The 72,089-nt window shown below is 35.8% G+C and overlaps 1 long non-coding RNA gene across 1 annotated transcript; it reads right to left on the bottom strand.

The window, feature by feature from the left end:
• Positions 1 to 46,172: 46,172 nt before the first annotated feature.
• On the bottom strand, positions 46,173 to 57,272 carry LOC127059656 (uncharacterized). Its single transcript, XR_007777659.1, has 3 exons — positions 56,983 to 57,272; positions 52,356 to 52,421; positions 46,173 to 46,756 (listed from the first exon to the last, which is right to left on the bottom strand). It is a non-coding gene; the product is annotated as an uncharacterized LOC127059656 (long non-coding RNA).
• Between the last annotated feature and the right edge of the window lie 14,817 nt (positions 57,273 to 72,089).

The following is a 72,089-nucleotide window of genomic DNA, read 5'->3' as shown; positions in this document are numbered from 1 at the left end:
TAATTTTTACTTATCTGAACTATCCTCCACAACTCACCACTTCCCAGCATAAAATATTGTTACAGTATAAATACCCCATTTATGAGCCTCAAATTAGGTGGATTAAATCCAGATCAAAATATTTCTCTGCCTTCTGTAATTATTGTAGCAAAATGTTACTGTAATTTTTATTAGAAATTAAAGAAAAGGGAACAAAAAGAAAAAAAATGGAGCATCTCAATGAACTTTTAGTAAATAAAATTCACTGGCAATCTGAAGTCGAAATTAAATATTAAATATGGTGTTTGATAGTAGCAATGTATGTTCAATATTTTACCTATAAAGAAAGTCATAACTAGCTGCTTAATTTTACACATGAAATACCAATAGTAAAATCATAAGAGGAAAAAGAGAAATAGAAATTAAATATCAATTATTCTTGTAGTTTTAGTTCTCTAGAGACATACATTGTGTTGATTTTCGTAAGTTTTAGCAAATATAGAATAACTTTTTATATGTTGGTAGGACTGAAAAAAGAAAAAAAGTCATATTGTTTTGTTCAAAAGACATTGTTGAAAAATGGTATGTGGTTACTTTATTAGGTACATGTCTGAAGTAATCAAAAATTAATAAAGAATGGAACGTACTACATGGACATGTTATGTATTTTCACTGGAAAGCATTTAATAATCAGACTGTTATTGCAATCAGAAAGTTATTAATATCCATATTGTTATGACAGGAATGCTGAGAAGTGGTAATGGGAACACAGTGTAGGCCTCTTTCTCTTCTTTTTCCAGGAAATAAATTCCCTGCAACACTGTATTGTCGCAGTATGTGGTTGTTTTCTTAAGACCAGAGGTCTGTGACAGAACTAGATACTATACAGCTAATTCTTTGTTCCAGGACCTATCTTACCTAAAATACTGATTAGCTAATATTGTTTAAATACTTGGGTATTTTCTTTTTCACTCACATTGTATCAATTTTTGCTTCACAAATTTGAAATTGCATATCTTTTTCAAATAAATAATATCAGTGGCCACTATTTGTTGTTGCTTTCATAATACATATTATAGGAAAATTTCCAATAGTGTAGTATTTTTGGAATTATTTGGTTTTTAAAAATTACTTCAGTATGAGATAATAATGTATCTAAAAATGCTCCCTCTGAGTGTTTACAGCAGGTCAAGCTTATACTGAGTTCCATAATGGAACGAGGTCACTGAAGATGGAAGATGAAGAAAATGGCCACAGCTACGACATGTTCATGAAAATAATGCTAGTACATGCCATAAATTCAGCTTCTTCTTTGAATTATGGCAAAATAATCTAATACAAGTCAGAAATATGAAGCCTACAAAAAGGGAAAAATTCCTAATTTTTTTGAAATGAATGAGACTAGACTAATTAATGATATCAGACTAACTCCTTAAGGCACTGGCTTGTGTGAGTTCAGATAGAAAGTGAGCTTGCATAAGTAATTTTGCTTGCATAAGTTAATTCTAAGCAATGTTTACCTGCTAGAAATATTGGGGTGCTTTTTTTTTTTTTTTTGGTTTTATAATTGGGTGATATCTTCCATATAAGGAGAGCTATGTTGCTCAATAAAGATATGTTCATCAATAAAAGGTTTATCTTTCCTTATATTCTGCTTCTGCAAGAGCTTTGCACATAAGATTGCCCTTAGAAGAATATTGTTTCTATGTGTCTGTTCAAATCATATGAGGTTCAAATTCTTTGAATGTTATGATAATTAATTTTAAGAATGATAAAGGTAGCTATTCATTAAATATCTTGAATTTGAAACAGCAAATTCTCAGGAATACAGTCAATTATGTCTATTCTATCTCAATCTGTAGAATTTTGGCGCATATCCTGTCAGCAGTTGTCCCCAGTTGCCTGTTAGGAGTCGTTACATATAGAACAGATTTAATAAAATTGAACACTTTAAAATAATTCTAAATACTGGCTAGAGAAAAGTCTAGAGAAAAAGAGGTAAAATAAGATTGAACTGGAAATAATTTTTGTGCCATCTAGTACATCTAATTTAAGTATCTTATTGATATTCTAATTCACAAAAGATGTGCTCCTGGGCCCAGAGCTCCATTCCATCATCTGAAATTATACTTCATGCATTGATTGATATATCACTCTCTTCACCTGAGAAAAGATAAATTGTCCTTAGTGTAAAGCCATAACAAAAAATTATTTTTAGTACCCTCATGTTGTACAGATCTGATGGTTAGAGAGGCAAAAGAAGTAAAAAAGGTAAATCTCAGTTCTTTCTTTCCCAAAATTAATTGAACCTGTGCTTCCCATTGCTGAGAAAAGTTGTCTAAGTATTAGATGAGTTAGTTGAGGCCACCTGAGGATCCCGATAATGCTGTTATCTATTCCTTATAGTGTCTCATAACTAATGTGATTTCAAGAAAATTATGACTCAATGAAAGAATTCAAGAAAAAGCTGAAAAAGCTGAAAAAGCTTTACTTTGGGGAGCACTTATCTGAGAAGTCTCTTCTGTTCTTCTGATTTCAAGACCACAGTTTTTTAATCTGACAGAGGTTTTATGATTTTTCAATTTATGAATGAAGAGCAGGTTGCTAACATCAAGCTTATAATAGTCTTTTTAAGGGAATGATGGTATGGCAGGAGAAATTAAGACTGGGGAAAATACTAGCTGATACCTCTAATGGAAATGTCACTGGTCTCTAAAAAAAAAATACAGAAATTAAAATTTAAATCTTTTTTTGTTAAATTCCATTTCCATAGGCAAAAGGGAACATAGGATATATGAGTGGAGCCAAGTTTATTGTAAAGACAAAGAATGCTTTAATACTTTAATTACCTGTATGTGTTATTTGTATCTATTAGCCTGCTTATCTGTTTGCAGAGAATCTTATCTAGAGAGACTTTAAATAAATTAAAATTTTAAAAAAAATTAAAAACCATAACCCAAGAGTGAAAATTTATTCTCTTCCCTTGACATTGTGCTTTTCCTTTGAATGTCCTTCAAAAAACTGTGCCAAAAGATATAAGGTGAAGTAGAAGGCAATCACTGAAATCATTGGTGTGACCACTCTCCATCTCAGAGCCTGCTCAAGGCTTTGGGTTGGCAGTTCTTCTTTCCTGGACTGTTGTCAGCTCATCTGCAGCCTCTGTGAGGCAGTGTTGGTGTCCCCTACCCTGAGCTGATATTTCTCCACCCATGTCTGTCAAGTCACTGGCCCCAGCCAGTCAGAGGCAGTCCCCAAACCAGCTCCCATTCGGAAGCTACATGAGAAGAGGACAGGGAAAATCCAACCATCTCTGAGTGGCTTGAACCATTTCCAGCCAGACCTAGATGGCCGATACCACCCCTGACCCTGAGGAAGCCTTGTCCTGTGGGGCTGCTGCAGGCCCACAGTGTATTTACCTATTTACTGCACTTTCTTTAGTTTCTTTCATGTATTACACATCTCCTCCTTCATATACTGACACATTCACAAGCAGTCGAACTCCTTAACTGCTGCCTTCATTCATACTGTGTTTTACCCCTCTGCTTGTTCTCTCACCCACATTGTCATATACCAGCTAGGCTTCAGGAATGGGAAACTGCTGAACTCAAAGTCAGTGACTCTCACTCTGCTCTCCCCTTCTCCACTGACCCAGTTATTTTACTGCAGAAGACAATCACATTGTTTAGGTCTATTTAGGTCTATCACTTTGGACTATTCCCAAAGTGTTCCATTCCTCCATGTATCCAGAAATGTGTGATAAGGAAAATTAGGCAAAATTTTCCCAGGGATTGAATACAGCCTAAAAGTAGTGCCCCACTGAGGGGCTATGAGGAGGGAGGAGGCCACTGAAATGAAGGAGTCAGGGTGTTCACAGACCTGCTTGGTGGCAGGACAAGGGCATAAGCTGAAAGAGGAGAGGTTCTGACTGGAAATAAGAGTCATGAAGGCAATCAAGGTACTAATATGATCTGATTGGTGGGAGATGCCTCTGACCATATTAAAGTACATATGAGACCATATGCTGAAGTCAATAACATGGGTTTTATTTAATAGTAAAGATAAGATAGAGAGAGAAAGACATAGAAAAAATGGGGAGGAGAGGGAGAGAGAGACAGAGAGATCAACCGGCCAGCCAGCTTTTTGGTGGTGTTTTCTGAGTTGTTCTTCTGGTGGTACCACCTTTATACAGTCCAACTTTCAGGTCTCCACAGGGCACAGATGTCATTCTAATAACTTAGGATGATATGTATAGGAGCAGATGCTTCCTTTCCCACTGTTTGCAACAAAGGGATTGGTTTTTTCTGGATGCATTAACAAGGATGTGCTAACCAGATCTTACCCCTGATCTTCCAGGCCTTACTAGGTCTGGAATTAGAGGCTTCCTGATACAAATTCCTCCCTTCTCTGCTTATCTCAATTTCCATCTGTGGTGGTTTCCTTTAGCTTTAGCAGTGTTTTGAGGTGGACAACTATGCTCTGTTAGTGACTACAGATGTCTACAGAGGTAGGCTGCATTCCTTGGAGATTGCAAGATTCAAATGGACAAATACCCAGGCATCCTCAGAGTTCCCCCTGCTCTGGGAGGGAGGTTGGACTGGAGAGCTCTCAAGATTCCATCCAACCTGAATTTGGTTGTGACAGCACAATTTTAATTGCCATTCTTTCAAATAAAATAGATTTTAATTTTCTCTTTCTGGTGGAAAAACTCCGAGAATATAAACAAGAAGACAGAAAGATAGTTACAGCTAGGGTTAGGGTTCCGCAAACCACAAAGCCCAGAGCTCCAGGCACACTGCAGCTGCAAAAGGCATCCAAAGAGGAACACAAAACTGCCACAACATGGCTCCCTCCACACCTTTCTCCTTTGAGCCAGCCTTAGCCCAAGGCTGCTTTTACTGCTCTGCCTAGGATTAGAGTTCCGCCTAGGGTTAAGATTCTGAAAACCACAAAGCCCAGAGCTTCAAGCACACTGCAGCTGAAAAGGCTGGAGCACAGAATTGCCAAAACATGGCTTCTTGTCTTTCTCCTTTGAACCTGCTGTAGCCCAAGGCTGCTTTTTTCCCCTGATTTTGGAATTTCTGTAAGTCTAAGTTTGGCATGGTTTTGTCAAATTTTCTTCAAAATAAGAGCAGATCACAGCCTATTGAATGCTCTCCTAATTCTTTTCTTCTTGACCTCACCCATATGCTGGGATTCTCAGTAAAAACTTTCTGTTACTGCTCAGCTTTTGGTAAGGCATTTACTTTGGGCAAGGGTTGAAATAACCACTAAGTCTGATGTTCCAAAAACACTGAAAAGGGAGAATGGTACAGCTACAGCATTGCTCCGCTACACCTCTCTACCTGGCGTCACACATGTGCTAGGTATCTCAGCCTTGGACAAAGAGCTGGCTTTAATAAATCTGCCAAGGGTTAGAATTATGCTTAGGGTTAAGCTTGAGAAAAACACGAAGAACAGAGACCCAGGGACACTAAAACTAAAAAATGCATACTAAGAGGAATGTGATACTGTGTGAAAAATATTCTGTCCAAACTTTTCTCCAAGACACAAGGCAAAATTCTAACGGTAGTCATATCCCTAACCCGATGAGGAGCAGGAAAAGCCACATGGGGATGCAGCTGGTGCAAAGGAGAAATGCAATGGATGGAGCAATGTTGAGGCAGCGCCCTGCTGGCCTTGGCAGGCCTTTTGCAGCTTCAGTGTCCCTGGAGCTCTGGGCTTTGTGGTTTTCTGAACCGTAGCCCAAAACATAACCCTAACCCTAGCTGGAGCAGGAAAAGCTGCATGGGTGTGAAGTGAGGCTGGTGCCCAGGAGACAAGTGTGGAAGGAGCAATATTGGGGCAGTGATATGCTAGCCCTGGTAGGCCTTTTGCAGCTGCAGTGTGCCTGGTGCACTTTTTACAGCTATTGAAGAAATAATATAACTTGCGATTCAATGAATGCTGCTGTTCAGTTTTTGGTGGGGCACGCGTCAAGATCCTCTCCCTCAATTTTCAGGTAAGTAACTCTGGAATCTGCATCCAAACTCCCTGGAGAAGTCCTGAGTGCTTATCAGAGTGTGTGTAGGAGACTTCTGCCTAGGTGATAATTCTTGTGTCTTTCATTTTCTTTGTAAAACAGTGTCTCTCAGTCAGGAATATTTATTTTATCTCTTCCCACACCTGCATCCCCAAGATGTTGATTCTTAGCTGGGGCCTGAGCCTTTTTGGTATCAGAGATGACCCCATTGTGTCAGGGACAGAAGATGTGTTTGAGACCTGACATATTTCATCTGTGGTTGTGCATGTTGACAAGATAATGTAGAAGAACTTATCATTAGCTGGTAGGAATAACCTTCAGAAGCAAAACTATGTATTGGTCACCTGATGGGATTCATTCTGTGAAAGGGGAACAACATACAAGTTGTTGTTGGCATGGAGGTGTGACCATGGGCCGTTGTGACCCCATCTCATGGCCCTGTGTGACATGATGATGAAACTGGCCACTCCTTAGGAGAAGATAAAAGTTGTGGTCCTGGGGTGGAGGAGAGAGGATGACATGCTGCACATTGTTTTCATTCAGGGGATGCCCTGAAGGTGTGCTGCCCTCCTTCCCCTCCTGCTCAGGAGCCATGCTCAATCTCTTCCTCCTGCTTAGTGGCTTCTCCAAAATCCAGGGGTGTGTATTTATTTAATTTCTAACACAACAAATAAAATTTACTTGCTTTGCTATTCTGACTACTTCTTTAGTTTTTGGTGCATGAGCATCCTCCCAAACCTGTAACACCCCTTGCTGGGTCTTTCATATGCACCAGCTATCTGTGGTAGAGAGTGGGGGGATACATCCTGCCACATAGATAGGGAAATTTTTCACATGTACTGTGAAAAATAGTTGTTAGAATGTTTTATATTACAAGTAACAAAAAGAAAAGTGATGAAAAACCTCTAGTTTTTTTCATGAAGGGTCATTTTGTTCTTAATAGCTACCTAATGTTCCAGACCAATAAATTTGGTTTACAAAAAAATATTATACATTTCAGAAGCCTCAATCTTAACACTGCAATGCAGCTTATTAGCTTCTCTAATAAAGGGGAAAGAAGACATCAGTCCATCTGGAAGTTGTATGAAACATCTTTATTTAGGATCAGAGTCCTAAGTTTTGATCTTCTGAAAATATTTGAACATTCTGTAGTGTATGAGCCAGTATTATAAGTCAATGATATATCAAGTAATTTTTGAAATAGTTTGAAGGAAAAATCATAAGGGAAATACAAAAATATCGTTAATAACAAATTGTACATCTGGAGCATCATAAAGTTTCAGATAATTAAAAAAGAATAATTTAGGCCTTGTCCTTTAAAGGAGTGAAAAAGAACTGCCATGGGAACCTGAGGATGAAAGTAAAAAAACAAGCAAATCAAAATAAAAAGACCAATTACTAACAGACCAAAGCATGTTTGTTGTATTTAATAGAAACCTGAAGTACCGAAAGACGTAAAGTTGGCATGAATATATGCTTTATAAAGATTGGTAGAAAAACTCTGATGAGAGGGGAATAGACAGTAAAAGTATATGAGGGATTCTTATATCATGAGTTTGAAGCAAGCTATTGCTCTTTGCTACTTCTGCTGGATGAACAATTCTAAAAAGCTGTAAAATTATTTAACTATTACTATGTCTAAATTTGATTCCTTTGCTGAAGTTTGTGTAACTGAATGGGTAGATTTTTACCACATAGTTTTACTACAGCTTTATTGTTATAGCTTACACAGTACTCATTGCAATCAAATTTAGTTTCTCTCATTACACACACAAGGCTGATTTAAAAAGGGTAAAGTATTTTAAAATAAGACCTTAAGAGATTAGGCTTAGCAGAAAATTTAATATTATACATTAGCTCTGAAATACCATAGTATTTCTTCTGTCTCTAAAACCATTTTTATTGCATAGGTTCTAGTTTTAATGATGAAATTAAACGCCATTGAGAAGAGTTAAACATGTATCTCTGAAGTTACCTGTATGAGGAAAGAAATAGATAAGATACATTTTTCCTTTGTATATGTTACGTCTAACACTGAGTATACTTCTGAAAATAATGAACACTGTTTTTTATTTCAGGTATAACAAAAATGCCACAACAGTAATAGACTGTCGCCCTGATTTTCTAGGATTTTCTAAGTCTTCTGATGTTCTTGTACAGAACTTTCTCACACTCTTTCCGTAGATAACACATTATTTTGCATTCCTTTACGGAGGAGGAGAGACTTAATAGACTGTTGGTTTGCCCAGTGGCATTGTAGAGATGGCACTGTCACCCTCCAATCCACTGTCACTTTTGGAAAACTATAAATGTTGGAGTCAAGAAATAAACTTCTTCTTTTGTTCTTCACCTTGGAGCAGTGCTGTGCGCCTGTGTTCTTTCGGGTTCTGTAGCGACAATAGACCACTCACACTTTTTCTCTTCCCTTGTGTTTCTGTTAATCACAAACACTGTGCATTCCCCATGTTCCTCTTTCACATTTGTTAAAAGTTGTCTTAAAAATGTCCTTTCCATTCTTTCTCTTTTCTACATTCACCTGTATACTAATTGCCAATAACTACAGTTAAAAATAATTTTTGCACGATTACATCTTTTTTTTTTCCCCAGGACATAGAACAAGTTCTAATGGGCAAGTTATCGTGTAGTCCATAGACATTCATAGGAAAGTAAAAGCAATATCTTATTAGAAGTCCTTAGTTTAATATAACAAACAGAATTTCTATCAAACTTGTCTGGGAAAAAAACAAACCCTACAAACAAAAAATTTCCACATTTTCACTCTCAGGCAACAGTAGAAGTGTTATATTTGTGAAACTTAAACTTGTCTGGAAATGTCTTGGAAAGTTAAATGTATACATCTATATTTTGAAGTTAACATAGCTCCAGGCTAATGTTATGTAACACTGTTTACTGGTATAAGATAGCTCTCTTAACATGGTTGGCTGGTTTTTTTTTTTCATTCTATTGAGTTTCTGCAAACTTCCCATGACTCCTTAAAATCTGTTGCTTAGGTTAACTGCTTTAGAGATTACATTTTTCTGTTTTTTCATATGACAATTCAAATTCCAGAACAGAATATTTTCTGTGGAAAAATCACCATACACTTCAAAATGTGAAAAAGTTTAGCATAATTTCTAAATAAATCATAAAAAGTCATGACAGCAAAAATGTTTTGAAACAGTTTTGTTGTAGGTAGGTACCTACAACACCAAATCATTGTTTCAGAGAATTTTCTTCTGTCAGTTCTTTCTACATTCACACGTAGAGCAATAGTACTCTAAATATTGCCTTAGGTTTTATTGAATGTAGAGAGACAATTCAGCAACATGGACATAGAGTTTTATGCAAATATCCTCTAAATCTCTAGATACATAGGAAAATATAGAATCATAGCAAACTAAAACCAGTCATAGAATATATTTCAGTTTCTCCCAGCTCCACTCGGATAAATAAATGCCTGAATAATTTGAAGTGCACAAAAAGAAAATTCCATTAGAAAATTAGAGAAAAAAAATTCAGTGTGAGAACTCCTGAAGAATTTTTAATGGTATGTGTCTGGCTACTGGATTGATGCAAATTATCGCTACATTTAACTATGTTCAAGTATACCTATGCGTGATCCAACAATTGTACTTATGCACGTATACGTACACTGAACATCTTCAAAAGATTGAAAGTCCTGATAAAGGCATCAGGACAGGTGATGGTGAGGGGAACCTAGTCCTGTAATGAATGTGTGCTTGCACTACATGGCTGTGGCACAGTTGTTTATAAGGGTAACGTAATGAAACTGCTGTCTAATCTCCTGCTTCTTGGACTGTGAGCCAGGTGAGAGGTTTGAGAAGCTCACAGACCTACTGATCCTGTGAACCTGTGGTATGGAATCACAAAGCAGGGAAGAGACAGGAGTGCTGATATAAAAAATTCAATTCAGTCCATTAATGGTGTTCTAAAGACTGAACCTCATAGTTAGTTTATGAGGTTTTTCAGAGACTTTGTCCTTTTCTCTGCCCTTATCTTCCATCTCAAACAATTGCTGCAAACACATTAGTGGAGATTGTTCTATCTACTTCTATTCAGTATCATTTCAAACAGTGTAGGTTACCTTTACATAGTCTAATACTGCTTGTGATCACAGTTTGTTTAGAGCTTGTGGTAGAAAAATAAATAGATAAATAAATAAGATTCATATTTTTTGTTTCATTATTACATACCTCATTTAGACAAAAAAAGTCTGTCAAGAAAGCAATCAAAAATGAAGGGTTTTATTGGGTATGAAATCTCATTTTAAAATGCTGTTTCTAATGTCTCTATATATCTTTGTAGTTTTGATCCTCTATTCTGAAAGTACTTTGTTCACTTTATTAAAAGGCAAAAGAGAGATACTAGAGCTTTGTGACTTAAGAGTTTTGTCTTATAAATGGACAACAGAAGGAATATTTGGAACCTGCTAGTACTATTCTTTAGAAATTTGCTGTGTCCCTCTAAGTAACGGTATTAATACTTTTTTTTTCCCCTCTATGGTTTTGAAATGGATACTGTAATGTTTTTATTTTCAGTTCTTTACGAAAATGTGACATAATAAATCAATATGTAATTTGAAGAAGAAAAAAATTTAATTTTATTTACTCACATTTACTATAGAAAATTGAGATCTTTTAAAGAAAGTTAAAATCCTGATTTGCTTTTTCTACATTTGTTTCTGACATTTAATTTTCTTAAGGTGATACATAAAAAAGAAAGACCTTTGGATTTGCTTTAGGAGCTAATTTCCTTTCCTTCTTCCTGGTACACATCAAGTTTAAACTATATTGACAATGAAGAATGCAGATAAAAAAAAAAAATCAATGCAATTAAATTCACATTAAAATTTGCTAACATGAAAAGCAAAGTGTCAAGATGATGTTAATGTTAATATGGAATCCTGGCACTTTGAAAACCCTACTGAATTTACTGAAGACAGCTTTTGATCAATAGGAACATACTGATAAGTAGATCTGTGATTTTATCTGTTAACTTCTGCAGTATAATGAACTTAACTTGATAGAAATTGAGTTTTGACAAGATATTCCAAGTAATTGAATATCCTGATTTTTTTGGGCTCAAGTGAATTTATCAGAATTATATAAGTGAGATAACGAGAGTTTAGCTTTATCAGGTTAAGAGAGATAAGGGGTGAGAGGCAGATGAGTTAGATTCACAGGTATTTTGCTGAAGTAGACTTTTTAAACAGGTTGATTTCCATATGTGGAATAATTGAAAAAAGTTAGAAACTCAAAACAAAGCAACAACAATAAATAAAAGAGTTTAGAAGGCAAATGCAGAACTAAATCAGCTGAAATAGCTGGGATATATTCTCAAGGTCTGAGCAAAATCCATAAAGTGGTATAATCAGGAAAGATCAAAAGGGAAACGAGGAAGTTATCTGAGGCCAGCAAAGTAAGAGAGAGAAGAGGGGAAGGCAGGGAAGTGTATTGGAATTAATTTTGCATAACAACTAATACTTGCTGTCTTCAATGTCTATGTAACAGAGTGTAAAAGGCAGTATAAAGATGTCAATCCGTCTTTTCCAATACTGCTCTCTTGCTACTAGTATGACAATGCTGAAGTAGACTCCCACTAACAGGTTAGGTTAGCCATAGAATATCTGAGACTAAGAGGTAGATACTGGAAAGAAATCAACCACACACACAAGCAGAAAAGCCAGAGCCAATGAATCCACCCCACTTCTCCAGCTGATCCTGACTATATTTTGGGTTCTTCATTTCTGCATTTCTTCTGGAATATTTTTTTTTTTCTGCATCTTCTCAAGTTCAATTAAAGGGCTGGAGCGTGACTGTCTTAGACGACTTTCACTCCAAATTTCAGGAAGTAAAGTACTTTAAAGTACATCCAATCAGTGTCATCCCCAAAGTAGCCCTACAAAACATCCTAATCAGTTAATAAATGTCCCAAGTACACCAAACTTATGGAGCTGTTTGTGTTTAAACTCAGTATAATCACTGTGATACAGAATTATAATTCTGGCAAAACACTCCAAATAGCCCTAAATCAAACATTTATATACTTATATGTATAAACTATGCCTCCATTTCATCATCTTTACAAATTAATGTACTTAATTTGAGAGAACATTGACATCAAAGTCATACATTCACTTCTATGTATCAGGTATATTTGATTTTATCTGAAGTGCAAGCACTAGGAATCCAGTTTACAGATTTAAATTAACAACAAATTGAAGCTAATAAAAATTAATTATTCTATGTGGTGTGTTTTTTTACTGTTATGACAGAAAAATACCTTATTTTTTTAATTTTCCCTGTATTTCATTTCATTCTTTTGCCTTATGAATGAACAGCTGACAAATATCTTAAATATATTCCTGAAAAAGTAATACCTTTTTTTTTTTACTTTCCTCTTGGTAGTTTTACTTCCAAATACATTTTTAATAAGTATTCACACTTTTAAATGATTTTTGGTGTGAGAGATCCCATCAGAATTTGTTTACGTTCATAACCAGAATTTAAAAAGAGAAGTAACTGAGCTTCTAAACATAGAAAATTTGAATTAATACTAATAATTCTAAATGAATTAACTTTATTGAATTTTTCATGTTAAAGCTGGAATTTAAATAAATTTAAATTCATAGTAGATGAGTCTTGAATCATATTCCTTTATTGCTGTTTAACTACACATTTTTTTTCCCTGATCCTATTTGTACTACTAACTGACAAGAAAATCAAAAGTTAATGTCTAGAAATATATTGTATATTTGACTATAAGATGTATGAAAGGGAAATAAATGTGTATGCAAATGAAGAGTCACATCAAGCTAGATATGTCTCTGCCAGATTCCAGAATGGTTGCAGCCACCACAAGATGCAACAAACAAAAGAACAGTGTTTGAGACTTGACAAAAAATCCCCACGAGCATTTCAGAATCTCTCAGGGAAATACCATCAGTACAGCTGCTAAGCTTCTGACATCCATTGAATCAATGCATCCTCCAGGCTCACTGACAAACACTGAAATGCATTAACCTCTGTTCATCGGGTTAATGGAGTCAAGATGATGGTGTTATGAGGCAGTAAAACATAACTCTCTGCAGTCAAATTGTTAGTATGGTTCCTGGGATGATTTCAGTCCTTCACAATTCCCTGTCTTCGGTAGTACCCAGGTACAACAGAGCAGTTAGCAGAGACCAGTAGCACAAATCCTGACCACAGTTATTCTGTCCCAAAGAATACATTAACTGTGCAGTTACAGCTAAGCCTTATCATTTAGCATCTGAGTCTGAGGAATGTCCCGACCACCATTTAGCTTAGTATCAAAACAAACTGGAATTTAGAAAAGATATTGTCTGAGGAAAACATGAATAAAATCTACTCCTACAAACAAGTACAGAGTTGTGAAAGAAACAAAATTTCTCAAGATGTTCTGTATAATCCTTTTGAGGAGCTGAAATAGAGCCCATTTTTAAAAATGTGTTTTCTGTTTCTCCTGTTTTACTATATATTTCAGCAATGTGGAGTTAAAACATTGTTCAGGCCTCAGCTTGACAGTTGTGATGTCTCGATTTTTAACCTTCTTATGAAAGTCACATTCATCTAAAGGAATCAATGTTTGCTACTTCTTTATCTTTTGCTGTGCTGACCTCTTTGAACCAGCAAATAAAGCCAGAACTGCTTTTAGTTGGCTCCTTTTGATGATGTGATGTTACTGCTTAATAGTTATGATACACCCTGAGTTAGTAGCCTATCTACCACTGGAGATAGTTCTCCTTTTTTTTAGGGGGCTTTTTAGTTTTCTTTGGTGTTTGTTTTATGGGGCTGGCATTTTTTATTTGTTTGTACTGTGTTTGGTTTTGTTTGGTTTTGCATGTTTGGGGGTTTTTTGCACCTGGCATTTATTTTCCCAGTAAATGTATTTTTATTCTCCATGGAGCCAACTTGATAGGTAGATCATCTCAGTAAAAGAGAGAATACAATCAAAGGAGTGCTACAGACAGAATGAAGGAGTGGAAAAGAGGCTTACACAGTTGCCAAGAATGAGAGTATTTCCTCCTCTATGCAAAACTAGTGACGAGAGAGGCACAAATAGAACCCAAGAAGGATGTCACTATGTTATATCAAGATTTCTTATTCTTGTGCCTACATATCATGGCAATTAGTGACTAAGAAAGAGCTAGGTAAGGATTAGTGTTTTGACAATATTTCCACAATGTGTGATACTTACTAAACACCTTAATCTGAAAATCAGACTTAGTCCTACCATTTAAAGTAATCTTGACAGACACTGTATTTTATCTGTCATCTTACTTCTTGTGCCATTCTCCCTTTCTTCTCCTCATGCTTTATTTTATGGCCTATTATATAGTCACACCAAATCAGAGTTTAAACAATATTTATGCTAAATACTTATAGACTTTAAAGCCACAATGTGACTTTTTAAGTGGAAATGTTGATTATGAAAATAAATGTTGTAAATCTTAAAAATACTATTCTATGTTATGCTTCACTTTTTTCTGACAGCTAAAATTTGTTTTTCTTCAAAACTTTTATGGAAGTCATTAAATAGGCCTATATAATAGATAGAATTAATCCATTTTGTACAGTAGCAAAAGTAAATCTGTTCCAAGGTACAAAGATAAAGATCATAGATTTATTTCTTCACCTAGAGACATAAATGTGTTTCCTGGATTACAGGTAAAATAATTAACTGGAATAAAGTTTTCTTCTTTTTGAAGTGTAATATTATCTTTCTAACTGCAGCATTATAATCTTCAAAATATCAAAGAAATACCAAAATATTATTGAAAAAAGTATTTTAAAATCAATTCTATGCTATTTCTGACTTTACAGAACTGTTATGTTTAATGTATTTCACTGTGACATTCTCTTAGCAATACTTTTAATTGTCTCAACAGGATCTTAAAATACTTTTAGATGCATGTGGGGATAGTCAGAGTGATTAAAACTGAGAATCAACTATCATTGAAAAAATGAAAACCCTGAAGTTACAGGACCTCACTAATCTCCCAGGTCCAAATTTTGAACTCATTATCATTCAGGGGACCAAAGTTTAAAATATATATATATTCACTTAGCTGCAAGTAAGCAATTTTTCTTTCAGCTGCATCAGCAATTCTCTTTTCTTCATAAGTCTAATATAAAGTGAATATCTGTGACATTGAAAAGCTTCTGTATTGTGTCATGACATGATAATTTTGGGCTATTTGTATGTATAACGAAACCCTCAAAACTCCTGGAGAGGGGGTTAGTATACTTCTGCCTGCCTTTCCCATTCCTCCACAACTCAAAAAGCAGTATGAAAAGAGAAGTGAAAGACAAAATTGCTGAAGATGACAGAAACATAAAAGCCCCAGATAATCAGGTATTTGTTGCTTACATCAAGAAATTCACATTGCTATATGAAAGGGTCTTTTTCAGAAAAGATCTCTATTTTTATTTAATGGAGCTTTAGAAGTCTAACACAGTGTCCTTTCTTTTCCACTTGTGACCCATCTGTTATATGTTCAACTCAGAGTACTTAAATGGTGAGGAGAGGACAGAGTTGCAAAGGCAAGGCATGATTTTTAAAAGAAATGTATGATCAGTCATGATAAAAACAGCAGAGTTCAAGTATGGAGCAAAGGCCCTGAGACTTGACATGGAAAGGTCATTGTAGGCCTTGATGTTAGCGTATCCTTGGTGCACAATAAAGTCAAATTAGGGAGGATCTATGTTGGATTGAGAGGAAGGGAACTTGAGGCAACTGCTGTAATCTATAAGTTCAAGGAGTTCACCGATGAAGGGAAGGAGTCATACAGAAAAGAAAGGGGGAATGGAAGGGTTGACTTTCAGAAGCTGCTGGATATTACAGTATAATTATATTCTTAGGAGAAGAAACAGGAGAAAGGACAGCAGGGCTCAAGAAGTCATGGTGTTGAAGTGGGAAGAAATGGAGTCACTGGCAGGAGCAAGGGCCAAAAGATGGAAGGAGGATGTAAGTGGAGAGGTCATGTTGGATCTTGTAGATCTTTGCTAGAAACTACAGAGATAATATAGATGAAAGGAAGAATCAATTCTTTTATATGTCATAACAAAAACTGTCCCACCTCCTCGTTTGGGCTACATGCTACTAAAGATTAAACATCAAATAGAATGGCATTTAATTCACATCCTGTTAATAGCCAGACTCTATATAAATGTTATAGTATGATAAAAATAAGCTAAATCTTGTGGAAAAAAAATAGCCTATGATCCAACAAAGCAGAACCATCTTTTCTGTGGTATTTAAATGCATCCTTTTATGTTGGGAGGTAGAGATGGAGAAAAAGGACCAACAAAGAAAGGAAAAAATATAAGATTTCCATCCTAACTGAAGAAATATTGCACAAATGTTTACATATTACAAATGTTACACTGTTTCATCAAGATAAGAGTAAATTAATTTTCAAGTGCTCCTATAGTTATATAAAAGCTCATTTCTTCAGATAAATTCTTGCAAATAATATATTTCACTGTTTCCTGTCAGAAGGTAGTACCAAATGGGGAAACTAGTGGTTAAAGCCAACTGTTTTCCTAATTCAAGTATAGTGTATATATTGATTCTGAAGAGTGTGAGCTGGGGGAATAGTCCCAAAGAGTTTCAGATATTCAAGTGCTGGTTCTTTTTCATTCAAAATAGCACAGCTTTTCTCACACTAAATAGTGTGATCAAACCCCCAGAGTCTCTGAAGCACACAAAAGCTCACAAAATTTAAAGCAGTGTATACCCTATTCTGACACAAATGTGTATTATGGGAATATTGCAAGAAATTAAATTTCTGTTTAGCACAGTGTGTACACTTATAATGATAATAAATTTTATGATACCCATCAGAAAGTATTTCTGAAGACTTTACTGTTTTCTATTCCCCACCAGAGTGCAGTTTATTGCAAACTCCAACATTTTTGCAAATTATTTGACAGAAATAAATTCCCCAGCAGATATTAAATAGTTCGGTAGATATCTGAAAGCTTTGCATTAAACAGAAATGTGAAAGAAATTAAATCCAAATAATACAGAATCATTTTAAGTCACACTTTATTAGATGATGGTGCAGGTATTTGCATCTGCAGTGATTGAACATTAGAATACAGGCATTAGAATACTTGTCTTACCTATTTCATTTCTTTAGCCTATGGAGATTTTGCTTCTGTAGTTCTATTACATAATGATCTCAATTTACACAATAAATAGATAACTACTTTCAGTATTCTCTCACTGAAGCAGCAATACTGGTTCTCATAGTAAGTTCACATGTACCACTCCTGTAGCACAGGATGATTAAATGCTGCATTTTGCAATATTGAATATGATAAATCACTATTCTGTAAAAAGTGATGTTAAGTACCACATTTTGTAAAGAATGGTGCACATGCATGCATCAAAATAAGTGCAACAAATAGATTTAGTTTGGTGCTAATTGTGAAATTATATATATACATTTTCTCAATTTTTAAAATGAATATAATTCAACTGTTCCTGTGAGGTTCTTCCTTCATATCTCTATTTACAGGAAATCTTGAAGGCAGGAGTAGACAGACTTGAAAGAAGTGCTAGAATCCTAACTTAGGAGTACCAGGGCTCTTTTGATGAACTGCATGCATTGTCACTTGAAAAAAGACCAAATTCTTCAAAAAGAAACAATGCAAATCAATCCATGTCAGATCCTCAGAGAAATCAGGACAAATGAAGAAACAAGACAATTCTCTTCTCCACACTTTCTCTGAGGGACAGTAAGCTTTGTAAACATGACCATAAAAATCCTCTGTAACTGATCTTCCCCAGGTATCCCGAGCTTCCCTACGTGCAGCAGATATTGATGTGGTGTGTTGATTATCTGTTACACACTTTGAATGAGAAATATCCCCATACAAACCTATGCCTTCAGGAATGTTGATGAATGAGGAATATGAGGTAAACTTTTGATCTCACTGGTGCAGTTTTGTAGCAATCCATTTGTGAGTCCTACAATTGGAATAAATCAATATTTCTGGCAACCTGCCGATTCCTCTTGAAAAGGATGACTAACAGAGGAACATTAATGAATGAGACCACTTGCAGGTGTTTTCTGAAATAGAAGTTCTCTTTCAAATGTGACTGTTTTTTTCAGAAACATCCTACATTTTTTCTGAAATCCAGAAGGATTAGGATCAAAGCTGTTTAAGGGCATAGGCTTCAGATTTCCTATTTCTGGTATCACCATGACAATTGAAAGAGTGGACCTCTACCACAAAACCTTTGCGGGAAAGAAAACTCAAGTTAAACTTTTGCTGTCCCAAATAAAAAACTTTCAGGTGTTTTCAATTGTCATATCATTAGTTTCCAATGAAAATGAAGGTCTTAATACAGACAGTATAACCCTATCAACACCAGACTTGCTTCTTAATGTCTTTCACATTTTTAAGTGTTGAGAAAAAATACTCTCTCTTACATCAGCAATTCATAGGTTTAAACCACTGCTCTAAAGTTAACAGCAAAAAAACTTGGCTTTGCCTCACAGGGCTCACACTGCCTAATGCTTTTTTGTCCTGCAGATCATTCTCTGTATTCCCCTCTGAGCCATCTGAGATTAGGCTCTATCATTCCTCAAACACAGGGCTTACATGAGGCTGAGTAGAATGAAACAATTCACTGTCGAAACATCAGCTTGCCCAGAGGATCTTAGCCTGTTTTTTGACTGATGTTCTTTCTGAGGTTAGTTATAAACCCACATTCTGGCTTGTATCAGAAACAGTGTGGCTACCAGGCCTAGGGAAGGGAATCTTTCCCTGTACTTGGCAGGTCACACCTCAGACACTGTGTCCAGTTCTGGGCCTCTCAATTCATGAAGAACATTTTGGTTCTGGAGCATGTCTAGAGAAGCGCAAAGAGTCCAGAACACACGTTCTATGAGGAGCAGCTGAAGCAGCTGGATTGTTTAGCCTGCAGAAAAGGAGGCTCAGTGGCAACCTTGCTGCTTTCTATAACTGCCTGAAATGAGGTTGTAGCCAGCTGGGGTTTGACCTCTTCTTCCCTTAGGCAACCAGCAAGAGGACAAGAGGACACAGTCTTAATCTGCATCAGGAGAGGTTTAGGTTGGATATTAGGAAGAATTTCTTCACAAAAAGGGTGATGAGATATTGCAATGGGCTGCCCAGGGAAGTGGTGGGGTCACTGTCCGTGGAGGTGATTAAGGGAAGAATGGATGCTGCACTAAGTGCCATGGTCTAGTGGACAAGGTGGTGTTGGTCATAACTTGGACTAGATGATCTCAGAGGTCTTTTCCAGCTTAATTGATTCTGTGATTTCTTTTCAAGCTCAACCACTGTGCTCTTGTTACTGTATAAATCCTCACAAGTGTCAGCAACAGGTCATATCTTTTTTCTCATGCCTGAAAGAGGTTTGAAATTCCAATGAATAAAGGAATTGTTTTATTAATTTTCAAGGAAGATGAAGAAAATTAGCAGTGACTCTCTTTCCACCTGGCTACAAATTCTGGGGATGGAAATACTACATTCTAATTGTGGCAATCAAAGTAGTAAAATCTCTTGAGATGTAATCTTGAAAAACCATCTAGTGACTCAAATATCATGGGCAGTTGTGATGTGCAAGTGCTGGGCTAAAATCCTCTTATGGCATAGGAAAGGGAGTCTGCAGATTCCCTAGTATCCAGTTTTCATTCATGACAAATGATTCATACCATGAATTCTTGTCTGCTAAGTGTTTTGTGCTGTAAAAAAGGTTGGTTCTCTCAATTGCATCTATTCATTAAGTTGAGAAAGCAATGACCAGAGAAATGAAGAGCCCCAGAAATATCATTAAGAGTACAAATGTGAGATAGAAAATCAAGGAGAAGGAAAGGAAATGTTAGAAGCATGTGATAACCTGGAAGCAAATTAGTTTATTTTGTCTGTAGATAATAAAATTCAAATAATGTGGGGAAAGTGATTTTAAAAGTGAAAAAAACAAACTAAAGGATTTAATTTAAATTATTTAATAATGAAAAAAAAAGTTGAAGATAACAAAAATAGTTCAATTTCGGGCTTCTCACTAATAGAAAGGTAAAGGGTCTGTAGTATGAGTCCAGGATCATCATTCTTTTTACATTCCTAAATTTTTAAGACTAATTATGATTACTCTATTTTACTTTCTCTGAGTTTATTTGGCTTACAGTTAAACATTCCCTCTGATGTACAACCAGTTACCTAAAATCATGGTTCTTTCAGCATCTTTTACTTCTGATGTTCAACTGTGAGCTATATGTGTAGTTGAAATTTAATAAATGGCTGACTGTTGCTTTCACTTCTGTCTGTTCATTATGTTGCTGAAGATGTGCTCATGTCCTAAATCACAATTCAGTGCACAACTGACTCAATTTATTTATATGGATTATATTAAATATATATTTTTTATGTAAACATGCCTCACTTTCTGAAGAAACCAGTGATAAAATGTAAGTCTGCAAGCATAGAGGTTTTTCATATTTCTCTCTACTAAAATGAATTTTAATAGCTTTGCAGACCTGCTAGGACTCCAATAGAATACATAATATTTTTTTGAGGTTTTTTTTCCCTTCCCTTTATGTTTATATATTGTTTCTAAGAAAAGTGTATCCTTACCATCCCTGATAGGATTTCCCTAATGAATGAAAAAAGACTCCATACTTTGCTTTAAATCTTTCTTTCAAGTGATAGTTGAACACAGCCTTTTTTTGCCTAATGTCCCTGAGTCCTTGCCTTGTATTGAGTCCTTGTCTGGTGTAATAATTATGAAATTAATTGCTGGGCACAATTACACAGTCGTATATCTAACCACAGATTTGAGAAGGAAACTGAAAATATTGCTGGAAATTGACTCTAATCTCTAGTGTAGAAGTAATACTTGAGTGTTTTCACTTTCTTTTTCCCAACAATAATCTGGGCCACACGCTTGTGTTTGCAGAGCAGGAATAAGCAATTTGGCAGTTATAAAATTACTTCAATTATAACTGGAAAAATAGCTAAAATAAAGCTTTCCAATCTTAAGTAAAGGAAGAAAAAGAAGAATATCCTTGACAAGCACTCACTGCCTTCACTTATTCAAGTTAGGCATTTCAAGTGAAGATGAAATTTTATGTTTCTGCAACAGGCATCTTCAGGTATATTATTTTCATAGTGAGTTCTGCTGAGGTAAATATAACTGAAATGAATCCCAGACATGATCAGATAGTCATGGAAGTATTTTGTAAACCTTGCATTAAAAAAACCCCCACAAAGCAGAGAGAAAATATTTGGCATGAAGACTTGTCTTGATCTGTAAATAGAATAGGCTGCCTTCTTTCACTAAACTGTGGAGAAAGATTAAAGTCAATCATGGTGTGCCACAGGAGCCAAACCACATCAGCTTTTTCTGAGACTTTTTACTCAACACGTTCATAATATGAAAAATAAGCAATACTTTTTAAACAGCTAAGGAATGTTCTAATTTTCTTTTAAATTTCTTTCTTCTTATTTAATTTCCATATACCAGTTTGTTCCCTTCTCTGAACTAGCAATTTGCTAGAAATGAGTATCTTTTGCTGTCTTTTCTAATCTGTAAAAACTAAATCAAAGTGCTAACTAAAAGCAAATTGATTTGAATATGTTGTGATTTCTTGCCTAATACTCAGTATGTGAAATGCAAAATTACAGAATTTAATCTTAATTTACAATTAATTAAATCTATGAATAAAATGTACCATGCAAGTTTATTATAATAACATTATTGCTCTAGTTAGTGTTTGGTTCTATGCTGTTAACCCTATCATATTTTTTATAACTTATGAATGTACATAGAGTTTTTCAATTTTCATCTTTAAACTAAGTGAAACCTAACTTAAAAAAACATAAATCATCCTTCCTATGGAATGTCCTATAATCTCCACCGGGAGAGTAAGGGGAGTAGAGAACTATTCTTATCTGCTAAGGATAGTTTGGTGCACTGTGTAAAGTTAAATAAACAAAAAAGACAAATTTAAAGAAAAAAGGAGAGGAACACATTTAAAGGTTTAATTTGAATATATGTATTTGAATACATATTTTAAAATATATCTTTAGCTGCTTAAATATTTTCATGGAGTGGAAATAAAAACTATCAAGTCAAATGTTTATTCACTCCACTTAATTAAAATATTTATCTGTCTAATTAATAAAGAGAATGTAATAATTACATGCAATATATGTCGAAAACATAGCTACTATTATTTATCAACTGGAGAAGACCTATGCACTATTTATTTGTTTTGCTTAATACTTCTTTGCTTACAATTCCCAGAAGATCACCTCTGAGATCAGTTAGGCGTTTGGAACTGTGTGCCGTGCAAAGAATAATAGGCTTGATGCCACATCATGCGTTTTCCTGGTGTTCAACCGACACAAGCCAAATTGCCATTACATGGTTTATTAAGGGAAAAAAAAATAGAATAAAACAAACAAAAGATGCCCATGAAGATGGGTTTGAAGTTTATTTAAAGCTTTCATAGTATGCTGAAAAAATACAGTAATGATTACAGAAAAAAAAGAAAAAGAAACATTTCCTTTACAAATAATGGTGTGTTATTTAGAAAATGAGAAATTTTTTTTTCTTTGTGGCAGAAATAAACGTGTTATTTTGAGTCCAGAAGTAAGGGATAGACTGAACCACGGAACATTGGATGACGTGGATATACTTTCCTTTTGCTGGTTATTTTGTAGTGAGCCAAATGCCTGTTCACCCCTCTATACATGAAGGTCCTGTGTGAAAAAAAGACACAAATCTATTCATGAAGGGAAAATCTGGCCCCTATTATGCTATTTTAAAATGATATTTGGCATAAACAGAGACTAGTGCTTGCTTGTAGGAGTAGAATTGGATGCCATCAGCATTCGGCTTTAGCAAAAGCCTTTTGAGAGATCAGAAAAGTATAATGTTCTCCAGTTTTGTGAAAAACAAGGAAATAAAGGAATAACTGTTACAGTGGTAATGACTATTTTTCTGTTATAAGTACTATAAATATCTAAAATATATAATTATCCAGTGGTTTTGCTCTATAATTTGATACTAAAATATATTATGAATATATAGATATAAAATAAAATTATGTACATATATATAATATAAAAATGCAAATATATTTATATAAACAGATATAAAATCAATCCTCTAGAGAAATATCTACAGTCAGTTTTGCCTCAAATTTTCCTTAAAAAGGTAGTTGCACATTTGAACTTTCTACCTAGCAGTTTCCTGAATCCTAAATCCTTAAATTATAAATTGTTGCATGATTAATAATAAACATTACTAGTAAATTGTTGGTAGCTTTTTGTCTTTTCACTTGTTAAAGGGAAATATTTCCAGTATGCAATTTATATGACTGTTGCAAGTTTGCTAATATTATTGTTGTTTTCCTAAAATTATGGTTTGGTTTTGTACTGGAGAAAAACTGATTCAATTAATATTTTTTCCTTAGCAGAGGCTAAAAAGAGTTCAATTCTCTCACCCTTCAGAAAGAATATAGTAGCCAGTTGTTGGATTGCTGAGTTCTTAGGAAAGTGTTTTAAATTTTGTTGTACTCATTACTCCTTTCAAAGAGGTTAAATCTGGATATGGGTTTACTCCACTGAACACATTAACATTATCTATTACTTTTTTCCTATTATTATCTTGCAGAGTGCCCAAACCAGTATATTCTTCCAAGCCACTTTTGCCATTATCATCTGTTTAATAATTTTCTCACAATCCATTCAATTTTATTGTCAGATGGCAGATAGATTTACAGTTTTTCACTCCTTTCAGTTTTGAGGAATGCATGTTCACACAGCCTCTATGCATAAAACTCTAGCTCCAAAGTCAGGAAAAAGAAATATTATAATCCAGCAAAAACTTTTGTACTTACTAGGTACCATTTTTATGTTTCTCTGAAGTCCAGTGGCTGAATATATGAATATAATAATTTGCTACTAAAAACCAAATCAAATAAAAACCAAAAAAGAAGCAACACAAAAAAGTCAAACATCCCTTTCCACATCAACCTGGGTGTGGGATTAATCTACACTAATTTCAGTAATTAGCAAATTCAGTATATATTCTTCTTATAAATTCCAATCATCCTTCAGCAGCCACCGGTGTTAAACACCAGAGATATAAAATACACACATAATTAATACCTTGCTGCAAACCTTTCTCTTCTGCACTGGTTTTACAAATATCCTGCAGCATGGGGCTGAGCTGCCTGAATATCTGTATTTGGTATCACTTGACATACATGAAGGTGTTACAGATTTCTGCAGAAGGTCATTAGATATGTTGGACAGTGAAGACCTTTTGCTTTGGTGGCCAAGGGAAAGCAAGAGGCTTCTGGAAACCAGATTATGTACCCCATCATAACAAAAATTACACTGTATAAACTTTGTGTATGTCACTGAATCCTCTGGTTAGATATAATTGGATGTACTTAAGACCTAGATGCCATACTGAGATTTGGTGGAATGAATTCCAAAACTGGAGTGTGGCTATCCAAGTCTACATACTGTTTAGAAGGAACAGGGAAGAAGTGGGGGAGGAGGGGCTGTCCTCTGCATCTGGAGGTGGATAGAGCATGAAGAAACCTGAAATTAGCACTTGATTTTATTGCAGAGTCCTAAATGTCAGTGTTTCTCTAGAAAGCAGTGCCACCCCAACCTTCAAAATAGCTAACTTAAAGCAGGATATATTTTCCCTTGTCTTTAAAGGGAAGATATACATCATTTACAAGTGGCATATGTAAAGTGCATTGTTATCGAAGATTAAGTTGGGCTGGTAGTGGAAGTGAAATGCTATGTATTACAGCCATTACCATTGCATTACCTGTGAGATCGAATTCCAATTTGATATGAACTAAAATAGCTCTCTGTAATTTAAGTTATAAAGTTTTCTTTCAGAGATTTTTGCTTTTGCAACACCTATAAGCTTAGTTTTGGCCACTTTTGGTCATTTGCACTGCAATTTGTTTCCGCCCAGGACCATTTCCCTGTAGTCACCAAATTTCCCAATTTTCCCTTTTTTGGGTTTTTTTTGCAATTGCATTTCTTTTGATCATATCTCCTTTCCAGAGTGCATGTAAGCCCTTCTTTGCAGGGTCGCAAGATTTCGTTTCCCTTCCTGAAAGGAAACGAAATCTTGCGATTTCAATGAGAACCAAGGGGGCAAGATTTGGTGGAAGTCCCTGCACTGGATGGCATGCCATGCCTTTTGATGGCTTTGACTTTGGCCCCGATTTTTTTTTTTTTTTTCTTTGGTATCCATGTCAAGTCTCTCCTATCTTCCCCTACCAGTTGTGTCTGCCTCCTTGATTTTTCTCCTGCTTTTGCAACAGCTGTGAGGTTAGTTCGGGCCTCTTTTGGACCTTTGCACTACGCATCATTTCTGCCCAGACAACTTTCTCGTGGTCACTAAATTTGCTAAATTTCTTTTTCTTTCCTTCAATTTAATTTCCTTTGATGATATGTCCATTTCATAGTGCTCCTGGTCCTTCTTATTTGTTTTGGCCTTCAGCGGGGATCAATATTTGCAAGCCTAGGGGTATGTTGTGGGTGTTCCTGCACTGGATGGCATGCCATGCCTTCTTATGGCTTTGATTTTAGCCAAGATTTTTTTCCTTTTTTTTTTCATATTTATAGGTATCCAAGCCACGTCCCTCCTATCTTCCACTCCAAAGTTTGTCTGACTCTTTGATTTTTCCCCTACATTTGCAACAGCTGTGAGGTTAGTAATGACCTCTTTTCGTCATATGCACTGCACATCATTTCCACCCAGACCACTTTCTTGTAGTTCTTACATCTCCCCATTTTCTGGGCTTTTGGGGGTTTTTTACAATTGCATTTCTTTTGATCATATCTTCTTTCTAAAGTGCTTGCGAGCCTTTCTTTTCAAGGTCGCAAGATTTCGTTTACCGCCCCGAAAGGAAATTTCATTTCTTTTCAAGACGGGAAAAGAAATCTTGCGATTTAAATGCGAACAAAGAGGGAAAGCTTTTGTGCAAGTCCCTGAACTGGATGGGATGCCATGCCTTTTTATGGCTTTGACTTTGCCTGAGAATGTTTGTTTTTTTTAATAAGTATCCACGACATGTCCCTCATATCTTCCCCTCCAAGTTGTCTCTGCCTCCTTGATTCTGGCCCTTTTTTTGAAACACCTCTCACCTTAGTTTTGGCCTCTTTTAGTCCTCTGCACTGCAACATGTTTCTGCATAGACCACTTTCTTGTAGTCACCAAATTTACCATTTTTCTTTTTTTTTTTTTTTTCAATTTCATTTCCTTTGATCATATCTCCATTCCAGAGTGTTTGTAAGTCCTTCTTATTTGTTTTGGCCTTCAGCGGGGATCAATTCTGGCAAGGCTTGGTGTATGTTGTGCCTGTCCCTGCAGTTGTGCAGTTGTTTGCATGCCGTGCCTTTTCATGCCTTTGATTTTCCCTGAGATTATTTTTTTTTTTTTTAATAAATATCCATGCCATGTCCCTCATATCTTCCCATACAAGTTATCTCTGTTTCCTTGATTTTTGCCCTTTGTTTTGCAACACCTCTCAGCATAGTTTTGGCCACTTTGGGTCCTTCGCACTGCAACATGTTTCTGACCAGTCCACTTGCTTGTAGTGAACAAATTTCCTATTTTTCTTTTTTTTTTTTTTCAATTTCATTTCCTTTGATCATAATCCCAATTCCAGAGTGTTTGTAAGTCCTTCTTATTTCTTTTGGCCTTCAGCGGGATCTATTCTGGCAAGGCTTGGTGTATGTTGTGCCTGTCTCTGCAGTTGCGTACTTTTATGCATGCCATGCCTGTTGATGTCTTTGATTTTCCCTGAGATTATTTTTTTTTTCTCGATAAGCATCCATGCCATATCCCTCATATCTTCCCCTCCAACTTATCTCTGCCTCCTTGATTTTTTCCTTTTTTTGCAACAACTCTCAGCATAGTTTTGGCCTCTTTTGGTCCGTTGCACTGCACATTGTTTCTGCCGAACCACTTTCTTGTGGTCAACAAATTTTCCATTTTTCTTTATTTTTTTTAAATTTTTTTCACTTTTTTTGATCATATCACCATTCCAGAGTGTTTGTAAGTCCTTCTTATTTGTTTTGGCCTTCAGCGGGCATCTATTCTGGCAAGGCTTGGTGTATGTTGTGCCTGTCCCTGCAGTTGTGCAGTTGTTTGCATGCCATGCCTGTTGATGTCTTTGATTTTTCCTGAGATTATTATTTTTTTTAAATAGGTATCCATGCCATGTCCCTCATATCTTCCCCTCCATGTTGTCTCTGCCTCCTTGATTTTTGTCCTTTTTTTGTAACACCTCTCAGCATAGTTTTGTCCTCTTTTGGTCCTGTGCACTGCAACATGTTTCTGCCCAGTCCACTTGCTTGTAGTCACCAAATTTCCTATTTTTCTTTTTTTTTTTTTTTCAATTTCAATTCCTTTAATCATATCTCCATTCCAGAGTGTTTATAAGTCCTTCTTATTTGTTTTGGCCTTCAGCGGGATCTATTCTGGCAAGGCTTGGTGTATGTTGTGCCTGTCCCTGCAGTTGTGCAGTTGTTTGCATGCCATGCCTTTTCATGGCTTTGACTTTGCCTGAGAATATTTTATTTTTAAATAAGTATCCATGCCATGTCCCTCATATCTTCCCCTCCAAGTTGTCTCTGCCTCCTTGATTTTTGTCCTTTTTTTGTAACACCTCTCAGCATAGTTTTGGCCTCTTTTGGTCCTTTGCACTGCAACATGTTTCTGCCCAGTCCACTTGCTTGTAGTCACCAAATTTCCTATTTTTCTTTTTTTTTTTTTTTTCAATTTCATTTCCTTTAATCCTATCTCCATTCCAGACTGTTTGTAAGTCCTTCTTATTTGTTTTGGCCTTCAGCGGGATCAATTCTGGCAAGGCTTGGTGTATGTTGTGCCTGTCCCTGCAGTTGTGCAGTTGTTTGCATGCCATGCCTGTTGATGTCTTTGATTTTTCCTGAGATTAATATTTTTTTTAAATAAGTATCCATGCCATGTCCCTCATATCTTCCCTTCCAAGTTGTCTCTGCCTCCTTGATTTTTGTCCTTTTTTTGTAACACCTCTCAGCATAGTTTTGGCCTCTTTTGGTCCTTTGCACTGCAACATGTTTCTGCCCAGTCCACTTGCTTGTAGTCACCAAATTTCCTATTTTTCTTTTTTTTTTTTTTTCAATTTCATTTCCTTTGATCATATCTCCATTCCAGAGTGTTTGTAAGTCCTTCTTATTTGTTTTGGCCTTCAGCGGGATCTATTCTGGCAAGGCTTGGTGTATGTTGTGCCTGTCCCTGCAGTTGTGCAGTTGTTTGCATGCCATGCATTTTCATGGCTTTGACTTTGCCTGAGAATATTTTTTTTTTTTAAATAGGTATCCATGTCATGTCCCTCAAATATTCCCCTCCAAGTTATCTCTGATTCTATGATTTTTGTCCTTTTTTTGTAACACTTCTCAGCTTAGTTTTGGCCTCTTTTGGTCCTTTGCACTGCAATATTTTTCTGCCCAGTCCACTTTCTTGTAGTTACCAAATTTCCCAATTTTCTCTTTTTTGTGGCTGTTTTGCAATTGCATTTCTTTTGATCATATCTCCTTTCAAGAGTGTTTGTAAGCCTTTCTTTGCAGGGTCGCAAGATTTCGTTTCCCTTCCCGAAAGGAAATGAAATTTCCTTTCGGGAAGGGAAACGAAATCTTGCGATTTTAATGGGGATCAAATGGACAAGCTTTGGTGCAAGTCCCTGCAGTTGTTTGCATGCCATGCCTTTTCATGCCTTTGACATTGGCCGAGAATTTTTTATTCTTTTTTTTTCTTTTTAAGTATCCATGCCATGTCCCTCATACCTTCCCTTCCAAGTTATCTCTGCCTCCTTGATTTTTGTCCTTTTTTTGTAACACCTCTCAGCATAATTTTGGCCTCTTTTGGTCCTTTGCACTGCAACATGTTTCTGCCCAGTCCACTTGCTTGTAGTCACCAAATTTCTTTTTTTCCTTTTTTTTTTTTTTTCAATTTCATTTCCTTTGATCATATCTCCATTCCAGAGTGTTTGTAAGTCCTTCTTATTTGTTTTGGCCTTCAGCGGGATCTATTCTGGCAAGGCTTGGTGTATGTTGTGCCTGTCCCTGCAGTTGTGCAGTTGTTTGCATGCCATGCCTTTTGATGGCTTTGACTTTGCCTGAGAATATTTTTTTTTCTTATTAAAAAAAATATGCCATGTCCCTCATATCTTCCCCTCCAAGTTGTCTCTCCTCTTTGATTTTTGTCCTTTTTTTGTAACACCTCTCAGCATAGTTTTGGCCTCTTTTGGTCCTTTGCACTGCAACATGTTTCTGCCCAGACCACTTTCTTTTAGTCACCAAATTTCCTTTTTTTCTTTTTTGTTTTTTTTAATTTCATTTCCTTTGATCATACCTTCAATGAAGAATGAAAAAATAATAATGAAACATGATATACAATAGAAAGCATAAAATGGAACCCGAAGCTCAAGTCACATCTTTTCTATTTACTTAGGGTAAACAAGTAAATGTATTTTATCCTTTATTTAAACAAATATTCAACATGTAATTTAAAAAATTAAAAGAAAGAAAATAGAACATACCTATTAACCTTATCTATCTATTATAGTAAAGTAAATAACTCTGGTTTCTATTTAACAGACTGATTTAGTGTGTTAGAAATATGCATCCAAATGAAACATTCCTTTGCATATTTTTACCAGTTGCTAATAATTTCAAAAAGAATAAATCTAACAATAAATAACATTGTAATTTTTTTAGTACTCCCCAATATTCTCCAGTATTGTTCATGCCTCTAAATAAAAAATGCAATCTAGCAGTGATGATTTAAAATTGCAGTTTGTTTCCAATTGTTCCTTCACATTGACTCTGATATAGAGATTTTCCCTCTTATTTTCTCTGCCATGACAGGCCAGGGGGCTGCTGTCAGATAAAGCAATGAGACTAATGCTTACTGACAGAAAACACTGTAAGGCTAAGAAAATTTTAATTTTGCTTTGCATTTAAATACCAGAAGAAAAATTATGCTAAACACTACATTGGGTTTTCACAGTATGGGTCAGTTCTCATTCACAGAACTTCAAAATTATAAAGGACGTCAATATCTGAAAGGTTTTTCATCAATATAAGTAATCTACAATAAGAAAACAAATAACAATTTCAAAAAATCAAGTACACGTTTAGTATGATTCCCCTTAAATTCTCTCTTTCTTCTTCAACCAAAAAATCTACAATGCACTGTGTCAGCACACAATTAGACAGTCTCTAACTAGCATACATCTTCTGAGTCTTTTTTTAATAGCTTGAAGTGTGTCCTCAAAATGTTGTTTCATAAAAGGCACAGAGTTATTTCAAATTATCTTGCTACACTATTACTTCAAAATAATTTACAAAAATATTTTCCTGTGGAAAAAAATGGTTTGGGGTTAGTCTATAATAATGCAAGCCTACATTTGTTTCTTACTACATAATAGCCTGAAGATTTGGTCCAAAATATTGTTGTTATTATTATCTTCACAAAATTTTACCACAATTATGTTATCATCGGATCTTTTGAGTATACAGAAAGGAGATAAACCCCAACTAATCAAAACTCCATAATATTTATGAGATATTAAGCATTAAAGGTAACATCCTTGGCTCAATGGTTATTTGTCATGACGAATAGCTGTATTTTCAATTTGCTTAGAAGCATGTTCTGTGCTCTCATTCTTGGAAGTATGACTGAAGTAATTATTTTTTGGAAAAATCTTAGCATGTCAAAGTGATAGCTGGATAGTAATGAAAATTGGTAGGCTGGAATGAACTTTATGGTTTCTTGGATCTGCAATAGATGTGTTTCATAGATGTGCTTCAAAGGTCTTGCTAAAGAGACCAAGTGTAAACATTTACTAGTAAAGCACCAATAATCTGCAAATATGTGCATGTTCTGAAGGGGACATGCACATATGTGCATGTGCACAATTTTTACTAGGGGACCCACCTTAAGAGTTTCCAGGTCAATATTTTAAATCTAGTGAAAAAAACAATGTAACTTATAAGATTTGCTGAAATGACAACTAAAAGAAACAGTGCCTTTGAAGGCCTTCAATCTAGACCTGTCTGTTCAATTTCTAGAACCCCTCTCTAGACTTGATCTGATATCTTAAGAATAGAAAGAACATTTGTGTCAAAAATGAGTGTTTTGTCTGCTTATAGAAATACCGAGAAAGATATTGTCAAAAGGGGGTTTAATATGAATTTGTGGAAATGCAACTTCAGAGTTTGATTGCAAGGTTCACTCTACTTATTGCACACAATAAAGTATATAAAGGAAGATCAATTTTGAAGCAATTCTGAATGATTTACCCAAAAATCAAGAATCAAAATGAGGTTAACGTGCAAAGTATATGGATGCAAAGGTAAGGGTGCAAAAGTGTTAAGCAACACTTAATCATTGAGTACATTGACACTTACAAAGCAATTTGATAGGGTTTACTACATTTATAAAAATTACTAAGCTGTAGATTTGAAATAGTGATATTCATGCTATACTCAATTCATACAGATAAAATGATGTGTACACCTCTTTGTGTGCAAAGGTACATATCAAAAAATTCCTTTCAAGTTCAGTGAAATACACGAAATTCTTTTATGCTTCCCATGAGCATCTCAAGGACTGTGGAGATGTGTGTATGGGGGGATATCAGCCGAGACTTCATAATCAGCAATGACCCTTTGAGTATTGCAAACTTAAATGTTTGCCAGCTCTGAGAGATGCCATATTCAGAGGGATGTGCTGGCATAGCCTGATTGCAGTCATGAGAGCTCCAAGGGCCTCTCTTAGGATCACTGCTTGTAGGGTTCTGAGTTGATTGACTTCAGTTATCACTATGTTTCCATCCTGGCCATAATCCAAGTTGCTAACTGTTGGGCTTCTTCCCTCAAGTGCAGTAACAATAGTATTATTTCACTGGGTCCAATTCACCTGGGCCATGATTTGGGTGTGTGGTTTGCTAAGGCTTCAAAAGAAGTTTGCCTATCCTTTTCTTCCCACCTCGGTAAGGCAGCTGATGTTTCTGGTTTTTCCCATCTGTACCACGCAAGAGCTCCTGGTACAAATAAGGGAGCTCTTCATAGCCTAACTGGTGCAGTCAAGGGATGCTTTACCACTCAGCTGGCTTGGCCAAGCCTTATCAGAAATTTATGAGGTCACAAAACAGGGCCAATGATGGCAGTCAGAGAGGAGTATACCTGTTTAAATCATTGAATAAAGAATTCTCATCGCTGTTGCCTTTATTAATATCAAGAGTGATTAAGTTCTTAAGTGGAACACAAAGTTAAACACTTCAAATAAACCAGATGCATCTAAAGCATTTTTAATTTTGTGTGACTATTTTTGTAGATTGCTTACAGGTTCCTTAAGGTCAATGGTGGTCTTTTGTATTTTCTTGATTTGTCTTTATTTAATTTATAACTTACTTCCACCCTGAATTTAAGCAATGCTTTTCAGCTAAGTGAAAACAATGTTTAAAGGATTTCTAAAGTTTTACTTGATTCTCAAATAGACCACAAAAGTTTTAAAACTAAAAGACTACACTACCTGACTTCCTATCTATATTTATGATTTAATGGTGTCAAGGACTTAACAGTGTGGATCTGTTAATGTTAGGACTTGTAAGGCCCAAAATTCATGAACTTCAGACACTTTAAATCTTGTGTAGCTATAAGGAGGAGATTCTGACCATCTTTCCAGAAAAAGCAAAATCAATCTTCAGAAACCTTGCCCGACAGATGACCAGATCACCCTAAAATAAAGATTATGGCTATCTTTTGTGGCCCTTCCCTGCAGCCACAGGAGCAAGTCAGTCCCAGCTAGCTGCTCCCTAAGCATGGCTGGAGGAAGCCACAAGATTTGCCACCCCCAGGTTCCCTTAGAGGACCCCAGGTGGTGGTGCCGCCTGTGGCGTGGGTGGCACAGGCGAGGAGGAGACCATGAGGAGTCCAAGGCAAAGGAAGAAAGAGAGGACACTTGTGTGGCTGTCAAGTAGGCTTTATTCCTCAATGGGTCCAGTGACAAGTAACAAGTGAGACAGGCTTGGGGAGGAACTGATAAAGGGAGTGGGCGTGGAAGGAGGAGACTCAGGGTAACCAATAAGAATAGGGCAGGGGAGGAGCGAGCAACATATTTGAACCAATAAAGATCATACATGGGAGGGGAAAAGCCCCAGGGGCAAATCATACAGCACAGTAAGGGTGACTGACATGGAAAAATCTCGAACAAAAGAGGGGGGGGGTGGTTACAGTGAGTGACAAGGGGAGTAGGTGGCACCACTGGGAGGGGAGAGGACTTATAAGGGCAGGTTGGGAGGAGGGAAGGATCACTGGGTTTGATGGGCAGGCAAGTGGCGGGAAAGGAAAGTAACAGACAACCTGGGACAAACCATCATGAGGGGAGAACATGGGGGGAACTAAGGACCAAACCATTTTCTTAACACAAAACAACTAACACAACCAATAATAACAAATCTTTAAAAGCACAATGCCACAATCTTTAGCTAGCCTAGAAGCTCCCCAGACACTGCTGGGTGTGAACGAGACAAACAGATAATTTGGCTGGCTGATCTGTAGCAGGGTGTCCTGTTTCTTCTGCCCACAGAGGTGTGGATTCTCCATCAGTCTCGCATCATCAGATCTGCCAGCACTGCATGGATAACACAGCTTCTCTGCAATATCTTATATACTATCAGATGAATGCATTTAGGAAAATGAACCAGGCATTTTTATTTTGGTTAGGTGGCCATAAATTTTAAGGGGAACTCGAAGATCTAGTTTAGGCATTATGAATTTAGACATCATTGTCTGAATGAAAGGCAGAGTCACTTTTTTGGATGGACTGGTTGAGCTGGAGGAAAATAAAATGCTTAAATCAGGCAAACTGGATTGATTTTCCAATTACTACTCTCTGGCACTAATAATTCATAAGGTGGCTGCTTTTCTTCCTACTTTAGTTAAATGAGACTCATTCAGAATTCAAAACAGTCAGATTTTTAGCCTTGGATCTGAACATGTAACACCTCTGATTAATGTCAGACCTTCATCAACTAGGTTAAGCTGAACTTTGGACATATTTTTCTCAAAGAAAACAAAAAAAAAACCCCCAACCCCACCCCCCCACCCCACACCACCCCCCCCCCCAAGAAAAGAAAGCAAAGCAAAAACCACCCTAACCAACTCAATCCTATTTTTTAAAGAATAGGCTCCAAATTCATCAGTAATTCTTTAGGTCATCTTTGTGATGGAAAGAAAACAAATTTCTTGAAAATGAAATAAAAGAATTAAAAGATTTCTAGAATATTGGTCACCCTGAGATAAGCACTTCAGTAAGCAAAGAATTAATAAAGTTTTCTTCTTTTTATTTTCTTTTTTTCCCCCCTACCAGTAATCAGCTATTGTGAAACAGCTCTAATATTTTTTCATACTCTATCAGTTAATGTAGTTTTGTTAATTTATTTTTAGTAAATAAGAAAAGGTAGAGAGTATGTGCTAAGAAACAGAGAAGACAAAAATATCAAACTATAAAAACAATATCATAATGATGTACTTATTTCTATGCACACTATGCATCTAAGTAAATAAATTATTGCAATTAAAATAATTTGTTAACAAAGAAAGAAAGAAAGAAAGAAGAAAGAAAGAAAGAAGAAAGAAAGAGAGAAAGAAAGAAAGAAAGAAGAAAGAAGAAAAAGAAAGAAGAAGAAAAAAAGAAAGAAAGAAAGAAGAGAAAGAAAGAAAGCCAAAAAGTGCTAACAAAAACAAACTACCAAACACAAAATCTTTTTTGATACAATTTATAAAGAGTTACATACATTTCTAACTGCCCTTAAAAAAAAATCATAGGCACAGAGAACACCAGAAATCCTATAAATCCTTACCAAATATTGCACAGGTCACATTTGCCATGATTGGTATGAACTCTGGTCATCCATGGTGCTTCAGATAACAGATGGTAATTCTTTAAGGTGCCATAAAATTACTCCTGTTGCTTTTATCTCTCTTCTCCTCAGTGGAAGAGTCTTATAAATGAAAAAATTTCTATCATGCACTATTTTAATGAAGATCAATATTTCTTTAATCCCCAAAGAGCATGGCAAGTAGCATAGCAAAAAGATTTAAAGATCTAAGGAGCACCGTAAGCAAAACACAAGAGAGAACAAAAGAAGTAGTGACTGTATGAAATTAAAAGGCTTACCATTGCTAATATTTTGTTAGTCTGAGTAATAATGTGCTAACATATTAATAAGAATAGGAAAAAAAATCCTGAAAAATATTATTAAATTAAATTAGATCATTTTTAAAATCAGGACTTCATTGGCAATGTCCACTTATCAAACAGAAAATTATTTTGAAGTTCTTCAGTGAGTAAATATTTGGTTTTCCACAGATATATCTTCCCGTCTTAGGAAAATTTTAGCAGTCTTTCACTGTACTCCAATTTTACAAACTTGCTATTTTAGTGATGGTAAACAATCTATAATAAAAAAAAGTTGAAAAGTGCTGGAACATTTGTATTTTATTGACTGTGTTAACTAGTGGAGGTATACTTGAAAATTTGGAATATTTGGTGATTCATATCAACTAGGTATTTTCTGATTAGAAATTACTACTTGGAAATGGGTGGTCCTAATTCACCAGTTTAATAGGGACAATTTACCTGTTCCTCTGGGAAAAAGAAGTCTACCTTTTCCTATTTGAAACAGAATATGAAGAAATTCCACATTTCTGCTCTAATTGATCTGAACTATTACAGAGGATAAGTCAGCAATGACATGTAATACCAAGAGGAATTTAGTCTTTATCCTTGTGAAGAAATAGCCAAATGCATGAGATATACATTCTTACTAGAACACTTTATCATACTTCTACAGAATTCTCTGTGATAAACCAAAAGTGTAATATTTACCCTTTGTTTTCACTACTTAGCTGCTTCTTTCTGAACTGTGTGCAGAACAGTAACTGCTCACTTAAAAATGGTTCTTGTAGATAAAACTCAACCAACCAGACAACATCATTCTCCTGTGTTTAAAATAGAAAATGCCATTGTCAACTTGTGATTTTTTTACCTATCAATTAATTTCAAGATACACTGTCACTGTAAACGGGACAGAATTTTTAAACTAAGCAATCTACTTAAAACTGATATAAAATATTTACATCTTCAGTTTACTTTTTCATCTTTCATATTGCATCTCTTACTACCCATTTTCATTTTGGCCTTACCTCTCATATGCATGCTCGTTCTACATAAATGACCATAATTAATTATATTGTATGATTCTGCTATCTGTCTCACTAATTCTGAGCTGAATTCAGGGAGAACAGAAGATCCACAAGGAACATGTACAGTTTCATCTTTGGAATATGAGTTAGTTAATTCTCTTTGAACTTTTGCTTTTTGTTTTTTTTTTTTTTTTTGGCCTTCACCTCACTCAGCTTTGCCTCAGAGACTTTTGCACATCATAAATGATTTGCTTTGAGATGTCGATATGAAAACTTTTTCCATAAAGTTCTTGATCTAAAAATATATAAAGGACAGGTCTAGTTTTAGGGTATCTTTAAAGGTCCTTGTTAAACAGCAGGTGTCCTTTTGTGAAAAAAGGCAGTTATAAAAGACATAGTTGGAGACCCTGAGGTCTTCCATGTTGGCTATGTGACTCAACCAACACAAGTAAAATATTAGAAGCACAGTTTCAGTAGTACTAGAAGAAGTAACCACTGTGCTCCTCATATGGCTATGCCATAAAAAGTAAACCGAAGATGTCAACTTGCCATAGGGCTGTGCCATAATCCACAATGGATATTACTGTGGAATTTTTGGAGCAGCCAGACATGATAAATGAAATGGGCACACCCACACACCTAAAGAGAACAGCAATTATACCATATTGATACTCAGTATGGTATAATTGCTGGTTTTTATTTGCCTTTTAAAAGAAGTTTGTAAATAATTTGCCATCAGTTCTTGCTGAAGAGAGTGTACTTACTAAGGTAGCTAAACCTTCTTAAACCTTGAAACTTATTCTTAATGACTATGATTACTGTATGGCTTTGAAACTGTTGAGATCAAGCTTCTGTGCTATGAATACTGACTGGTTGAAGGGGAAATTCAAACTGTAAATACTCAGAAATGGTAACTCATGGTCAAGGAATGATTTGGCGCGGAGGGCCAGAACACCTAATGAGATGATGAGAAAAGATACACCACAAATTTTCTTGCATCAAGTATGGAGAGTAGGTGTTCAGGGGTCACCCGGTTGCACTCAATGAGAGTCAAGATTTTTCTTTAATAATCAATTTATTTTCAAAAATCAAAAATAAAAGAAAAGATAAAAAGAAAATACAAATATATTTTGTCGTATGCTGTGTATTTCCATCTTCTTTTCCTCACATAAATGTAAAACTAAACAAATAGGTCTGGTCTGGTGGGATTTTTTAAAGATAAGATTTGTTTCCCATATTTGAATGTTTATAATTTAGATCTGAATTTGCTGTACAATCAATAGTGTGAAACAGATAATCTTAGCAATTTATCTGTCTGACATAATTTGAACAGTCATTTTGGAATAAGGTGAATCACAGCCTACAAATGTTAATTCTTGTCACGGTCTGTAAAGGGAGGCACCTGCCTAGCTCAGGTATGGAAATCGTATCTCAAACTACTTGCCTGAACAGATCAATCGAGTGCCATGATACTTCAGATATCAGAAAAATTATATATTGCTTCCTTTGATCAAATGAGTGCAAATTCATGCTTAGAATATTCCAAATATGCCAAAATCTATATAAGGCGTCTATGCACTGCTAGATTAATTTAACAATATGAGTAAGATTTCTGAATCCTGAAGTGCTAATTTTAATTTCAAATGCTAAGGGTTCTCTTTGATTGCCCAGAAGCAACCTTCAAAAGTGATCCTGTTAGTTATATAGTTAAGGACTATTTATTATATGAAAATAAGTGTCTATAAAAGACAGCAAATGTGCAAAAGACAATATAACTTAAATAAATAGAGCACAAAATTTTGAAATATTTTCATAATCTTTTTTTTTCATAAGAATCAACATCATAAGTTTTTATATGCTGTAACTCAAGTGTTTTCATCTTATATAGTGATTTGTTATTATTTTCTTCACTGTTTATTTGCTATTATTACCTTTTTATCATCTTTCAATATTATTATTATTAATAATGTAATGCTTGAGTATAAGGGCTAATTTTTTTATTTTAGGTTATTTGACATTAGTGTTGTTAGTATCAGTAGAAGTAGTAATAGTAAAAATAATAGTATTTTATTAGAACGCATATAGTTCCTATAACTGTAGTAACTATTTTAGTACATCATCAAGGTACCATAAAAAAGGACAAGTCAGATTTCCAAATGCAAAGGTTTTTAAGGATAGTCAAAGAAACATAAAAGAAGTCTTGTATGTTAGAACCACAAGTACTCTGAAGAAAACCTAAAAGTGACTGTACCTACAGCATACATCATAATTATGCCCTGCTGCTATTACCTTGAATAAAATATTTCATTATGTGCCATATATTTCCATACCAGTGTAAAACATGGGCAAAAATATATATAAGTTCAGATTTCTTTCAGTAGTTAAAAGATAATTTTAATCAGAACTCAGGTAATCAACGGATATCATTCAAAAAATTGGATCTAGTTTACTAATTCACAGCAGCAGTATATTTCACCTGTTCATTTTTCATTTATATAGCACAGTTTTGTTGCAGCAGTGAAATCCTTGGATAGATATGCAAGTCCATGTTCTGTAAATGCTGCATTTTATTATGAGTTATTTTCTAAATAAATCACAGAATCACAGAATTAACTAGGTTGGAAAATACCTTTGAGATCATCAGTGATTCTATTTGTATTAATTGCAGCACAGTCTTATCCTGGTAGTAAGAAATAGCACTTGTAATGAAACATGCCCTAGTGAAATTCATAGTATTCATTCTTAATGATTGAAGACAGAGAGAGGAAATATTGTACAAACTTTAAATATGGTGTTTAATCTCTTGTTCTGTGGATTAAAGTTCTGAAATATGCACATGTCCATATCCTCTGTCCCCCAACCCCATATGTGCCATCTCATCTGGTAAAAAAAACCCAACAACAACCAAAAAAAAAAAAAAAAAAAAAAAAAAAAAAAAAAAAAAAACCACAACAAAAAACACCCATATATCTAGGGACCAGGGAAAAAGATAGGTAAATAGCCTTTTGCCAATCACAGTCTATTGATGATAATGGTAATGATGGTAGCAGCTCATGAGATTCTTATCATCCCCAAACACCATTAAGTTATCTCAGCAATTCTTCAGCTGACTTTCTGGTTTTCATTAATTTTTTTTTCACACATATATACTGTTGGTCCAGGCAATCTTGAGAAAGTGATTTTGAAGTTAATTTTATTCTCTATTAAATTTCTTAATTTTCTTTGTCACACTTAACAGTTCTTTGAAACATTTTTTAAGTGTTCAAGGCTTTGGTTGGCAAGATGCTGCACTTCTATTGGTATATCATTTCCTTGTGCTCACATATTCGGTATGTAAAACTTCATTATTATGACCCTTTTTTTAAAAATGCCTCTTCTCTTCTTTTTTTTTCTTTTTTTCAATCTACATTACTTGTAGGTTCCTGTTGTTACATTCACAGGACTGGGTACTTTTTTAGCATTTGATAGCATTCTTAGAACATTTCAAAGGCTAATTTTAAGTAGAGCATTTGATTGTTATAGATTATCAGCCTGGTTTAAGTTAGCAAATTTTGTCCTTATTAACCAGATGTTTACACATAGAAAAGCAACAAAAAATGGATATAACAGAAAAGTCAAAGCAATTATAAAAATACAGTAAAATATAAGTGGAAGATATATCAGGCGAAAGAAGCTGTTTTGTGTATTTTACACATTATAGTACTTGGTGTTTAATTTTTCCTTCTGATATAAGATAAAAATGACACTGGATACTGTATGGACTGGGATGCTGAGGGGGATTAATCAGAGATATACAGGACATAATTACAGTTACAGATATAGATATATATAATCACTGCATTTTTTTAAAGAATTACTGACCTTTCTGTCCCATGAGAGTCGGTGGAGTCCAGCAGAAAAGTTGGTGGCTGTTGCCACCCTCAATTTGGCTTCTGGGAAGCTCTTGAGACTTTGTGGCTTTTACACTGACTGACAGGTTGGGTAAGCTCAAGCTACATTTCCAGAGGGTTAAGTTAAGTTTGTATGCTGTCAGCTAGGCCCAGCTCCTGTCAATAGTGACACCCTTTTGCTAAATGGGAACTTCTACCTACTTATATTGCTAAATTACTGAAGTGTAGCTTACAACATGTCTTGGTGAAACAGACCTTACTGAGATGTTCTTCAAGTCTTTGACACTCTTCTAGTATCAATTCCTTGCATTGGCGGAAAACAAAAAAACAAAATTGTGTAGAAAAGACAGTGTCATCTGCAAATGTTGCCTGGCTACAGAGCAAAGATGCTCACTCCTAACTTTAAAGTAAAATTGTGATACTATGCTTGGGAAATCTTCAGAGTTAAAATTTCATAGCAATCTTACTCCTGTAACAAGTCATCTAACTGAAGATGCCAGAAGACACAGTGTTTTTGCCTTCTGAGAGGTACATATTTCCTCAAATAATAGAATGGTTTGGCATGGAAGGGACCGTAAAAATCACCTAGTCCCAAACCCCTCTTCCATGGATGAGGATATCTTCCAGTAGAACAAGAAAAAGCTCCATCAAACTTGGCTTTAACTCCTCCAGACTGTCCACAACATTTCTGGGCAATGTGTTCCACTGTCTCTTCACCCTTACAATAGAGAATTTCTTCTTAATATCCAGTGTAGGTCGAACCTTTTCCAGTTTGAAGCCATTTCTCTTCCTACAAGCCCTTGTAAAACGCCCCTCTCCAGCTCTCTTGTACGCTGCTTTAGGTACTGAAATGTTGCTAGGAATTCTCCCTGGAGCCTGCCCTTCTGCAGGCTGAACAACCACAGTCTGTCTTCATAGGAGAAGTGCTCCAGCCCTCTGATCATCGTATCGACCTCCTCAGAACTCTCTCAAACAGGTCCAAATCCTTCCTGTGTTGGAGCCCCCACAGCTAGATGCAGATCCTCAAGTCTCACAAAAGCAGAGTAGAGAGGGTGACTCTCTTTCCTGTACCTGCTGGACTCAATATTTTGGACGCAGTCCCAGACGATGTTGGATTTCTGCACTGCAAGCATGCATTAGTGGATCTTTTTGAGCTTTTCATCAACCAATGCCCTAACATGTTTTTCCTCAGGGCTGCTTTCATTGGCTACCTTCATTCCAGTGTGAATTTTATATATTATTCCAATGTATATGTATGCAGATACATATGTACACATATATATACTTTCTCTAGACATAGTTATGTATGCAAAATCCAGTTAATAAAATTGCTATTTTACACATACATGTGCAAGTATATGCACACACATGCATATATACATTCAAACTGAAATCCATAATTGTGACTTCTCTGTTCCTTATGTATTTCTCCCTAGTGGGTTAGATCAGTACTGAATTTTCTCATGAACTTGAATGATTACTAAGAAATTTTAGTGTGATGGAAAACCAAGAAAATGTATTTTGGATAGCATGGAATACACAGGTAATTAAACTTCCCTGCCTTCACATTGTTGATGGGAGGGAGAGACAGTTAATGCAACAATAATCCCACTTAATTCTTTCGATATTTGCAGATAGAAATGCCATCTGTTTTGCTACTAGCTTTTCAATTCCTGTTGCTCTGAATGCTTAAAAATGGTGAATCTGTGTAATATCTAAGGTTGCTTAGGGTTCATGGGACAAATATTCTCTCACACAAAACTTAGAGGGTCTTGATCTGCTAATTATTCTCAGAGCACATAAAAGATCTTGCTGTTGCTTGGTTCAGTAAAAGAAATTGTACTTTCACTAAACTTTTAATAATGCTTGCTCTTTTCTCATGCAAAATTATTTCATACCTAATTGGCAACGGCCTCAATGGGAAGGGACAGTCTGTATTTCTTTCCAGTAATGGAGTTTCAAACATTTAATTTGCAGTTTTATGAGAGTAACAGGCAAAATATAAGGTGGGAATACAGGGAATATAATTGGAGGGGGAAATAAAATGCAGCTAAAGGCTTTCTTTTGTGGAATAAAAATACATAATTCTTAACTTCAGGAAGCTAGAAATCAGGAGCTAACTCTAGGCTGGCACTATGGAAACAACAGAAATGTTATTGTTGAAACCCACAACACTGTTTGCACACTTGTTTCCATATCTCCTTACTGCAAAATGCACAGAGGTTTCTTGGAGTGAAGATTGTATTCTAGGCTTTTCTTTCCTTTGGTAAGGTTCTTTATACCTGCTTTCAAATTTTTAAAATTTTTTCATTCCTAATGAATGTATGAAGATCTTGTTTATTCTAAATTCTTTGCAGGTTTAAAAATTTGGGGTAATAATAATGTCCTTCTAAGAAAACAGCTTGATTTATTCGTAAGTATAATAAAACTCCTTCCAAAACTGGACAACACATCAATTTATACAGTAAGACAAGAAAGAAAGAGTTCAGAAAACCAGTGCCAGATAACAGACTAGTGAAAGCAGGTGTAATGAAGATACACAGAAGTTACTGGAGTCAGTTCAGACCTTCTGGTCATTCTTGTCGCCAACTTTTACTTAAAAAATCCTAGATGTGGTTGTTCATAAAACCCCACTTCCCTGCCAAGGCGGTAGTCGCCAGCGAGGCGACGACGACAACAGGGGCGCGACAGATCCCCCTTGCAAGTTACTCCGCAAATCCCAGCTCCCAGCAGTGGTTCGGCGCAGGAACAAAAGGCAGCAGCATGGGTCTTGGGGGTAAAGCAGGGATGGCTTTATTTACCCATGGTAAGGACCCCAGATGTCAAGACACCAAGACCCCAAAACAAAGACTTGAGGCAAACAAAAGCTTTTATAACTTCACTCAGAAGGAGGGGTCTTAGGGTAACGAGCCAATAGGGGTATGGTTGGGGAGGGGTTGAAGACAGGACATTTTACACTTAAACCAATAAAGGAGCAATAGGGAGGAACCTAACTTGGGTAAACCAATAGGGTGCTAAAAGACACAGGATAGACAGGGAGTTTTCCAGAAGGGAGGGCAGGTTCAAAGGAGGATTGACACTCTGGGGGAGGAAGGGACAAGAGGGATTGACAACTGGGAAGACTGGGGATCAACCTAGGTAGGGAGTGGCTGGGTGGCAAACAAAGAGATTGACGCTTAACTGAACTGAATAACAGTAAGGGAGCAGTTGTATCTTGTATCTAATTTTAGAAAGACAAGATACAAAATGAGGCACCTGTGCCACTCCAAAGGCAGGGGGAGAACAATACAGGGGAATTACAGAACCAACAGATCAAACAGTGAACAAAAAACACAAATTAAGCAGCAAACCTGTCAAACAAAGAAAACGCACTGCAACACTTCCCCCATTGTCTTCAGAATTGTAGAGCACCCCTTTTGGGTTTTCTGAAAATAGATAATTACACTAAGTTAGGGGTACCTCCCCTATAGTATTGTCACTTGCAATACTATAAATCACTATTCAGGACAGTCATAACACAGTTTTAATTTGTTGATTTACTTACTTAGACTAACTTTCTACAACCTGCAGTGAAGCTTATCAGAGCAAAATCAGTCATTTATTTATTTACTATAATATGTTTTCTTTGTAAGCACAAATTTACACATTGTCCAAGTTTACTTTGACTGTATGGGATGACATGTATTATTTCTATAGTTTAAAAGAACTACTTCACTCCCAGGGAAATAAGGTAAAATTTCTTATATAATTTACCTGGCATTCTGTAAATTTGTATTGGGATTTTAAAAAGCACATGTATAAAACAAGACACACCCAAACTCTGAGACATATAGGTATTTCAAAAAAGGGATATAGGTTTAGTGAATACTACCTATAAATACAAATGAGAAAAGAACAAAATCCTTGGGTGTCTGAAAGATACAAAGAAAAAAGCTACACTGCACCCTGGCAACAGCAGACAAATAATATAATTACAGAGTAATCACTATTTCCAGTTGTATGTACATTTTTTTTTTGAACACAAAGAACTTTTTTCAGCATATTTTCTAGCAGATAACATTGAAAGTGATCAGAAGTTGAAAACAGCACTTGTCAGAGATTGGTTCTTTACCATTGTATGCGTTATGTCTGTTTCGTGGAGAAGTGAAGTAGTAGCAGATAATTATGTTGCCAGGAAAGGTGCTGAATCCACCTTCATGGATGTAAACGTCCATGCTTGTTGAAAACATGCTGGCTTATGCAGACTGAGGATCTGATCTTCAACATTTTATGATCTTTTTAATAGCAAAAATACAGTTGCATTCTCAAGCCAAAATATATCTCAGGAATGCCATTTTCTCCCCACTATGTCTCTGGGGGAAGTTATGGATAGGGGAAAATTTAAAAAAAAAAATCTAAAAATGTAATACATCATTTATCTGAGAAATTTGGAAATTCTGTTTTAAAACTGGAACCTAAACACATTAACGCATTTTTCACATTCTACATGCTTTGAAAATAGAATAACTCTTTTTAGAGCATTATTCTGAGCCTTTCAGAAACAGCCAACTCTGGCATTCAGGAAGCTCTCATAGCAAAATAATGTACTTCTTCTTCCTAATTTAAATTTATAATTTTTAAGAATAATTTACTAACACACGTCCAAACTGCAAAAAAGGATTTGAAATTGCTGTTGTTGAGATATTGATGTGATTTCACCACCAATAAAAAAGTGAATATTTAGTCTATGAAAATTCATTAGTGTGTGAACCTTAGTATTGACCCTTTTCAAAGTCTATTTTACTCCAATTTTTCACATTTGAATAACTTGATATGATATATAAATTATTGTCCAATTTGTACTTTTTCACGGGAAAGTTGAATGTAAAGCATTTGATTTGGTGCCAGATAATCACACAAAAAAGAGGAAAAACAAAGAGGAAAGAGAAGAGAAAGAGAAAAGCAAAAAAGAAGGAAGGAAGGAAGTGGCGGAAGGAAGGAAGGAAAGAAGGAAGGAAGGAAGTGGCGGAAGGAAGGAAGTGGCGGAAGGAAGGAAGTGGCGGAAGGAAGGAAGTGGCGGAAGGAAGGAAGTGGCGGAAGGAAGGAAGTGGCGGAAGGAAGGGGCGGAAGGAAGGGGCGGAAGGAAGGAAGGAAGTGCCAGAAGGAAGTGGCGGAAGGAAGTAAGTGGCGGAAGTGGCGGAAGTGGCGGAAGGAAGTGGCGGAAGTGGCGGAAGGAAGTGGCGGAAGGAAGTGGCGGAAGGGGCGGAAGGAAGGGGCGGAAGGAAGGGGCGGAAGGAAGGAAGGGGCGGAAGGAAGGAAGGGGCGGAAGAGGCGGAAGGGAGGAAGGAAGGGGCGGAAGGGGCGGAAGGGGCGGAAGGGAGGAAGGGAGGAAGGGAGGAAGGGAGGAAGGGAGGAAGGGAGGAAGGGAGGAAGGGAGGAAGGGAGGAAGGAAGGAAGGAAGGAAGGACAAAAGAAAACTAGTAATATAGTCTCAAATAAGTAAATTAGATTTGAGGAATCAAAGTATTGTATGAACCCAGGAAATTTTTCAAAAAATATTTATAAACTTTGAGAAAGCTAGTAAAGGCTACTGTTTTGTCAACAGATAAAGAAAAGCAAGAAAAATCTGCCAAAGTCATAATGTTTCATTACTGAGTACTCTTTCCCCCAAAGACCCACAGTTAAGCCTACTTATAGACAGAAATGGAAAATCTGATCCTGTCCGCTTTAAAGGCTTCCCTCTCTGTCTGCTTTTTCTGAGAAGAGTACATAGAAGTATATAAAAAAAACTGAGGGAGTTTCACAATGTAACAAGAACATTGTGTTCCTTTTTGAGCAGTGTTTATATGACCTCTAAGACATATGAGAGAGAAAGTTAAAAACTCCTTTGGTGGGTTGACCCTGGCTGATTCCAGATGCCCACCAAAGCTTGTCTGTCTCAACAGGAGAAGGAAGAGGAAATACTACAAAAGGCTTGTGGATAAGGGCAGGAAAACATCATTCAGCAATTATCATCACAGGCAAAACCAACCCAACCTGAGGAAAATAATTAAATTTATTACCAATAAAATCAGATAAATCATGGACAATGAGAATAAAAAATAAATCTTAATACACGTTCCCCTTTCATTATTCCCAGGCTCAACTTTACTCCCAATTTTCTCTACCTCCTACCCTTCAGCAGTGCAGGGGAAACAGGGATGGGGTTTTGGATTCAGTCCATAACACCACACATTGTCTCTGCTGTTCCTTCTTCCTTGGAGGGAGAACTCCTTGTTCCATTTCCCTGATTCAATATGGGATCCCTCCCATGAGACACATTTCTTCATGAACTGCTCCATTTCTTCATGAACTGCTCCAGCATTGGTCCCATCCCTTGCACAGGGTGCAGTTCTTTGGGAACAGACAGCTTTAGTGTTGGTTTGACCTTTGGGGTCATAAATCCTGCCAACCAACCTGCTTCAGTGTGGGGTCCTCTCTCCCTCTCTTTATTTCCTTCTGATGGTGCTCTGAGGTTCAGACTTCACTCATGGTACTCAGGAAATCTTTTAATACTACTGAATGTCACACTGTAAATGGATTCACCAAAGTTAACACAGAGATGAATAAAAATGGAAATATATAGAAATATGCCATATTTTAACTAAAGTTAAAAAAGTTATAAAAGTTCTGTTTAAAGTAGACTTCATTCTTCACTTTGTCATGGCACAACAATTTTGTTCTTCATCTAGCTCTATGAAAAGGGCTGTTTGTTATTCTGTTCAGCTAAAGGCAAACTGAGCTCAGGAAGGGTAAACATGTTACTTGCTCACCCTCCTCACTTCTTTAGCAATATCCAGCATAGTGGCACATGCTTCAGGCACAAGAAATACAGCACTCCAACCAAGACCATGCCAATTCTGACTCAACTGACAGAATTATTTATCTAAAAGTATATTAATTATTGTGGTTTTGCTTTTCACATCCATCAGCCCCCAAGACTTACAGGGTTTCTATCTGAATTAATTTTGGCCAGTATAGATTTCATTAACTAGCCATTGATGTCACAGAATATGGTATCAAAGGAGTCATTTCAGCTTGTATTTTTCAGCTGATATTTTCATGTATTTGCATATTTTCAGCAAAATATGTCATTTATACATGCTTCTAGCCATAGTTTGACAAATTGAGTTAGAATTGCCAACTCTGAAAAAGGGAGATAGAAAACACATTGCAGGGGTGACTTGCTTATGTTCAGACATTAGCAACTGTTTAAAAGTGGCAGATGGATTTACTCTTCTTAAGCAATAAAGTCTTCACAGAAGTAAATCTGCTTTCCTTTCTATCTGCTTTGCTTCATGCAAACAGTTCTGAGAAGAAGCAGATCATCACTATAATCGAGAAGACAAGAAGTACCAACATAGTGTTCTGTAAAAGCCAGGGCATGAGGAAAAACATTCTGTAAAGCTCTAAAAGCTCTAAAATTAAGTTCAGATATAGAATAGATTGGATCCCAATTTTTACACATTAAATTTGGTTTCAAAAAAAAAGTCAGAATGATGCTGATGTATTTGGGCATCACAAAATTGTTGGGAACATAAAAGGTTATATAACAGTCTAAAGCATCAGTAATAATTCAAAAGTAATTGTAAACAAATATAGTTTGGTATGTATTGTTAGATTTTTAACCAGCACTACAAAAATTAAAGCTATCTGTAAAGATTTTCAGAGTATGCTTTTGCTAACCTAATAAATGCTAAAATGCTGGTGCTGCAGCAGTCTGATAATAGAAGAAAATTCTCAGATTTTTTGTAACTCAGCTTGTGCAACAGGTTCATTTATGAAGAACTAGTGAATATAATTTGCTTTTTTTTTGTTTAATATAAAAGCACAGTTGGAATGTGCTTTATACATATTCATAAAATATTATTTGCATTTATGTACAGATTAATTATCCTGGATATTTATTATTTTTTAAATATTACAGTTCTCTACTAGGATTAATAATTTTAGCACCTATGAGAGCAAGCTTTACAATTCTAAAGGTGATACATACCAGACTGGGAAACGCTTGAATCACCTTACTGAGTTCTTAGCTGAGCAAGCAGTCTTATTGACCAGTTTATTCAAGTTTCTAAGTACTCAACACAATTGCACAATATATCTCTGTTATTTCTGGCTCATTGGTGTCTGCAACCCCTTGGTCTGATGACGTGACTTTGGACACCTTTACTGGAAACTGGCATTTAAGTGCACACACATGCACACATTGCATTTTCCTTCTTTATTTTACTTTTTTTTTTTTTTTTTATGAAGCATTGAACTCAGAGGGTGCAGCTTGAGATCTGCAAAGGACTTTGGGAAATACGTGAGATCAGAGAAAGGTACTGATACAGCAAGTGTTACTAAGACTGCAGAAAAAAGATACTCCTTTAAACCCCTCTCTGAAGTTACTTCAAAGCAGGAACACTGTACTGTTGATCTGCTGCTAGTAAAAAAAAAAAAAAAAAAGAAAAAAAGGAAAAAAAAAGTGAAGTTATACTAAACCAAATTCAAGCAGTTACAAAATGAGAATTAAAGGTCACAGCCTGAGGCGGTGACTGCATAACACATCCTATTTAGAGATGTCTTATGCTGTTATGACAGCTATACACTACAGCGTCTTAGCCAGTTTAGAAAGAACTTTTTTGAGGCTTCAACTTGAAGATCTACCAATTATTACAAACTGGTGTGTAAATTTATAAATCTTCACTCATCAGGCTTAAAATTCTCTGCAATATACCCCACAGTTCAGTGCATGCATGCTTGATTTGAAATATGTTTAAGAAATGAAATAAAATTGACTAGATTTTTCAAGAATTGTCAGATATTGACAAATCCTTTTAAATTATTGAAAAACACCCCAAAGATATTCCACTGAAAAAAAAAATACCCTGGTACTTGTGTGCTAAAATATTAATTTAGAATGTCATTGAAATGCCTACATTTGGGAAAAATCCCCCAAAACTCCAAATCCCCAAAACCCCTGAATCCCGCAGCCAAACAACAAAACAGACAGCCAAAAAACCCCCACCCACAATGTAAAACAAAAAACCCAGACAAACCATTTGCTATTAATCAGAGAAATTATACAGAAATAGTACAGAGAGGTCATCTTCTTTTTATTTTTCTCTTCCCTTTGGAGAATTGTTGATTTGATTACTTTTAATAAAATTATCAACTGCATTTCATGTAAGGTGTACCTCATAAACAAAGCTATATATTAACATAGTCAAATACCAAATAAAGCAACGGACAGAAATTTTTATACTTGACTACCAATTTGAAAATATTTCTGGTAGAGATAGTACTTGGTAATCAGCAACTAATTTTTAAAATGGATCACCTTACATTGAAGAAATCAAATTTCATTTTAGTTTTCCTCCATTTATTCTGGAATCTGACATACCTTGCCCATATATGCGTACAGTAATAAATTAAGCCTCTTAGAAGAGCACTTGTGTACTTGAGTACACATAAGAATGTACTCTAAAAAATAGTTGTTTTTCCCACTAATACTACAAAATGAGTGACCTTACTGGAAATATGACCTGTCTTGCATTCCTCCCACTTCTGCTACATAAGCCACAGAAATAAAGAAGGTAGATGACTGTCAATGCCACTGTGTCACTGGAATAGTAAACATAGATTTTCCATGTCTATCTCTGATTACAACTTAATTTCTTTATATAAGTACCTTAACTTTCAAATAGATTCTTGGTGGTTTTTTATTTTTTTCCTCTTGTTCTACTGTGCACTGTTGACCAACATAGGAGCAGAGCAAAGACTATCATGCACAAAAAAAAGCAAATCAGAAGAAAAAGAAGATTGGCTGCCTGCTTCATCCTCAGCTTGTGTCATTATTGAGCTCTCAGACCGGATCATCTCCATCTTGAGGAGGAGCTACCAAGGACTTTTTGCCATCAGCACAAATGGTTGAACATGAGTTTCATGACGTTGTGTACTCACAGGTAACCTAAGAAAAGGTTGCTGAATAATGGCATATATAATGTCATTATAATTATATTGTCTAATGTGTGTAAACTGACAGAACATCACATGTTGCTAATGAATGAATGCAGCAAAGTTCGGTTTCAAGATTTAAGATTAATTAATTTTTTCAATCTTTCAAACACTTCCATCCCCACAAACTTTGATTCACCAACAACATATATTCACTCCCAGCCTTTCCGATATATCTTATGCTCATGAGGTCCTACACCTCTTTTCACCTGAAAAAAACTTACTGCACTGACAAAATACTCTTGTCTTATGATTTCAAAGGTATCCCATAAAGCTTGAAGAAAAACAAGAGGCAAGTGAGATGCAGCATATTATTTTTGAAGAGGCTTACCATGATCAATCTAAACACAAGCCATGGTAGGCAATTTTCTTTGAGATTAGTAAGTGGAGCAGACCAATTTCCCTGTGTAATCATATAAACCAGTTCCAAAACCACTAAATATATATAGAAGATCAAAACAAGTACTAATTCAGGAAAAGTTTTCTAGAGTAGATTATACAGTTATGAAAGAATAGGCCATTAAATTCAAATATGTTGAAGTATCGTTTCTATTGCAGCTATAATTTCTGGAAATAATGAAATGTTTTGCACTGAATAGGAAGGCTGTCTATTGCAGCACCCTCTGGGTGGGGGCAGGAGGAAGATGATTTCAAAATTTCCTCATAAACCTAAGACTAAGAACAATTTACAAGGAAATTGATTGTGTTTGCTCACACTAAAATTGGAAAAACATTATTGTTGTTAATGTCACAATTAACTTTATTGAACAGTCAAATACTCATTTAATTGTTTTCAACTCCTGGCAAAAGCACTTCAGCAAGACCCCAAATATTTAATAGGTACTAGGCATCACATATTAATTTAACATTACAAAAAATATACACTGAGTTTTGAAATATATTGCAGTTTTTAGGCAGAAGAATATGGCGAGATGATTAAAAAGAGGTATTATTGGTACTATTTATCATATAGTAAATCCAACTGTAGTAGAACAGCACAGGACTTGTACATAGCAGGCTTAATACTGGGTTAGTCAGTAGTTAAAAACACAAGAACAATCATATTAGGGCAAAAAATATGCTCCATGCGGACAAGGATCCTATTTTTATCTTTGATCTATAGAGTCTTAAAACAGAAATGTAAGAAAAAGTAGACAAGTTTCTTTTCAAAATATTCTCCCAGTTTCTAGTCATTAAAATCTTGCTGACTATAGTGTTTACATGGACTGTAGCCTAAAGCAATGAATTTTAAATTTGCACACTTTATTTTTGAATGCTTCTACTGTTACTTACCAGTGTAATTCTTACAGTAACCTTCTTTTATATATATGCATGTAAAAAAGTTGTTTTAAACTCTTTACTTTATGATTTAGCATGAATGTTTTTGTAGAGGTTTTATTTGATTTTTAATTTTTCTGTTTGTTTAAGATAATCAGAAACAGCAAGTAGGTATTCCCTAAATGCCTTTGCTGTCCATCTGTGAGTTTAGACCACTAGCATATCCTCTGCTGCCTGCTGTTTTCCAGCTGATGGATCCCAGCTTATTTACTTTATTTCTTATGAAAGTCATTTGCTACCTCTGATTGTCCTTGGTTTTCTTTGTAACTATCTCATATTTGTTTTGCTGTGGTAAGAACTTCAAGAGATTTTCAAGGACTGTATGCCTCATAGGTCTCTATGGGAACAGCACTGTGTTAGCTATTCCATTCTCTTCATTTTCCAAGACATCCTCACATTATTTGCCAAATAGATTAAAAATGACCATTTAACAGATGCTTTTGGATAATTATCTACAAAGACTCCAGGTTGTGTTCACATTCTTCTAAAAGAAACTATTTAGGTAATAACAACCTCTGCTTTTCTCTTCTCTGCATACTTCTCATGAGACTAATGAATCGAGGAATGATGAATATGGTTTTAGTGGCCAAGAGCATTTTTGAGCTATTGGACTCTTTTACTGAATATAAACAATGCTATTACATTCCTGAGCTGATAACATTTTGTGATTTTTCTTTGAAGAGAATTAACTAAGCTATATTGTAAATAGAGGTTGCAGCAAAATCTTCCCCCTAAACAAGAAAGGAAATATTAGGTAATTTAAGAAGTACTTTTGACAAATTTTCTTACCATATTTGGTAACCAAGCAATATTTTCATTCAATGAAAAAAATGTTTCAGAGTTTCAGTTGTTCTCCTGTCAGAGAAAAAAACCCAAACAGTTAAAAAGTGAAAATTCAAAACTAATGAGAAAAAGTGTATTTAGCACAGTTTATTATTTCAAAGTATTACGTAGAAACTAACCTACAGCTCTTTAGAAGCTTAAGAAAGGAGCACTTATAGTAGCTTTGAAGGACAATAATCCACTGTTTTCCAGTTTGTATGGGTAAAGAGAAGTCCAACAAAGAATAGGCTTAAAAAAAAAAAAAAAAAGTTAAGGACAGGTGATTAAATAAGTCAGTCACCTTTTGTTGCCTCACAGGAACAATAACCCTACACGTATTGCAGAGGAAATAGTACTTACCTTTGAAACTAGTAAAGTAAAAACAACAGACCTAAGAATCAAGGCTTCTTCCTAATACAAGAATGAACACCAGCAGGTGATGGCTATTTTTTTTTCTTCAATCAAGGCTGAGCAAAATGTTAAGCAAAAAATCTAGATTAAGAATGGTGCCCAGGTGTAGAAAACTGAATAGGGATGAGCTTTGATCTTGATGAAATAAAGGTTTTATGAATAATATTGTGCATTTTTGCAGAATATCTGCACTTCTAATCAGCATTTCTTTGATTTAATCTTACAAGACCAGTTCACAGAACTCCCATTTCTCCAAGAAGTAGAAGTTGAGATTAAAATTTTAAACACCAGTTCCTTTGAAAAGAACCTTAGATATAGTATTGACAGCCATATTCTGTAAATTCTGATTGTATAATATGCCATCATCACTCTTCATGACATGTATGATTATACTAACAGCAAACAGCTTTTATACAACTGCACAGTAATTTGGATAATCTATTCATGCTTAAGAATTATTCAGATAATGGAAAACCTATTATCCACTGTATGTGCTACAAGGTGTTTGGTTTGTTTGCCTGAATTCATTATTTTTCCTCTTACTCATTTATCTTCCACAGTAAAGCTACTCTCAAATGTCATAAAAACTGTAATATCAAGTTTTTATTTTTGGAGGTGCTGTAATTTAAAAATCTACTTGCCATGAATTTCTAAACAGCAGAATAAGACAAATTTTAAAAGAATGAAAGAATTTGTGGATACATTACAATAAAACAATCTTTCAGATGTTTCAGACCAGGCAGTGGAATATAAGTGGATTGCCTACTGTCAAATTCATAAACAGACAAATTTCATCAATCTAAGCTTAAGAGTCCTTAGAAATTTCCCCAGCTGTAAGGAAAAGAAAATCTTCTGTATTATTTTACCACACTGTTTGACATTATACCCTGATATGCAAGTGGGGCATTCTAAACGGAAGATATGTTCTACATGCTTGTTGTGGTGTTGCTTCACATCTTTTTTAAATCTTGTTTATAGCAGAAGACAACACACTCTTTTAAAATTGTACTCTGCTCTAAGAATTTGCACCAAAGACTGTAGTAAAAAGGGTGGTGGAAAGTCTGAAAAACACAACCAATATGATCATGTCTCATTCATGAAGCTACATAAAGATTTAATTTAAATTAATTTCCCCTCTCCATTTTAATGAAAGCAAGTAAAGGAATTGAATTTAAATTGGGGATTAAAGGAAACTTTCAAATGATCATATGCATTTCATTTACACAAGAGAAAAGAGCAAAGAGGCTAAAAGTTACTGTCTTCTGAAATTTAATGTAAGTAACAATTGAATAATAACAAAAACATCTTTGATGGGATTAGTCTTTTTACCTTTGTTTGTAATCAAGAAAAAATCTAATCACTTGAACACAAAATACTCTTCCAATACATAAACTGGTTCACTAGAGAGGTAAATCATGCACTTAAAGCATATAGTTAGTATGTTTATTGATTTGAGATCTGAAGAATTTTAACCACTTACTCAATAGAGCAGCCAGGCTGAAAGTAGGATGATTAGCACAAAAATCAGTGTCAAATATCTGCTTAAATATTAGGTTTTATTTGGAAGCACTCTTTCCAAAGCTTTTAAATATATTTTTCAAAAATAAGACTAGTGCTTGGTTGCTTTTCTTTCCATACCTTCAGCATGAAAGCTTGCTTGACACTTCTTTTAAAAACTATGAATCAGAGTGTTGCTTAAAAGAGAAAAGCATCGCTTTCCACAGCAATTTTAATTCATAGAGTTTGGGTAGATTAGATCTCCCTGTATCATTTGCATTTGTTGTAATTAATGGTTAGAAAGTTACATTAACCTAAATAGAATTATATCTGGAAAAACCTTTTGTAAGGCAAGGAAAAAAAATCTATTTCTAGTATCTATTTAAATGAAAAATAAATATAAATAACCTCAGTAATGGACAGAGAAAGGAAGAAAGGCACAACTCATCTACACTATTGTCCCTTGTATGCTAACACTTTTACACTCAAAACCTTGTAGACAAGAAGTGGAAAAGACCACTTCTTGTCTACAAGAATATGAAGTCAAGAATTTTTTGTTAATTTGAACAAAGTGTGACTGTCATAAATTTAGTAATAGTAGCCCAGTTACTGTGGTACTTTGAAGGTCATATGGGAGGAGAGAGTGAATATTCCTCAAAAGATATGTGATCAAGGGCAGTTTCAATGCAAAAAGGGAATAATAAGAAAAGGAGGAAGACACACATGAGAATATATACACAACCTCACTGACCAGGTTTAGAGAGACAGTAACAGGCACTAACAAGACCCAGGCCTGCTCACTATAATGGAACTGCACATAGATTTAGGGAACAATTATTTCAGTGAGATTAACTGATGGGGACCTTGTCCAATGGCATACTGTGGAAAACAGGGAAACAATAAACAAACCATAGAGACACAAAACTGACAATAAATGTGATGAAGACAAACACAAGAAATTAATATCCTCACTCATGTGAAGACATGGGCTGTCAAGGAACTACAAGCCATCCAGGACTATGTAAAGAATAAGGAGGTTCCAGGGTATTGGAATATGTCAGAGTGGCTGTGCTAACTAATGAGAAAATGTGCAGTGCAAGCCAGTCTGTGGGATAAAGACAGGAAATTTTATGAAAAGGGCTGGTCTCAGGTAAACATGATTCTGTGATTCTATGATTAACAGATAAACCTTAACTACTAGAAAACACTAACATCATTGTCACTTAATTAACAAATATCACGGTAGAAAAAGAGAGACTTTGAAAATTTACCCAGCCCTTTTTTTTTTGCTACATCAGCTGTAAGATCTAAAATAACTTAAGCACTACTGATACAAGGGATACTTCTTAGAAAAAAAAAACCAGCAAAGGAGATTTTACAGCCTACATAAGAAACTAATATTGTTCTTATCAGAAAATTGTATTTGAAATCCAAGTAAAATCTTCTATAGTTCAATATGTTACTATATTTTATCATCCACACAGAAAATACTTTCACTTTTTCTATATAAATTTTAAAATTGTTATTTTAAAAACAAAACAAACAAAAAATACCAAAAGCAAACCACAAAAAAAACCCCACAAAAACCCCAACAGCAACAAACCACATGAGCTATCTTCTCAGCTAAATTCTAAGAACTACTAAACATTTTGCATTTTTTTCTCTGGACTCAATCCCACTGAATGTCTTTATGCTAGAAGAATGTCAGAGAAGGCAGCACGTATGTTTCCTATCACGGTCCTACCAGTGGTGAATAAAAGATTATCTGTAGCTAGAAACCTTATTAACTGAAAATTAGGGATGTCACCTGTCATACTCTTGAGCTTTTTTCAGTCTAAAAGTATTACCATCAAATAGCCCATTAATCATTTTGAAGAGCTAATATTGCAAACTATGAAACAACTACACATTGCCATGCTTTCAGAAAGGACTCTTTCTTTTTCCTTTTTCCTTCCTTCCTTCCTCCCTTCTTTCCTTTATTTCCCTTTTTCTTCCTTCTAGTCAAGAAATGGGCTTCATCTTTCTCACTTTTCTGCTCATTTCCCCTTTGGCCTTTGCAATGAAAATGCATTTTTAATAACAGCTTCAGAAGCATGGGCTGAAGTTTCATCTACCACTTGAAAATTTGTGGCAGTATACATAATTTCATTAACGAAGAGAATCTTGTCTAAACAATTAAAAGTTATTTGTTTCTTGTAAAATCTGTTGATGTGTGAAGACTGGGAAAAGAGGATCAAAAAATCCTCAAAAAATTCAACCAGGAAAAAGATTTCTAGAAGTCATAAGTAATAGAAATATTAGATACAAACCCCAACTTCCTACACTTTTTGTGTATTTCATAAACTTTGTTATTTATAAAAATGTTGTGATAATTGTTTCTTTTACAATGGCTCATGGATTTTGCATTGGCTTGTGAATCAAAACTCTGTCAGAATTTAAATGTTAGAGTAATATTCTAAGGAGAATTGTCTCAATAAATGAAATAATCTGTCATAGATGTAGGTTCTACTTAGAGTAGGGTACAAGCAGATAAAAGTAAATTCAGACCCCCATTTGTTTCCTCTAATATAATAATATGCTAAAGTGTATAGAATAGAAGGATTGAGGATGAGGGTTATCAAAATTAGCATTTCACAAAAAATAAAAGTTCTTTTATAGGTAGAAGATTACAAAAAACATATCTAACCACGATATCTGCGGGATTCTGGGGTCCCCGGTGGTGTGGGGGTCCCGCACGGGTTCTTGTCCTGGGCAGTCGTGTGGATCCAACTCCCCGGGAGAGAGGTTCCCCCGAACTGCTCTGCAGGCGATCCCGGTCCCGGCTAGCACAGCACACCCGTGTGAAGGAGGGCTCCACAAGCACAGCCACTTTTCCAAAAACGAGGTTTATTCGAAGGAAGACGAAGGAGAGAAGGCGGGAAGGGACGGAGAGAAGTGGGAAGACAACCACTCCTGGAAGGCTGACTGGCTGCAGGAGCCCAGAGAGCGCCGGTACCAGCGCTTAAGAGGCACAGGCGGAAGGGAGGGGTTTGGGCACCACAGTCCAATCAGGTGGGGGACCAGGGGAGGAGCAAACACGGGGTGATCCGGGGAGAACGAATGGGAAGACGGGAGAAGGGAGGAGCTGGTGCGCAGGCCAATGGGGGAAACAGGATTACAGAACTTTCTGGAGCTCGGGGAGGGAACCCCGAATGAGGGACAGCTACAGGGGAGTGCCTTCCCATGGCATCTCCTCCCTGCAGCTCTCGGGGTCTCCTCTCACAGATATCTATTGACCATGCAGCCCTAAGTAATGTGCATTGACAAAAAGCTCTAAAGTACTCCATACATTTCTAAATTTTTCAGTATTTCTTACTACCTGTGTGATTAGGTTATATCTCAATTAGAGTTAACTTACAAAGGAGATTTTTATGAAATAACTAGCATAAGAGAAGGCAGAGAGAAATCAGAGACAACTGATAAATATACCTCTCTGTTTCTAGGGAAAAAAACCTCACATAACACAAGTAACTTTGTCCTATTCTTTGTATTGGACTAATAAGGGTTTGATACAGTGAAAAAAAATCATTATTATCTGACTCTCTAACAATGGTAAAGTGGTAATTGCTGTTGAAAAAAAAATAAAATCCATGTATAAAAAACTGTTTAAAAGTAATCAGTATTTGAGACACAAAACATGTCAGAAAGTTACAATGTAAAATTTGTTTTTAAAAATCTCTGAACAAAAGGAGTTTATGAATTCCTGACACTGTATAAAAGATATGGGCACCCTGTTCATTCACTTAGGGTGTAATTCCCTCTGTGAAAAGCCATCAGAAACCTATAAAGCATTTAACTCCCATTTACAGTCTATTTGAAGTGGTTAAATGGGACTTCAAGACTGTCTGTGCATCAATCTGATGATCTTTGCCTGAACACAGGGCCTGATCAACAGGCTGATTCATATGGATGTACTTCTGTATCCAGGAAAGTGATTTAAAGGGGCTCAGCACAGATTCAGAGACATTCATGATGGATGCATCAGCCTAAGGGAATCAGGGACGTATTCTTCTGAAAAAGTTAAATTCTCACAGACTTCATCATTCCTGAAGTTTTGGATGGACTTTTAATGGAGACCATGTTGTCCTGAATTCGTTAAAAAAGATATCAGTAGAAGTCCAGCCCTTATTGATTTCAATAGGTAACATAATATTGATTTCAATAGGTAACATAATATATGCAATGTGGCAAGTATTTCTGATAGTCAAGTGGTATTTTTTAGTTAGAAAAAGCCCCACTTTTTCCAACTGCATTATGTATCTTAGCTTTTGGAACAAAAAGGAAAAAAAAAAAATCATACCTTAGCATCACAGAATAATCAGCAGTTAATCTTCCTAAGAATATATTAGAAGTCAAAGAAGCAGAAACATTTCCTTCGTTTGTACCTTTTGTTTTGTGTTTCCATATTACTTTTTTCTTAATTTAGGTTAGGTTCTTTCTGTGTTGCTGTAGTTATTCTTCCTTTCTGTGTGGAATTTATGCAAAGAACTTCACCCAAACAAAGTTCAGGGACAGCTGGTGCTAAATGTAAAAAGCAATGCTAATATATTTTCTGACCACCACTACCACTTCAAAGGTTATTAAAATGAAAGAAAAGAGTTAGGGTTATTTTCTATTCCATGCAACAGACTGGAGAAAATGCAGTCTTCTCACTTCTATATGCAGTGTTTTGTTTAGGAAATGACTGAGCCTTCATGAGAAGTGTCCGGAAGGAAGGAAGGAAGGAAGGAAGGAAGGAAGGAAGTGGCGGAAGGAAGGAAGGAAAAGCAGTCCCATTAGGAAGTATAAGCTTACACACATGATATGGGTTTAGAGACGTTGGTTTAAGGGTAGACTTGACAATGTTAGGTTAATTGCTAGACTTGATGATCTTCAAGGTCTTTTCCAATCTAAATTATTTTTTAATTTTTTCTATGCCATCTGACTTCAGAGGTCTGAAGATACTACCCCGTCTGTATGTTTGTCTATTGCACATATGCAATTTAAAAGACTTTCAGTTGTGGCTTAGAGAGAAGAGTTATTCTTCTCTTCACTACTGACTTATTTCAGGGTCAAACTCTAAAGCCAAATTTTTCCGCATTGGATTTCCAGAGCTAAATTAATAGATCAAAGTACAAATAACTCAAAGTTTTGATATACAGAAAGTGGGTCCACACTAAGTAAGTTCCTCAACATGCTGGAAGGAAGGAATGCTATACAAAACATTCTATGACTTTATGATTCTATGATTTTATGATTCTATTTTAATTATCTTCAATTTAAATATTAAATATAAACAAAGAAATTGCTTGTCTTTTCTTGTAAACCATACATGTAGTAAAACCAAATACTTATCTTTGTCTAGAAAAGGTCTATTTAATTGCAAAATGTTATGTTTTCCCTCTTGATGACACTTATTTAACAACTTAGACTAATGCTTGTTTAGGTTTCGAGCAAATTCATTCCAAATGAATGAATAAAGTAAATTAATTCAACTAATTTATTCCAACATTCCAATATTCTGCATCTGTGTATAAAATGACACTCTTAAAGATCAATATTCACTGAATTGAAGAATCATTATGCAGTAGTTTTGCCCTAAATAAAGGTACAGATGTCCCTTAAAAGAAAAAAACAAATTCAGCATGTGAATGTTGTGCTTACCCGGACAGCTTCCATTGGACAACATTATTTTTTCTCTTTTCCCACACTGTCTTCCCTCTGCACAACTGTTTCGTACTAACCTGTTGCACCACTTTCCAAGGTAGGTGCACAAATTACTCAACATTTCCTGGGGTTTAATTTTTTTTTTTTTTTTTTTTTTTTTTTTTTTTTTAGGTTTAGTCAATTTTTCTGCTAGAAATAATTAATTAGACAATTTTATTAAAGTGAGAGCAAAGCACTAATACATTTTCCAGGCCTCATTCTTTCAGAAGAAAAAACAACAAAATCAAAAAATGCCAAGACAGCTCTTCAGTTCTCCATTCGTTTGTCAGTATCTAACTCAGCAAAAGAGCTCTTTAGACACTGGCGGGTGCATTGTGTAGGAGTTTTGTTTAGTTGCCTGAACATAGGCATCCAATCCAAGCAATTCCCATCTAATCCCAGCTGGTTTTAGGTCTGCCTCACAAGGCCAGGGTCACTTACACCTTGTAACACAACTGCTAGGCCCAGCTGAATACTTTGGATGTTCTCAAGTACCTCAAATGGCAGTAGCTGCACCAGTTCCAAAGCAGTTAGGTGATGGATTTGAAGCCTATGCTCACACATTAGTGGAAATGTACATGTATATAGCCTGGAGTTGAGCTTCTGAGCTGTAGATATCTAAATTTAAAATTCAGTTGTGTGCCTCTAGACCTGAATTACAGGTGAAATTTTCTTGTAAATATAGAATGCCTAAACCCTCAGTTTACCTATGAAATTGGCCTCAATCATATGCAAAACCCAAATACATGATGACAGGTCAGGATTAATCTAGATGTAGCCCAAAGCTGTTAGGAAGAAATGTGATAATGACATCTGGGAAAATGATAATGTGTTTTGCAACACTAATATGCTCTGTCTCCAAAGGAATCTTAAAATCCAATTTTATACTTCAGTGGGAATAAGTCAAGTCCTAATTTGATCCTAGTCCATTAGATTCTGCAGTTTGTTAGATGTATGTTTGCTTGACATTGGAGCTAGTCATTCTAAGCTCCTTTCTTAGTCACTGGAGAGAAATAGATATTTGTTCAAATATAAGTATCTAAAATAGGTCAGCTGAATGAGACATTCTAAGTGTCTGTTCTGTCTATTGATTACATGAGTGTTTTACATGACTGTTTCAGATAAAGATTCTGTGCTGTGGACAACTATTAGGTGAGAGCAATCTACCTCTCCAATTTATATTTGTTTGGTGAGATTAATCCTTCACTAAGGATCTGAGTTAATATTTTCCTTTTAGAAAAGCAAAGGAAATAGAAATCAAAGGGTGGTATTATTTACTTTCCAGAGAATTTTTCATTCAATACAGCAATAAGTAAAGAGGCTTTTTTATAAAATTGAAGGGAAGTATTTTCACATATGAATGAAATTCTTACTTATCAATGTCAAAACTGTGTTAAAAGTTGTTAATTTTGGTGGGAATAGCAGAAGCTTTTTCCAAGCAGTCCAGCACTTTATTGAAATGAGCTAAATTTGTTATGATGTGATTCTGAAGATCTGTTCTGAAGCTGGTAGGAGTTGATATGTAACTGGATAAGCAGACCTGGTGCCAGGATCATGCACAGAGGGGCATCGTAGCATGTGCATGGCAAGATTTCCCAAACTGGGGAATCCTCAGAGGAGCAGAGAGAGCTGCCTGAAGCCTGTAGCTTGCATGACAGTTGCTGATGGAACGTGTCAGGGAGAGGAGCAACAGTGGCCATGCCACTGCCCTCAGCAAAAGGAGCCTCTGGATACCACTCAGGAGCACGAGTGCTGAGAACAGAATGGGTAATTCAGGCGTGGCACATCAGCGAGGGCATGGCACAGCAGTTCACACAGAATAAGCTGTCAGAGAAGGGTGTGCAGCAAGAGGATTGTAGCTGTGCAGGCTCTGTCAGGGAGCAAAGGCATAAAACTGCCAGAGGGCCATGTCAGCTCTGGGCACTGCACCCATGGTGACAGACACGGCTGCCCACACAGAGCTACAGTGGGAAAACTGGGTATCAGGATGCAGGGTGTGTTCTGCTCATACACCAGCACCAGACAGCACACCTTGGGAGGTGTGCCCAGGCAAAGGAACTTCTCCATTCTGTGACTCTTTTTTGGGAGGAGAAGCGTGGGTTGAGAGGCATCAGGGAGTCTGACTGCACTGAAATACTTCCAAAATTGCACCCTACTTTTCCAGGGACAGGACTCACAGGCAGACAAGAAACATGATAAGGAGGATTCCCTATCATTTCTTCACCTGGCTGAATGTGGAGACTTAAAGGTGTAAAGGGCAATGGGAAGTTTCTGCCCTGGAGAGCAGATGCATATTCTCTGTCCTGCCCCATCTTCCCAGGTGCCCTGGCAAATGGAACCAATGACTAGGACAATGGCTCATCAAAGTGGGAGGTATCTCCAAGTTATGTCAGCCCAAGACCTGTGTCAAAACTGCCTCCATAAATCAAAAGATGGTTCATTGCCATAGGGGATTGCAAGAGGAGGGAGGGCAAGAGAAGACCTAATACGGAGCCCAGAGCCACATTTTAAGGAAGTTGATGATATGGCAAGAAAGTTTTCTACGCTGGTACAGCCATCAGATTATTAGATTTTTAAATAGACAATGATTAATTTGCAGCTAGAAGTCCAAGGGCAATGGGTTTATAAAAGGCAGGTCATGCTTCACTAACCTGACCTCATTGTACAGGAAATGGTCCACGTAGTGGGTGATTGAAAGTGGGTGAGTGGATATGGTTTACCTGGCCTTTGATAAAATCTTTTACACTGATTTCCAGAACATTCTCTTGGAGAAACTGTCTGCTCATGGCTTGGATGGGTATAGGGCACTTGTGAGGCCACCCCTTGAATCCAGTGGTCAATTTCAGGCCCCTCACCACAGGAGACATTGAAGTGCTCAAGTCCATTGAAGTGTTCAAGTCCATTGAAGTGCTCAAGTGAGTCCCTAAAAAGGCACCAAAACTGCAGAGGGATCCAGACCACAAGTCTTATCAGGAGTGATTGATGGAAGGGCAGTATTTGGCCAGGAGACTAGGAGTCTCAGGGCACAGAGACCTTACAGCTGTCTACTACTCCCTGAGAGGAGGTGGTAACAAGGTGAGTACCAATTTCTTTTCCCAAGTAAAAAGTGAAACAGGGAGAGGAAATGGTCTCAAGTTGTGTCAGGGGAGACTTAGATTGGATAGTAAGAAAAATTTCTTCATAAGAACAGGCTACCTGGAGAAGTGGTTGAGTCAGCATCCCAGGGAAAATTTAAAAGTCATGCAGATGTGGGGAATTAGACACTGGAGAGCAGCACTGCAATGAAGGACCTGAGGGTCCTGGTTAATGGCAAATGGAATATTAGTCAGCCAGGAGGGCCAATTGTGTCCTGGGGTCCATCAGGGACAATATTGCCAGTCAGGCTAGGGAGGTGATCGTCCTGTTCTACTCTGTGCTGGTGGGGCCTCATCTCCGGTACTGTGCGCAGATTTGGGCACCACAATATAAAAAAAGATAAAAAGCTATTAAAGAGAGTCCAAAAGAGGGCTTTGAAGATGCTGGCCAGTGTGGAGGGGAAGCCTTATGAGGTCATTTGGCTTTTTCAACCTGGAAGAGACTGAGAGGAGATGTCACTGCAGTCTACACTTCTTCATAAGTGGAGAGGCAGGCACTGATTGCTCACTCTCTGGTGACAAGTGACAGAACCTAAGGGAATGGCCTGAAGTTGTGTCACAGGAGGTTTAGGTTGGATATTAGAATGAGGTTCTTCACTCAGGGGATAGCTGGGCACTGGAACAGGCTCCTCAGAGTAGTAGTGGTCACAGCCTGAGAGAGTCTAAGAAGCATTTGTACATTGCTCTCAAGTAGAAAAAACCTCACTTTTTTTTCCTCAAATGAAAAAACCTCACTTTTTTTTCCTCAAAATGTCTACACATTATGTGATTCTTCGGGCTGTCCTCTGCAGGGCCAGGAGCTGAAATTCAGCGATCCTTGTGGATCCCTTCAAAATCAGGATATTCTATGACTCTATAAAAGTAAATTTCCTCTGATATAACATTTGTGCTTGTGGATGTACGTAATTCAAGCCAGAGTAGTTAGCAAGTAGATGACAAGAACGTCCAGGAGACAAACACTGGGGAGACCATGGCTCTAGGAACTTGATAATGGAGGGGGGTCTATAAGTCACAGGCCATTGTACATTTCAATACCAGCAGCTTGAGAGATCTGGGAATCTGGAAGCAAACACTGGTTTCGCTGATTTTCTACAATTTATAATGTATATAAATATCTGTATATGTGTAAGTATAGGTATTCTGTCAGCAGATTTCAACCTTATTCAGGAAAGAGGAGACAGCTATCAGCCATGCTTGTTTGAGTGCTGTGTTTTTTGTTTCTTCTGATCCATGTGATTAGCCATGTGTATGTATATTGTGTTTGTGTGCATTCATGCATGCTTGCCTATCAGGAATTTGTGCTCACCCTTGCCACTGGCTGGACCTGAGGACAGAGACCAACAGCATTCTAATACTCATCAAGTTATTGGATTCAGCAACCTCTCACACTTGTACTGTTGATCCTGTCAAAAACCCCTTTTTTATACAACCTCTTCCCCCTCACTACCTCATTTTTTACTGCAGTGAAAAATGGGGAATGATAAATCATATGTCTGATTCCAGGGGTTTTTTTTATTGTGTGCATCATCATGATTTCTAAATTAAATCTAAAAGAACAGGTCATTAGTTGAATACTATCTAATTATTTAATTCCTTGAGCACAATATCTGGCTAGAGAAAATAATTTTCTGTATATAACTGGCCCATTTCCTTTCTATCCCCAAATAAAATGATGTGAAAAACCTCACTTTTTTTCCTCAAAATGTCTACAGAATGCTGTTTCTCTCAAGAAATTCCATAAACAGTGAGGCTGTTTTGAGAGAGTTTACTGCCTCTGGCATGCCCATGTTCTTCTTTGGGAAATGAACTGGAAGAGGATGAATGAATTTGGCACAGTGATGATGTACTCCTGGTGGGTCCATTCATAGACAGAGCACAGCAGTCAAAAACTTTCTTTTTCAGGCATAGCAAGAAAGATTAAATCTGTTAGGATTTGGAGGAACATTTTCACTACATCTTCCCTTAGGATAAACACAGTGACATTTCCATAACAGATAGAAATGGGGAAAGGCATTGCTCATAACAATGCTTTGCTACAAGATCTTATCAGATTATCATGGCCACAAAGAGAAAACACTGATTATTCACATCTCCTCAAAACAGGAGGTAAATGTCTTCAATGAAGGGCTGTCTATCACTCTTTCCTTTCTCCTAGATGAATGTTTTAAATAAAGTCTGAATAAGTTATCACAATTCATCTGCTGGGCTTCACTTATATGGTAATATCCTTGACATTCCAGTATAGACTCTCTGGGGAGGAGAGAAAGGTTATGCACATCTATTTGCTAAAGCAACATTTATTTATACATGATAGCATGAAAAGGGTCTTTGATATAATGAAGAGTGTTGCTTAGAACTAAATTACTCTTTAATAATACTAATTAAATCTTCAATGACACTGAAATGACACCTGAAAGCAAAACGTAGCTTGTAAAACACTCAGGAAATAATTACAAAAATCTGTGGCTTTTTCAGACTGGAAGATTCAAAAATGTTCACAGGAAGATATTACCTGCAATCCTTGTTTTCTAACTTTGGCAGTTTCAAGGAAGTTGGCATGTAATTTAATAGAAAGCTATGTAGACTAATTGCAACAGTAATAGGATTAGTTTGGATATTCCAGGTAGTGTAAAGTGTTTCATAGCATAAAATGTAGAAACTCTTCTGCCCTAATCCTATACTCCTAATTCTAGCCAACGTTCTGAAAGAGTCAGACAAACTTTCCTCAGAATATTGGGAGAGACTTTCAGAAAAGGTGGAGCTGCTTTGATGTTTGAATCATGCACAGAAAGTTGGATTAGCCAGCTCAGTGGTGCAGAACAGCTGTACTTTCTCTCCTCTGGTAGAAATGTCTCCTCGGGGTTGAAGCATAGGGTGTCTAATTTAATCATTTCCTCATTCAGCTCAAATACAGCAAATATGTATTTCAAATCCAGAATATTTGTTGTGATTGTTCTTCATAAATATTAAAGTATCATTAAATCCAGAAATTATTTTTAATTGAAAATAAAACACGGATATTATCAAATTTATCTTTCAAGTCCCTTTGGAAGTGTTACCTAAAAAAATGTATAGAAGTGAAGTTTATTCTTACAGGTCTCTTGGAAATGTTTCTACAGTTTCAAAACATTTTCCCCTTTTTTCTTCCCTCTTTATATCACCTTTCTTCTGTTTCTTCTGAACTCTTTATTGATGAAACTGAAAAGTCCTGAAAGGTTTATCCATCTTGCAGTTTCAACAGTTTTGTTCCTTCAAAGCACATTAGAAGGGTAATAGGAAAAAGAGGGCTCAATATTGAGTCTTCATTTCAGAAAACTACTTATCCTTACCCCAAAACCCATCCTCCCAAATTAATTTGACAGCAGACAGAACAGTTAATCCTATTACTGCTATATACTGCCTCTGAATTGTGACAAAGCATGTGGACTACAGCCTTGAAACATGGGAAAAGGGAAATTTCAGAGAAAGATAAGATTTTTGAGATTTTTATAACTGGCAGTTCAAGAACTCAAGGAAAAAAAAAACAAACAAAAAACCAAACCAAAACAAAACAGTGGCATTAAAAGGGAAAAAAACTAAAAGATTCAGAGGGTGATTAGTCAGCAACATCCAGAGTCAAACTATTTCAGGGATATTTTTTTCTTACAAGGCAGCTGCCTAGCTAACAAAGATCATACTGGATTGCTGAGAATAATAGTGTTAAACATTCTGGCTCATTAGACCAAATTTCATATGTAGCAAATAAGTAACTTGCTTTTTATTTTTAACTTGTGCATATCTTTATACAGTCTCCCAGTAAAATTGCCTCAAGAAGGCCCAGAATGGAACAGTTACAAGGTAAGGAGAGGTCAAAGAACTTTTTATTTGTATTAAGAGGAAAATGCTAAAGAGGTAACAGAAGTCTAAGAAATGAGGAGGGATATAAAATCAATGTGCTTCTGAAATGGCTGATCTAATGAAGTGCTTTTATTAAATCAGTATTTAACAAGATAAATTGGAAAGGTACACATAATTCCAAAGGAATAAAGATGTTGTGAATATACAGTTTGATAAGAAGCTAAGTGCTGAACTCTTAAAGGAAGCACAATACCTCCACTTGGCCTGGATTACTTGTGTTCCTTCATCTCAAAAGCTATTGAACCACACCAGTATTTCTAAAAATCACAGACTAGTGAAGATAAACCTCTTGTTTTCTGGATGAGAACCACAGGTTGGAGTTTATTTCCAGTAATTTTATGTTAACGTGTATCACTGATATTTCCTAATGGGTCATAACCATGGGAAGCAACTCAATATCTGTCAGCAGTGCATGATTTTAGCTAATGTGCAGCAGCCATGAGTGCACCTATGGGCAGACAACTTGGATATACTTGCTCTAAGGGTAGAGAGTCATGATGACTAGGATATGCAAAAAAAAAATGAGCTTTCAAGCAATATCTTGACTATTTCAAAATTTTAAATGACCTTGTATTATTTGGACCTTTGATTCTTGAAACTGTGTATAAGGATTATAAAGTATTCTTGCATTGGTTCCTGCTGTGTAGAAAAAATGTAAACCCCACACTTTCTCTAATAAAAGAAAATTGCACCCCAGAGTTCAGATGTCTTTTATGATGAAACTTAAAATTCATTTATTGGGAGAGTTAAGAAATGGGCTTCAATTGAGGAAAATCCCATCTTTCTGATAATTATATATATATCAATAGATAAATATTGAGACAGACAGTTGAGACAGACGTATGAGCATTATTAATTTAACAACTATGAACACATTTGACTTTTCTGGTTATTCTAGTATGTCAAACTTTTTACCTCTCCAATCTTCATCAGTCCTTGTGCATGCATCATAGAATTTGAAACTATGAATCCTGCAATAAATTATAACTTAATTACATGGGAAACACTAGAAATGAATTATTAATTATGCACTATATGTGATATAATACGCATAATAGAAAATATAATTATATTAATTATACAGTGAGTGGGGCTGTTTTCAACACCGCCTCCACCTCAATTATCATTGATTCTAAGGAAAGAACTGCATATGGCTTAAGACAGGCAAGTGTAGAAAGAGAGGAGGAAAAGAGATGGCAGTAAAGAAAAGGAGTAGAAGAAGGAGTAAAGAAATGAAATAAGACATTGGAAAATAAGTGTCATAAGTGTCTGTAGCAGAATCAGATTTGGAAGTGGCTGGGTTTAGAGTTTCTCATGAATGCTCTTCCACCTTTTTCTTGAGACTCAGAGATTGAAAAGAAAAATATTAAAGAAATAAAATTCTACAGAACTTCTCATTGCTGAGCAGTCATATATCCTTACAAAATGGGAAGAATAGTACTTGTAGTAAAATAAAATTTTAAGCATTCTTAAAATGAATAAAAATTGGATAGACAAAAATGCTAATTTAAGTGGTAATAATGAGTTTCTTCCATGGAAGACTATCTAGGCTAAATTATACCTTAAAATACTGTTTGAAACAATTGAAGTAGAAGTAGATTAACTAAATGAAATAAGATCAAAACCCAATGACCTTTCAGGGCTATCACATATGCAAATGCTGACTATCGGCACAGTTGCTGTCAAGCCAGTGTTTGATATCTGCCTTCAGGTTTAGTCCAATATGTACTAAATATTAATTTATGACAGAGTAATAGTCACCAAACAGAAATAAAGTTATTTATTCAATTATTTAATAGAGGAAATCTCGTTAACATATGAACTGTTCTATCTTCTGTTTAAACCCTGTCATAAATTTTCTACCAATATTTTCCAGAAATAAATGATTTAAATCCACATTCCTAATATAGAACTAACTATTATAAACTTCCCTGCAGACAAAACTTTTAAAACTCTTAAAGTGTCTTTCATACATAAAATTGTAATTAGTTCCAGGTATAAACATTACTTGGAAAGAAAGCTCGATTAAAGTGGTTACGTGTCAAAGACAAGTTGCAAGTAGTCTGAAAAAGCAAACAGTCGTTTTTCTAAATGTAACACAAGACTGTACACAGTGTTAAATGTGATACAATCAAACTTTCCTGTAATTATTTTTCTGTAATTTGTTAACACAGACTTTAACCTGGCTTAGAGTTCAATGTGATGACAAACCATGGATTTACTTTCTTCCTTAAGGTAACTTTTTAATAAGTGGATACCTCAAAATATTAATCAAAATGTTAAATATCAGTTTTGTACACATTGCTAGTATTACACCTTACATCAAAAGTTACATTATTGACATTGATTTAAGTGAATTTTATGCTTGAAAGAAGGATGTACTGGTGAATTTTATATTACAGATTCTGTGAAGGATATGTTATCCCACTATTTAATGAGAAGTTTTTATTGCAGTATTTATTTTATATAAAAGTAGAATAAATAAGGTGCAGAAGTTCTCTTAACTCAATAGAAATATGAATGATTTAAAAATAACCAAGTTGAGTAAAACCAGATTATTTAAAAAACTCAGATTTGAAAGTACAGTAAAAGACAGGCGTGGTTTATATTCTTAAGTAGATTAGTGTTGAAAAAGTTGAAAAGTGTTGAAAAAGTTTCAAGTCAAAAGAATATTCCCCATCCATTCTTAAAATTTTGTAGCTTCAAACGTTTTAAAAATATAAATGACTACAGCCTGATATTGTGGATGAGTGCATACATTTTTTCACTCTGCAGTTTAAGAAACCATTAAAACACTGAAAATGTAATTTGAATCTCACAGAGAGGTGTGTTTAGCAAATATTTAAATCAATTAGGCTATTCCTAATATGTACTATGCCTGCAATTGTTGTGAGGAGATGGATCTCTTAGCAGTAATGGGATTATGTTAAGACCTGGTGAAGCCGCAATCCCTGCTTTGAATACTAGAAGTCCACCTCCACAGTGTAATTCCAATTACAAGGAAAAAAAAGAAGCAGTAATTTTTGTATGCCCTGAGACATTATTACACTTGGTTTGATGGCTCAGCCATTAAAATCTTTTATAAAAGATCAGCAGAAAGAAGTGCCTGTAACTTTTTCTAGTCTTTCAGAGCTAATGTAGTGTAGCATTGTGAATTAATGGATTTTGATGACATGTACTTCATAAAATCTGGACTTACCATTTCAACCAGAAGTACCAGAAGTGCTATTTCACTACGTTATGATAATATTAATAGGTGCTTGCAACTGGAATTGATAAACACAAGAGTTCTATGACAATGGTTTTGAAATCCAAAATGGATTTCTCATGTATACCAGTCAATGGCCTGTCTAAAGTATTAATAGAAGAAAATTAATATAACTTTTTTAATGCTTTTCAATGACTAAGTAGTTGAAAATTTGCTACTTTTCCACATAAAAGTTTCACAGTTAAGTGTTAAAATCATTATTATTGTGACTCTAGTTTTAGCACTCATCAATAATTTAAATTTATCACCATTTCATGAACATTTAAACACCACTCTACTGTTCATAGTGATTTTTAAAATTAATTCCTAGTATTGAAGACATACTTTCCCCACTCACAATTATATGTTTAATTTCTCTCAAAACTGTAGCACTCAAAATCTATGTCCTTGCTGGTGTGCTGTAGATGACTTTGTCTTATATTTTGTGATAGTAAAGCAGTGAATTCCACATATTATTTTCTTCTCATGCATTCAATAATTTGGTATATTAAGAACTTTTTTGCCTCTTCTTTTGGAGAGTGTTGTGATTTAACCCTGGTAGGCAACTAATCAACACAAGCTGATTTTTTTTTTTGTTGTAGTCAACATAGATTTTTTTCATTCCCCAATATGGAACATGGAAGAGAATAACAAGGGTGAATGTGAAACACCTTATATGTTGAGGTAAAGTCATTTGAAAAGGTAAAGGTAAAGGTGCATATGACAACTAAGCCAAGTAAGGAATTAATTCACTGCTTCCCATCAGCTGTCATGTGTTTTGCCATTTAGCCATCTCCAGGAAAAGCAGAGCTACCTCGTATGTAACAGGTACTTCCAAAGCCACATATGTTTTCCACTTCCTCCTTCTTCCTTGCTAGCTTTTATGCTGAATATCACATCATTCATTTAGGAGATGGACTTGATGTTCCTTTTGGGTACCTTCCAACTCATAAAATTCTGTGTGTGTGTGTGTTTGTCTATGTGTGTGATATAATTCAAATGATAACTGAGATATGGTATAAATTCTTTTTACCTAAACTGGGTCCACTGTGGTCAGCTGTCCCAGGTATGTAGCCTCCCAGCTTCCTGGTCAATGCCAACTTCTGGCTGCTTCATTATGGATGCAGCATGAGAAATGGAGAAGGCCTCAATATTTATCACAAATGAGTGGTTTAGGTCTCAAAACATCATTATGAGAGGTATTAGCAAAACCAGGTTTCATATAAATTTGTGAAAGCATGAGCTATACCTTGTGTTTAGCTACAAGGTCCCCTCAATTACTTGCTACATTAATGCAGCATATAAAGAAAAATCAGATTGGAATACATTTTAAATTATATTTTGGAGACTGGGGATGAAAAATGAAGTTCCAGAAGTTCCTGGTGAGAACAGTGTTCCTGATCACAAGATTATACAGCATCCTAAGGAGGAAACTGGGGGGATGATCCAATGCAATGTGTTGCAAAAACCATTATGCAATAACTAAAACATTAGTGTAGCATTGAGAGTTGCTGTTACTGTTTATATCCAAAATGCAGAAACATACATGCTATTATGAAGAAGAGTAACTACCAGAGCCAAAACCCCTAATGCAGCTCCAAGACAAAGCATATTTGATATCCAAGATAACTGTCTTGAATTAAGTAGATGTTTTAAAGTAATAAGAACAGGAAAAAGAACAAGTAACCAAGGATTACCTTTTAATTTTATGTTTTCACCACTATGTAAAATGGACAAATGTTTATGAAGCTAGCTAAACAGGATTATTACAAGTACACGACAGCGTTGACA

The sequence above is a fragment of the Serinus canaria genome, chromosome 1 (assembly GCF_022539315.1).
Source record: "Serinus canaria isolate serCan28SL12 chromosome 1, serCan2020, whole genome shotgun sequence".
In the NCBI taxonomy this organism is placed as follows: Eukaryota; Metazoa; Chordata; class Aves; order Passeriformes; family Fringillidae; genus Serinus; species Serinus canaria.
The sequence above is the reverse complement of the archived record's forward strand: the minus strand, read 5'-3'. Positions and strand labels throughout refer to the sequence as shown.